Source organism: Schistocerca piceifrons, chromosome 3, assembly GCF_021461385.2.
Source record: "Schistocerca piceifrons isolate TAMUIC-IGC-003096 chromosome 3, iqSchPice1.1, whole genome shotgun sequence".
NCBI lineage: Eukaryota > Metazoa > Arthropoda > Insecta > Orthoptera > Acrididae > Schistocerca > Schistocerca piceifrons.
In genome coordinates this window covers 303049874-303121962 of record NC_060140.1, presented here as the reverse complement: position 1 = coordinate 303121962, position 72089 = coordinate 303049874, and the positions used below count along the sequence as shown (strand labels likewise).

Below are 72089 nucleotides of genomic sequence, written 5' to 3'. Positions count from 1 at the left end.
CAAAATGGGTAAAAACTTTAACTGCCCTGATAGCATTAAGTAATAATATTACAATTTGCTGATAAACGGTTTCGATTAACTGACAGTCATCTTCGGATCCAGCTTAATCGGCCTGACTACATTCAAGTAATCTGATGACGTCGAGGTAGTCCACATCACTCACAACACTGAAGAGCATGCAGAAGACTGGACACATCTAACCTATAGAAACGCTAGACTGGATGACTCCAACAGCTATACGCGCCCGCTGCACTTGTCCATATTGCGAAGGAAAATCGGCCACTGGCACAACAGGTGAGGCGTCCCGTCCTGGCCCAGAAGTGTTTTCAACAGTGTGCAGCACATCTGTTACTAAGGTGTAGAGAGTCAGCAATGATGCCTGTTCCCACTTTCACCTTCCACCCAGAGACACGTGAACCCACCACTGTCCACTACTCGCTCTCGAGTGAAGACAGACCTGTTGTGGCTGTGTATCCGAAGATACCGCGAGAACAGGGTTGCCCGGGGATTCCATCGTCACCAAATGTGTCACAAAGCCCTTAGACGCCCCAACGTCGTAGCAGTTTGGAACAGTGGCCTGAAGCCTGACAACGCTGACCAACGCAGCTTCCAGTTGTTTACGGACAGCGGCCAATTCCCATTGTGTTTAGATGCAATAAGCGGAGTTCCTATCCACATCGTGGTGTGTAATACAAAATAAAAGGAAAAAAAACTCTATGAATTCTTAAAAATAAATAAGCCAGACCAATTAAGAAAGAACAAGCAGACCCCCGTGGAACAGACTTCTATAGAATAGATCTATGAAGACCTGACAACAACAGAAACTTCAGAACAAAATTTTCCTTAATACTAGGCGATTTTAACGCCAAGATAGGAGTAACATACGCAGTAGACCATTCGTTCATTGGAAATTATGGACTTTAAACGCCAAACCAGAGAGGACAGTGGCTCTGGTTTCGCAGGACAGAGCGGATCAGGTTGTGGAAAGGGGTCAAGATCAGTTACTGTTACTTACACAAGAACACACAACCCTATTCCTCGAAAACTAATGCACAGTTTTCTCTTTAAAACAACAAGGATCAATTCACGGCTGAGGGCCAAAGTAAATTCTGAACAACAAAGTGTAAATAATTAGTTTCAAAACACAAGGATTTAGAGAAACGGCTGAAGGCCTTACTTAAGTAGTATAAAAATCTCCTTAAATAATTCCTTTTAAGGCACAAGAATTTAGACAAACGGCTCAAAGCCTTACTTAAGTAAAATTAAAATATCTTCTTGGCTAAAGGCCTAAATAATATTTCAGATCAGCAAAGGAAATTCCTTAAAAGGCAAGTATTTACCAATTTCAGCTAAAAGCCATATTAAGGAAAATTGAAATTAATTCCTCGGCTGAAAGCCCAATAATATTTCAACATGATACAGGGGAACCCTTAAAGATAAGCATTTACACAGTAAAACAGAAATTCATCGTAAGAAAACTTTAAATATCTTGACGGCGAATTATTCAAAATAATTAAAGAGAAACATTAAGATAAGCATTTATACAGTACGGCTGAAGTCCACTTCAAGATAATTAAAGAAAACCTTCAGGAATTTACACATTACGGCTGAAAGCCACAGATTCTAAAACAAACGCGGCTGAAAGCCTAAATACAGAGCAAACAAGAATTTTAAATAAAACACGGCTGAAGGCCTAATCTTAAAATACTTCACATAAGCACCGAACATATAACAGACAAAATTAATACACAACTGAAGGCCTGCCACAGTGCTTGCGGCAAAATAAAATCACAATCGCAAACAACAGAGCAGTAGTGTTCAGAAGTGTCCCAAGGGTCGGCGTGGGGAGGAAACTCTAACAACAGGTTAGGTGAGACAGGCAGCCAAGCGTAACACTAAATAATCGGGTGGCAGCACGACCTAGGGACAGCTGAAGAACCAACCAACAACCTAATCAATGACTTTAGGAATGACTTAGATTCCTTGTAGGCTAGAAGTTCACGTACTTGACGTTTGGTACGATTATGGTTATGTAAACGACGTGCTTATAAGGAACCTGCTCCCTCTATGGCCTGAAGATGGTGTTGACGCAACGTCGAAACTAGTAGCGAAGTAACTATAAAATCTTAAGTACAGCTGGAGGAATTTCATTTTTAATAAAAATTATACCAGCTGTGTCCCACCTTCATCCAGTTTAAATAATCAATTGCCTTCCACCCGACCAATGGCACGACAACCGAAAATATCAGCGAGGACGATCCCCGCAGCCATGCGTCTTGACAATTGGCGTCTAAACACAGTCAAGACACAATAACTATTCAAAGTCAAAATGAAAAACACCAAAGCTGCCGAACAACACGCCGTGCCGGACAGCATCAACACGGCGAGGAAACACACACTCGCTGCTCTGTCCGAACCGACCGACTGCCTACTTCAGTACGCAGACAGCATTCTTCTCCTCAGGGGAAATCACAGAAGCTACACACAGTTCCACGTAAATACTTGCACCAAGAACTCCGACAATCCTAAGACCAATCACCGTGGAACCACAAAGAGAAATGGTAAGTCACACACACACAGAGTTTCCATAAGCGGTCGACGACCAAATATACGTCACCCGATGAGGCGACCGACCGAACGACCAACCAACGGTCGTCCCTGCTCAAGTCTCCTCCATTGGACAGTGCGTGTGCGTCGCCAGCGATCGGGCGAGTACTGGTTGTCAGCACTTCACTGGCGCTCCGTCCTGAACTCCCGATAGATGACGACCAGAAAATACTAAGGGTCGCTCCAGAGATAGTACGAGAGTGCACTTATCGATCAGCGCTGCTGCTGCCACTCACAGGCAAGCAAATCAGCAACTTAGTGATGCCAAAAAAATTGAATAAGAAAGAGGCGGCAGAACCATAAAAGCAAGATGACGAGCAATAAACGGCATGACCGCCAGCGGCGCACGGCTCGGACAGATGGTGAGGAATTTTCTTAACAAAGATCGTTTATACTGCATCAACACATTTTACGAGGAAAATCGGAAACGAAAGTAGACATGGGGAATCCCTGACGGCACATTTAAGAATGAAATAGACTACATCCTCACATCGAACAACCTTATGTGCGCAGCTGCGCTTCAACACTAGTAGCAACCATCGGCTGGTTAGAGCCAGCATACTTATTAAAACACAACTCGAGAAAAAGACTATGACGGAAAGGAAGAAACGTTCTACCATAACTGGACTGAAAGAGAAAATAACTGAGTTCGACTAACGCACAAGCAAGAAACTACTGCTTACAGAAACGTTAAGAGAAATGGAACTGAATGAACTCCCGCCAGAGCAGTAAAGAAAATTAGTGTACTCCAAAAACAGAAGTGTTGGAGATTCAGTCTCGAAAGAGAACAGCTTATAGAAGAAAAGCCAAACACTGACAAAATGCACCCAGATAGAGAGACTTGAGAAGAATGGTAAGAAAGCAACCAGAAGAAAAGTGAAAGGAAAACACAAAACTTATCGAGGAGACCATCAAGATTAATATGAACATGTGTGTCCTTCGTTCCAGTTAATCAAAAAGGATGGTTGTCATCCACAACATTCGTATCGGCCGAGGAGAAGTTGTAATTGAAAGAGACAAAATTATAAAAACTCTCGTGTACTTTCATCGAAAGCTCTGCAGTAAATCACCTTCAAGCCAAACCCTTCGTAATGAATCACGAAGATTTGTTACGAATGAAGTATCGGCAGAACTGAACCCTATCGATAAAACGTGCGAGATGCATGAAATTGGAGGAGGGACGAAGAAGCACTCGTAATTCTAAAGGATTTTGTTAACAGAACATCTTAAACTGAGCTGCACCGTGAGACTGAAAATACCTGCTTCAGTGGTAAATTTGTTTCATTCCAAACACGACCAGTTTCGGGAAAACTTTATTCCCATCTTCAGGTGTACAAATTTAGTAGTCAGCTGCGAGATGGTTGCATGGGAAAGGTTCCCACGACACCCTGGGATCAAAAAGGTATGAACGTGGAAAACGTTTCAACCATGCTGCTTTGCAGATGGTATCATCTTCTTTAGCAGTGACGTAAATGAACAGTCAATAAATGTTCGAGAACTCAAAGGTGCTACCAAAGTTTTAGGTCTCAAAATTTACGTTCGAAAGACCAAAGTCCTGAACCCTGCCAGTGTTACTGACTCCATCGAAAACCATCCTCTGGAAGTAAAATATGAATACAATTATTTGGGTCATAAAATACGAAGCGGAAAGTATAAGTAGAGAGCAGAGATTGGCCTCACCTTCATAGCTTTAGGGAAATTTGGTTGTATACTCCGTAAAACGAGTTGAGCCGTGCCTCGTGCATAGATAGTCGTGTCACGCCTTAAGTGACATATTCGCTTAAGAGGGGCAGAAGTGGTCTCGTGTAGCGAGCAGAGGCGATGGCCCTCAGTTGGTTCTTAACGGGCTGGAGGGAGGATGAAGGAGGTCGGAGACAGGCCTAGTTACGGCGTGTTTGGTGAGTTGCCTGTGCCACGCCCGCAACGGCGTGTCCGGAGTCCATTACTGACTCGAGGCGTGTCGGCGACGCCTTGGGGACGTGAGGAAGGCTGCTTCACCGGGCTTGGATTACTCGTACCTTCCCAGTGGTGTTTTCAACCGTCCACCGCCGTGGTTTCTCGGTGTCAACTGTGCCTTTATAGCGTCTGTATCCGTTATGGCCGCTGCAAGGTTCTTCCCTGGCTTGCGTGTCTGAGCATCGTCACCGTCTCTGATTACTTGGTGAGCGGATTTTCACATACTGCTTGGTGAACTGTAGGCTCCTTAACATGATCAAAATTTTGGAGAACATGTGATGTTAGCCTCTCCATCAATTCGTTGCCGTATGGAGTGATGGTAGTGCCGGGTTATCTTGTGCACCTTTGGCCGGTGATGTTTTGTGTTTAAATTGTCTGTCGAAGACTGGCACTCTGCTCAGACTCTCGATTGATAGACCTGCATAATTTTGCTTCGAGGAGCTTTGAAATAGAAAGGGTGCTAATGTTCATAAGTTGCCCTCGCTGATTAAGTTGGATCTGGTAGTCGCTGAATTGTTTTCTCTCGCTGGGGCCCAATGGACATTTTGCCTTAATAAGTTATTTTAATTATTGGTTTATGATATTTTTCCATTGTGTGTTGTTGTTTGAAAGGGTGTTGTCATTTTGAGGGAAATGGTTTAGTTCTTTGGGCCCACTGTTAAGGAAATTTTAAATGTGTTACTGACTTCTGCCATTTATCTCAAGCTGTAGACATGCGGTTTGCACTTATGGGAACTAAAGAAATCCTTGAGTGTTGTAATTAATATGTGCTTTGTATTTCGTACATTCCAACTGGCCTGCTGAACTAAAATGCATGTGCTTTGAAGGATATTCAACTGTGTTTAGTAGAAGCTTGCATTCTTCAAAATGTTCAAATGTGTGTGAAATCTAATGGGACTTAACTGCTAAGGTCATCAGTCCCTAAGCTTACACACTACTTAACCTAAATTATCCTAAGGACAAGCACACACACCCATGCCCGAGGGAGGACTCGAACATCCGCCGGGACCAGCCGCACAGACCATGATTGAGTTCTTCCAGGTTGCCTGTGTTGTAAGACGTCCCAAAATTTTCTGGTGACGGCAGGCTGGTATCTCTAGTGCCGGACATTTCCTTATTTGTGATATTTACCTCACATTTTGGTGTTATAATTCAAGTGTTCGTAAAGTTTGTGATGAATTAATTTCATTATGTCAACCGATACTTCAAAAGATTGTCTAAGTTGTGAAATTTTAAGTGGTTGCAAAATTTCAGTTTAACTTCACTTTACCTTTTTTAAGGAAACAAAGCTAGTCATTTAGTTGGGATTTAAAATTCATTCCTTAATTAGTTAAAATTAATATTCACTATTATTGATAATTGCTTTATGTATGATCCTTAGCAATGATGATCAGTCCTTTAAGTCGTGGCCACTCCTTTCACATCAGCCAAAAAAAAGTAGTGCATTACACGAGTATCGCTACAAATTCAAAAAGTAAGGCTTATGCCACATGCATCCCGCCAGGAGCAACACACGGACTCAGAACTATGACACTCCCAAGCAGTACAAGTTGACTTTGGCTCTATCAAAAGGCACAAGAGTGAGAGAAAGAGAGAGAGAGAGAGGAATGCTTGGAGTGAGTCTGAGAGACAGAACCGAGAACAAAGAGATAAGGAGAAAAACAGGGTTCTATGACACTGGCGAGCAGTGAGGTGGCGTTGGCAAGAAAAAAGTTCAGATGTGTTAGTTTCTGAATTTTTTCTGTCGTCAGATCGTCTTAGAATCGTTCTAATTCTTCATCGGTTGAGATTTAAGTAGTTACATTGACACAAACTATCTGAGGACTAAGCTTAGCAGTCAACTCAAGGGTCACTTAAATTACTCTGTTTTAAATGGACATGGACTTACTGATAAGCTGTTGCCCCCTGTTGTGAATTATCAAAGCTATCCCACCAACAGGTCAATTTATGAGCGAGTTATTCTGAAATAGGATGTGTCCAGACTTGGGAACAGTAGTCGTTTCACCTTTGATCCTCGACTTAGTGATTTAGAGTATGACCCATCTGATGTTCTGCAACTCATGTTCCAAAAAGCCGAGATGTTCACCAAGTCTCATGGTGCGAATATTACGTAAAGTTTTATTCAAGTTGTTCCTATTTTCTTGGTGTTTATTATATTGTTTAGTACGGCTGGTCCCGGCGGAGGTTCGAGTCCTCCCTCGGGCATGGGTGTGTGTGTTTGTCCTTAGGATAATTTAGGTTAAGTAGTGTGTAAGCTTAAGGACTGATGACCTTAGCAGTTCCATAGGATTTCACACACATTTGAACAACATATTGTTTAGTTTTCTTAGTCGAGTTTTTGCTACCACCTCTCCCCTGCCCAGGATCCTGGGAGAAGACGGACATTTCAGTGCATAATTCCAAGCTTCTAGTTCTACTCGCCTCAGGTGCGCTTGTCTCAAGGTTCAACATTACCGTTCTCATGTCGGTCCAGAATGGTTGAAGTACAATTGGAGGATTTTATAGCAATTAATAGATATCTGGATGGATAAGGACGATGAGTGCCCTCTGTCTTAAGCGTACTGCAAGGTGCAAAGCTCTTCAGCATAGACGCTTTTTTCTTTTATTGGCTAAGCATCAGAAGTGGTAATATTGTAATCATTACGAGCAGATTGTCAATCTTCTAATATTTGCATACTGTACGACAATTTTGCTTAAGGATGATGTTTTCCTTGTTCCACTTTCTCTGTGGCAACTGATGTTAGCTGGTTTGAGTTTCTCCGCTCCTTTCTGAGCCAGCTTTTTCGGTCATGATGTTCGGTTTTCGTGCACAGTAGAATTTTTTCATTTGGAACTTTATGTTATTCGTAGCTTACAAAATGTCTCTGTGGATGTTCACATTCTGCAATCAATGCGGCATGTTTTCATTAGTGTTCCTATGATTTGCGATTAGTATCAATGACAACGTTCTTTAGAAAAGTATGTTCAAAGTCTATAATGATAAAAAGACTGTGGTGTATTCGTAATGTTTATAGCACAAGCACTGGAAGGCTTCAAAAATTTGAATCCCGTCTGATGAATGAGCTTTGCAGTTTACAGTACACTTAAGACAGAAGAACACAAATAACTGTGACAGTTACTGTTTTATGATGTTTACTTTTGCAACCGGTGATTCTGAGTATTAATAGTAACTACACTACAGTCCCTAAACCTTGTTACACAAACGAAAATAAATTTTTACTTTCGCTAATTGTGACCTTCGGCAGCCGCATCTTTGAGACACAAACTGTAGTGATTTCAGAGCCCACTCAAGGAATTTAGCTAGTATTCTTCCTGTTGGCAGTGTAAGTGAATCTTGGCAACAATGCAGAACATGTTTGTCAACTTTGCTAACGACGAGTTACTTCTTTGTTAAAACAGAATTATTCCGCTGAATTCATGTGATTTTTCGTGGCGTTTCCACTATATAATCTTTGTGATTTTTCACTTAAGAAGTGACATACGGTAATCAATGCATGATTTTGAGTCCTGGAAATTCGTTCGACACGAAACACTCAACAAATCTCTTCTTTTACAGTGCGAATTAACCGTCCTTGTGACTACAGGGATAATAAGTGAGAGACGAAGACTGCAGTACTTTGCTAACTCTGAGGTAACATGGCCACCTGTAACGTTGAGCCTACTTTGGATTACGGTTCCACTCTCGCTGAAGGCCATATTTTTAGTCATTCTGTTGCAAAATAACAAACAGTCACATCGAAAATCAGTAGGGAAATCCAAAGTAAAAATCTCCACCAAACGTCGCTTGCTGCTTCCAGTACCTCATAGTGTAAGAACGAAAAACTTACGATCCTATGTAATGGTAATGCCTCTTCCCGCTGCTGCTGACATAGTTTTTGGTAAGCTTGAATACGCAGTTTTATTGAGGGGATACGGCATTTCCGTTCTACCTGAGTATGACATAGCAAAACAAGTAGACATAGAACAAAGTACAAAGTGGGTAATATCCTACTAATTCAAGCCGATACGGACACTCTCGTTTACAACTTTTCGCTTTATTCAAATAGACTTTAGTTGTAAGGTTATTGTGGTAAGTTGTTATGTAAGTACTAGTAGCCGGCTAGTGTGGCCGAGCGGTTCTAGGCGCTTCAGTATGGAACCGCGTGACCGGTACAGTCGCAGGTTCGAATCCTGCCTCGGGCATGGATGTGCGTGGTCTCCTTAGGTTAGTTAGGTTTAAGTATTTCTAAGTTATAGGGGACTGATGACCTCAGATATTAAGTCCCATAGTGCTCAGAGCCATTTGAACCAATTAAATACTAGTAAAGTGCATATTTTAGTTGCGTTTCAATTAGTTTATTGTGCATAATAATAAAATTCACAGCGAAATTAATCAATAATGCATTTTGTCACTCTATCATAAGCATTTTGACAATGATCACCTAGTTTACTGATTCCACGCATTCGGAAACTTACTGGTTCTAGGTTAAAGAGGTCTTCGAACCAGATTTGAATTGTATTTTCTTCAGGAAAGGAATTTTCTTGACGGTCATCCCATAAGGAGCAGGAAAGGTAAACATTTGAGAGCATGAGATCAGAAGAATAAGTGTGTAATGGATGACTTCCCAAACAAACTCCTGAGTATATTTGTACGCGAAATCGGTAGACTGTGTTAGTGTGTAGTAGCAACACATGACGCAGTTTTGTCGGTTGTCTTTCTTATACCAGGACGGAAATGTGTTTCATTTCTTGGTAACAAATGTCAGCTTCGAGTCCAGGGGTACAGTTCGTAGCAACACACTTTTTGACACTGCAGATGCAAAATATTATGTTCACACTTCTATATGCTCGAGTATATGTTTTTGTTAGGGCTTAGTTATTGATTTCTTATTAAGAAGTTAACAAAGTTAACGTAAACGCATCATAACTCATCACCAGGAACAACATTGCATAGGAATACTCAATGAGCGACATGCTAGCGTTCAAGAAAATAGGCAGTAATATTCACCCCTTTAGTTTTTGTTGCTTTGTATTAGAGCATCCTGTGCTCCTAAATCGTACTTCTGAATCTTCTGTATTGAATTAAAACGTCACACTACGCTTAAATGGTCATATGTCATCACATATGTCAGTTATCAATACGTCCTGCATTTGGGATATCGCCACAATGATCTTTCTTAAAAACAGAAAATTCTTTTCTGACTTGTTTTGCCCACTAGCACTCTCCTAGCACACAAAACAAAAGATTCAAGCCGCCACCGTTGCATTCCTCTCTCTATTAAACCCAAAGAGTACAAAATGTCACAAATGTTAGAACTTTTCCCACTTGCGACTTTGTTTCACGAGGCATAAACAACTGTCGCAAGTTTATTTTTGGAGGGGATTCTTAAAAAAATACAAGTTTTTCTTTTCATCTATTATGCAGACATGTTATGCTGCAGTTTCAGCAGCATCAGTGGGCTTTTATTTGCTTTCCATTAAACAGAAAAAATGTTTTTTTACTACTTATATAAATTTGAGTTTTAAAGAAATATTCACAAATTTGAAAAATAGACACAGTTTTGCATATACAATAGACCTTTTTACCACAAGCTGTGGTTTTCCTGGATTTTTATGTTTGTCTTATGCTTGTTTTCCTTTCACAGTTTGTCATCTGCATCCATGCAGATCTTAATGTAGAAAATTTATTTACTTCGAAAAGTTTGTGTGTGGGGGGGGGGGGGGGGTGGGGGCGGGGGGGGGAGGATGGATGGATGGGTTGATGTTGTCTGATAGTTCTTTCAGGGCAGAGAACAAAGTTCCGTTACAGAGAGCTGAGTATTCATTTATTATTTGTTTTCCTTCGACTATGGCTCTTTGTATTTGGTAGTGTTCTTCAGTTACCAGTTTTTGTGGCGGGTTGTTACTGCATTTGAGAATTTTCAAATCAGTGTTAATTTCTGTTGGACTGTGGTTCATGTCCATAAAGTTATCATCAAATTTAGAATGACAGCAGTTACTTTTTAATGCTCTTATGTGTTCTGGGTACGTGGTACTAGCGTTTCTGCTTGTCTGTCTTACATAAATTGATTTGTAGTCGTAGCATGTCAGCTGGTAAATACGGTATATGTTGTGGCCTTATTTGCATTGGTTGCCCTCAGTTTCTTTGTATTGCGTTATCTGTTCTATAGCTAACTTTCACACCTTGTTATTTGAATATGTTGCCTATTCTGTGGGCTGACTTGTTGTTTTAAGCGAGAGCGCACCATCCATATTCTATGCGTCTATTTCTGTATGTTGGTGAGGAGTTGTTTGTTTTTGTGTGCTACATGTCCCATTGTGATTTGGTTTCTCTATGATGTTTGTATCGTATTCGTTCTCTAGAGCTATTTCTTTGATTACCTGTAATTCAATATTGTAGTTGTCTCCAATGAGTAGAGTTTCGTTCAGCGTGTGCAGTATGTATCAGACACCAGTTAGTTTGTGTGTAATCAGATAATGAAAGTATTTGTGTACACCTGTGCTGGTGGTGGTGGGCGTACGTCGGCCCCACGTAATGCCACACCAAAACAGCAGTGAACCCCCACCTTGCTGCACTCGCAGGACAGCGTGTCTAAGGTGTTCAGCTTGACCGGGTGGTCTTCAACACGTCTCCGACGATTGTCTTGTTGAAAGCATATGCGACACTCATTGGTGAAGAGAACGTGATGCCAATCCTGAGCGACCCATTCGGCGTTTTGTTGGGCCCATCTCTATCGCGCTGCATGGTGTCTCTGCACCTCCTCCATATCCGAACAACATCTCTTTGGTTCACTGCGAGAGGCCTGGACACTTCCCTTGTTGAGAGCCCTTCGTGGCACAAAGTAACAATGTGGATGCGAGCGAACCGCGGTATTGACCTTCTAGGAATGGTTGAACTACAGACAACACGAGCCGTGTAGCGCCTTCCTGGGGGAATGACTGGAAATGATTGGCTGTCGCACCACCTCTGTCTCTTAGCCGCTGCTCTTACATGGTCGTTTACATCTCTGGGCGGGTTTAGTGATATCTCTGAGCAGTCAAAGAGACTGTGTCTGTGATACAGTTTCTACAGTCAGCGTCTATCTTCAGGAGTACTGGGAACCGGGATGATGGAAAACTTTTTATGATGCGTGTACCTGGGACGTCGGATCTTATGTATCACACACAACGATGATGAATACAAAAGGCAGAAATTTCAGCAGCTTTTAGGTACTATAAATCGCACTCTCCTCAAAACAGTTAGAAAAGAGACAGTACTAAAATTTTACAATGTGATGGCAGTATCAGTTCTGATGTATGGGTCAGAGACTTTAACCGCCAATCAAAGGAGGATTGAGACAGCGGAGATAATACCCCTAAGACCTCTAGATGGTTACAGATTCATAGATAGGACACAAAATAGTGAAATAAGAAATTAAATGGTTACTAAAGCATACTTCAGAAAATAGAGGAGTACAGAAAGAAATGGTATGGACACGCTCAAGGAATGCCAAAAGATCGAATACCTAAAAGAACGTACAAATACATACCTCATGGGAGAAGGCTGGTTAGGCAGCCTAAGAAGAGATGGAAAGATTAGCTGTAATCTTCTTGAAATTGGAACATGCGAGGATGCCTAAACCAAAAGTGGTTATGATGACAATGATGATAACACAGCACAGTTCGACATGTTTATTGTGGAGCAGCCGATATGCACCGCATGGACCAGGAAATGGCAGCCTTCCATGAAACGCTAGCCTTCCGTTAAAGATTTGGGTGTGGCACAGATTGACGTGTTCACTGTGGAGCAGTCAGTGGTGGATTGGGAAAGCACAGGCCTCAAAAGCCAGCCTTCAATGAAACAGCAGCCCTCGCTTTCACAAGTGGGCGTGGCAGCGTCTGACGTCTTCACCGTGAAACAGCAGATGCCAGGCCAGCATGACATGGTCTGGGATGTAACAGCCTTCCTTGAAATGGCACCGACATGTGTGGCATAGTGAAATACCTGTACGTTCACTGCACAACAACCAACTCCAGGCTGCCTTCTCTTAAAAACCAACCATCCCTTGCTCTGCTGATCATGGCACAGTCTTGTGTGATGCAAAAGAGACAGCCAGAGTTGCAACTAAAATGGAAGTTTATTTAGCTGGTGACCGGTTTCAGGCTATTCCCATTCTCAAACCAAACAATGGCAAGTAATATATCACTTCAAACATTGGTTGGTCTGAGAAGACCGAAACCAGTCACAGACTAATTAAACACGTATTTTAGTTGCAACTGTGGCTATCTCTTCCCACATCACAATCTAAAATGAATTGCTGTTACACGAGCCCCAGCAGACTGGACTTATGACTGTCTGTGGTGTTCACAGCAGTGTTCACCACGGAGCAGCTGAGGCCATGTTAGCACGACACAGGCTAGGAAATGCCAGCCTTCCCTGAAACGCCAGTGTTCTCTTACGCAGCTGGACGCCGCACAGTCCGACAGGTTCACTGGGGAGGAGGCAGAGCTGGGCTGGCACAACACGACCTTGTCAATGCCACCCTCCTCTGAGACGCCAACCCTACCCCCCCCCCCCCCCCTTTACAACGGTGGTCAAGGCATAATCTGACGTGTTCACTGTCCAGTGGGTTACACAAGGCCGGCAAGACATGGGCCAGGAAACACCAGCATTCCCTGAAAAGTAATCCTTCCCTTACTCTCCTAGGTCCCCTATCTGAAGAGTTCACCTTGGAGCTGTTGACCTTCTGACGCCCGTCTTGCACGACAGGGACCTACAAGGGGAAGGGGAAGACGAGAAGCTGGTCCGTGTGAGTTCGACTCACATTTTACGAACACAGTGGGAGCTGCTTATGAGGACACATGAATTAAATTCGAAATAACATCAAGAACTTGCCTTACATCGTTCGTAATTAACCAGACGCCGTCGTTTCATTAACACCAGCGTTCTGTCAGACTCTTCACATAAATTTAGGTTACAACTTTCGTAAGGTATACACAGTGAATTTTAGCACAAACTAAATAAGAAAGATAGTTGTGTGAAATTCTACTCCTTGATTTTGTTATTAAGTCACGATTGCCTAGACTGGAATCCTCCACCTTTCCTATTATAGCATAAACGAGAATCGTTAATCTGTGAAAAAGAGAACATATTTCACAATTTTGTGTCAGTTTTCTTTTTGTTGAAATATGATCTAACTTATTTAGTAATCACACGTTACTAAGTAATCCAATTTCTTAATTATAACAATCAGTGGTAACACAAGGAATTACAGTTTAAAAGTATCAGTAAAGTAATTTTAAACGAAACAGTATTGCCAGAGTAAACTCTGATTTTTCAGCTTAGCAAATCATGATTTATTTTGTGAAAGCGTTTCCTTGTGGTTCGTATTTTAAGATAGCAGCTGCACTGCATTTTGATTATTATTAATTAATGTAAAGACTTGTAAATGACGTAAAATGGTATAACAGTGATCTAACCACTTAACGGTTTCCGCAGCTATTATTTGCACATTTTTCAAATTTTTTATCTGACTTTCTTGAATGATTTAAAACAAAACTTAACGTTTCTTTTTGTTAGTTCATACAGTATTCTGTGTTGGTTTCGTGTACGAACTATTTCGTTATCACATATTTGTTCAAATAAGTTACATAATAATTTACTGTTTTGATAACCAGATGATTAATGAACAGAGTTTGTCCAACTGGACTGGCGTCTATATTTAGCATTAATTTCATTGATTTACTGTGTGTTGAAATGTGTTCGACAATCAGTACGGGTTTATGGACGGCGAGAGTTCAGCAGAGACAAAGGTAACGTACGAAATGTTATACGACAGCTCATGTTCTCCGTGTACATAAACTCTCAGCCGAACAATGTGAAACTGTTAGCTGTATACATTGTTATGCTCTGCAAGGTGTCACCGTTGAGCGTAGGAGAATTCAGGATTAAAATAAAAGTCATATTTGCAACGTTATTTTCGTTTAAAAATAACGAACTTCCAGAGTGTTGGAGTAACATGGGTCAATAAAATTCTGTTAATCCATGGAACGGAAAACCAATTCAAATCGCAAATGTTTTATTTTTCATTCGATGACTACTTTCGGGCAGAGACCTATTTTCTAATTAACATAACAAAGTCGAAAACGGCATTTCCCGAGATGTTAAAATACGTGCAATGTACACATACAGTGCCCGAAACTAGTCATCGAATGAAAAATAAAATATTTGCCACTTGTAGTGGATTTTGGTTCTATTAAGAATAACGACTTTCACCACGGTTCAGGGCTGTCCATAAATCCGTAAGAGTGCGAGGGATTGGAAATCTCTTCTGAACAGCACGTTGCAAGGTACCAGATATGCTCAGTAATGTTTATGTGTGGGGAAATTGGTGGCCAGCCGAAGAGTTTAAACTCAGAAGAGTGTTCCTGGAGCCACCATTTGCAATTATGGACGTATCGCATTGTCCTGCTGGAATTGCCCAAATCCGTCGGAATGCACAATGGACGTGAATGGATGCAGGCGATCAGACACGATGCTTACGTACGTGTCACCTGTCAGAGTCTTATCTAGACGTATCAGGTGTCCCATATCACTCCAACTGCACACGCTCCACACTATTACAGAGCCTCCACCAGCTTGAACAGTCCCCTGCTAACATGTAGGCTCCATGGATTGATGAGGTTGTCGCCCTATCCGTACACGTCCATCCGCTCGATACACTTTCAAACGAGACCCGTCCGACCAGGCAACATGTTTCAAGTAATTAACAGTCCAATGTCGATGTTGACTGGTCCAGGCGCGGCGTAAATCTTTGTGTTGTGCAGTCATCAAGGGTGCACGAGTGGCCTTCAGCTCCGAAAGTCCATATCGATGATGTTTCGTCGAATAGTTCTCACGCTGACACTTGTTGATGGCCCAGCATTGAAATCTGCAGCGATTTGCGGAAGGGTTGCACTTCTGTCAAGTTGAACGATTCTCTACAATCGTCGTTGGTCCCGTTCTTGCAGGATCTTCTTCCGGCCGCAACGACGTCGGAGATTTAATGTTTTACCGGATTCGTGATATTCACGGTACATTCGTGAAATGGCCGTACGGGAAAATCCCCACTTCATCGCTGCCTCGGAGATGCTGTGTCCAATCGCTCGTGTTCCGACTATAACACCACGTTCAGACTCATTTAAATCTTGATAACCAGCCACTGCAGCAGCAGTAACAGATCTAACAACTGCTCCAGACACTTGTTGTCTTATATAGGCGTTTCCAACCGCAGCGCCGTATTTTGCCTTTTTACATATCTCTGTATTTGAATACGAATGCCTGTACCAGTTTCTTTGGCGTTTCAGTGTAGAATTCAGGATGACTTGGACTGAATTTCTGTTTGGTCTCATTGGGGCAACCTCGGTTAAAGCTGGATATCTGTCAGTTCAGATTCTGTATTATCGATGCTGCTTACCCCCCTCACGTCTATGAGTGTCTGTGAAACAGCCGTAAATGGACGAGCGCACAATGTAGAGATTGCGAATGACTACAGTTCACTGTAAGAGTAACTACAACAGAGACGGCGTGTAGAATGTTTGTGCGACCCATTCTTGACTGCTGTTCGAATGTTGAATTAAAACAGGGCATAGAATTAGTTGCGTGCTGATAGGTTTATTATAGGTGCATGCGAATAGTACGAGAGAGTTACGGAAATAGCGTCTGACATTCCTTTGAGAAAAGAACATCTTTCTTGAAATTCTGCTAAGATGTTTAGACAAGTAGCTTTTGCTACGGCTGAAAAACTCTACTGTCTCCAACGTTCATTTCGCGTACTGACCGTGAAAACAATGTAGAGGAGATTACATCAAACAGATGCACGCATGCAATATTTTTTCACCGCTCTCTTTGCGAACGGACGTGGAAAGAGAATGACTATGCTTTGGTTGCAATTACTTGGCAGTTGACTCTTCATTCTTTTGAACTTGGATCCGCCAGTAAGAGTTCCCAACGCCATACAGGAACGGTGCGCTTTAGCCAGTCGTTGTCTTCGATTTACCAGCAGTGTTATCGGGAAATACCAGAAGTCTCTTTAGTCTTAGGTGATATATACTCTTACGTCACACAATGTTCAAAGTGCTGAAGAGGCTGCAACGTGTTTCCTTTCTGGATAATGCTTGATGTAGCGTATTGAAAGAAAACCCTCCATAATCTATGGTAGCATTCTAGTGGGTTAGTGGTCTGGTTAAATGAGATCAAGCCAGTATTTTTTGTCCTTTTTAGTTTTCGCTACTGTGAACAGTCATTTCAAGCAATAACACGTTGTCGCACTCATTGTTTTCATGTATTTGCAATATGTTGATATATTCTTTCAATGTGACAAAAATATGTAAGCATTAGAATATAAAAGGAAGAGCTTTCCTGTACTGTGGTACAAAAGCGCTTAAAAAGTCGTGTTAAAATGTGTGTAATATTGGGAAGTGTACGTAACAATTATTTTATTTTCGCAATGGTGTGACTAGAATGCTAAAAGTTAAAGTGACTAAACGTTTCTCATTTTCGAAGCTATCCATTGAAAATATACTTTCTATAAGAAAGCACCTGATGCCGATGTGATAAACGGTTTGTACTCAGATGATGGTGGTAACGAAGCAGTTACACTTATGACAAGTGATTTGCATTTTACGTGAACCAGTTAACGTTTTACACCGTGTAGCATTCGGACTGTGCAAAAGCGCCAAGTACGTAAGGCCTTACTACGCTGTGGGCGTTATCAGCCTGTGTTTCGTTTATTCCGTCTGTATGAATTACTTATCCATAAATGCAGTATATTAGTATGCTCCATCTTTTCCCATCAAAACTGAAAATAAAGAAGCCAGTTTTAAGTCTAAAAATAAATAAAACTCGGCAACTAATTCGTTGTGTACTTTATTAATTGGCAAGTTTTTGAGTTTGAACTTGTAAACTGCAATGAATCGAAATACTAAACACAATTTCTGTCTTACTATATTTTATACATTCAACTGCAGAGATAGGTTGCACATTTAACACTGAAAAAGCCAATAATAAGTAGTTTGGATGAAAAGAATTTGGGACAAATTTGTATGAAGCTGGTTATTATAAGGCTAACGGCCGTCCAGACGCGAACAGAAGCTTTCCCGTATGCAGCCCACTCTCTGTTATCTGAGTCTTAACTGAGGTACAGTTGACAACCAAGGTGGTAACGTCAATAGACCATGTGAAGAACGTTACAAAAAATCATTTTAAACTAGTGTGTGCCAATGATATAAAATACTGTCTGGCACGCACTGAACAGTGGCTTGTGAAGTACTGTATGTACGTAGATAAAGACATAGAGCCAGATATTTTAAATATTTTGCACCATCATCCTCCCTGATAAAATCCATCCTGTTGCTTTCGGGGTTGAAATACATGGGAAAAGCGTTCCTTCAGTAACAGCTCACATATTCCAGTTCCTGTGGTTGCTCTACAATACTACGGTGAATGTAACCAATTCTAGTGGAACACAACGGAAATTGGCTTAATTGAAAGGCTAAGGTATTAATTAGAGTCATCCACTTTGCTGTGCAACAACCGGTTTACGTCGCTTAGCGCCCATTTACGCAGTAATTTTTCTTCCTCAGCTATGTGCACACTAACGGACAAAATAGTTGCGAAGGATGATGAACGGCGTGTTCCGCCTCATCTTAAGAACACACGACTCACTTTAACACTTTACAACATGCGACGAGAGCAAAACCACCCAGCGCGTTTTGTATGATCTTCAAGGGGCTTAAATGGCCCTGGACCAGCATCATGATAGTAACGAGAGCCTCTTCTTCCACGGTTAATGAGGGGGCACGCTGTCACTCCCTTACGAACGAAACTGCGCCAACTAACGTAGACGCTCCCAGGGCTGCGATGCTTTACAGCGCTTTGTTTCAAGTTTTTCAAAGCTATCACTATACCTCTTTCCCGCTTCTGTTCCCTGATACCTTAGTTCCTTACATTTTTGTGCACATCCAAGCTCCCATGCCCTATTTCACAGACATATGCCACTCTGTATTACTCTCTTCGAAGCGTGTTGCACAGAAATTCCGTTATATCACGCAAAAGCTTGAGACAGCCGAACTGACTGCTCCATGATGAAAGACATCTTCGTGAAACAGTCCCCAGGTACGTCACACAGTTACAGCCTTTTTGCAAAAATTTCGGTTATTTCTCCTTTCCTTAAGACAGACCGAAAACATTCTGTACCATACGGGTTTCTTTTCGTGGATTGTGAAGCATACTTCATATGATTAACGGTTCTTTATTGTTACGAATTTAAAACACTTACGGTAAAGCGCCTCTTCCTTCCACGCTCTAGTTCGCTAGAATGATTATTGGTAGCGGGTGAGTAGCCTTACCTTGAAGCACCCGTAGAGTATCTCCATATTAGACCAAGATCCCACGGCCGCCACACCTAACTTATTTTCTGAGTAAAGAAATATGTCACAGAGAATAGTGATAGTAGTATGTACTCTGAATGCGTTCATACCTGCTAGCCGGTGGCCAATTTACGGATACCAGGTACATAAAAATATTCGTCACTTTTCTTAAAGTCTGAGTGCTAACTTTTATGAACAAGCTACACAACATCATTAAAAATTAATAACCAATATTGCCAGACAGTTCCCGTCGGCGGTAATTGCCGCCAGACGCTTTTTAGTTCGTGAAAGAATAACTTAATTTTACCCATAGTTTGAGAGTTGATTTTTATAAGTGTTACTTAGCGAACTACTTCAGCACTGTTTGTAACCAGCCAGACAAATCTTAAGGTCCAAACATCCCCAGATACATTTAAATTGTCGCAATGGGTGTCAGCGCGTGCTTGATAATCTGACGGTTTTGTAACACAGCCCCATTAAACTTAGGTTTTTTGTGGTCTAATGAAATTGTACAGTTCGAATCAAACCATGATATAATGCTCAATTACGAATTACAGTATGGTAATAAACTGTCGACCTACGGACGAAAGTTATATTCTTCACCTATTTGGAAAATAAAAGTTTCTTACCAGCTTTAAATCAGGAAATATTGATTTGCATTTTTTCTCACAAGATATAAAGAAATGTGTACATTAAGTATGTTAAAAAGTTATTTAAAGATTAGTTGGTTGGTTGGTTGGTTTGGGGAAAGAGACCAGACAGCGGGGTCATCGGTCTCATCGAATTAGGGTAGGATGGGGAAGGAAGTCGGCCATGCCCTTTCAGAGAAACCATCCCGGCATTTGCCTGGAGTTATTTAGGGAAATCATGGAAAACCTAAATCAGGATGGCCGGACGCGGGATTGAACAGTCGTCCTCCCGAATGCGAGTCCAGTGTCTAACCACTGCGAAAGATTAGTTACTTTTCATTAATAAATGTATTGCGGTACTTTAATTTTCGTACTCGTTATCGTTGATATTTGATAACTCGTCATCCAGCCCGTCTTGGTATTGAGTACCTAAGTCATCATCATCATCAGCATTATTTGTGTCCACCAAAACAAATAATATAATTAAGAGTGGAATACCTACAAATTTGTAAAAGAAAAGTACTTGAATTTCTCTCAAGCGATTCACTGACGAAAGCCGGTAATTGGTCTATATAGCACCAGCTGAATTGATACTGGTTATCTTCTAACTTCCATCCATTATTTTCAGGACTGAAAATACCAAGCACCGTTATATGAGCATTATTCCAGAGACTAGCGACGTAATTTGCTCTCCGGAACTGCGTTCGAAATTCAGTCTTACACGATGGTAAGTTAATCACATCAAAGTTTTTCATATTATTCCGATTAAACTTTTTAATTTACGTTGGAAGCAAAGTAGGTGTTGAGGAACGATTTAAGACTTGCAGCATCTACATCTATAATTCTTGCCACGTCGTAATCATCACAAATGAATTTCTGAATTACGAGTATATTGGAGGTTTTTTTCCTGTAGTTCTGTGTCACTGAAGGACCCCAGCTCGTCGAATTTGATAAATGCTTCTTGATACTCTTCGTTTTTTCTAAATAATATTGAATAGCCTTTATTTGCCTTTCTTGAAAAAAGCTGGGTTGTAATCATAGCCAGTGATCGCATGAAAGTATGGCAAACTTCGAGATAAGAATGGTCTAAACTTTCTGTACATTTTAAAAATATCAGCGTATTTCAGTTTATTTCCAATGTCAGTCAACATCCACATGGGAGTGACAACGTTTATTAAATGATACATATTGCCCAGTATGACTACGGCAATATCAGTATCAAAACATCGAATCACAAAATTAGACCCAGCATCAGTATTACAGATATGGTACACAATGTTGGTGTCAGCCTCCTCATGATCGGGACACGACAGACTTTCTTAGATGTCACACACAACTGTATTACTGGTGTCACTATAAGAGGGACACTGTTTACAATTAACGAAAACCCGTTTATTGGCAATGAATGGTACCATCTCGTAAGAAGCCGACTGCAGTGAAAGATAAAGAAATCGACAAGCGCCTGTCTGAAGCGTATGTTTTCAGTTCTGTACCGAACTTGATCGGGTCTAGTAATGTTCTCCAGCTGTCTTGAAGCACGCCGAAGAGATCTCTCATAATCTTTAATTAATGGCGAAAGGTTTTGGTTGAAACTGACGTTATATCTTACCACCTTTAATTTTCTTACCATCTGCATCATTTTCTTTAGGATTTTCCAATGATTTTAGTGACATTTTTCATAGTATAAATTAAGAGAAAAACCGTCAGTTACCAGAATATCTGTCTAATGAGGTGGATTGTGCTCCACGTCTTTTTCCAGAGTATACATTAAAATAGATTTTTCGGTTTTACAAATACCAGCATCGAAATGGCACATAGATAATGGCACTTGAGCTATGGGATATGACAATATTGTGGCCATGTACAATCAGCAATGAAACTTTTACGTTTAATCTCATCAGCTGGTTCCGAGGCTGCTATACCAGACGAAATATTTATTAAAAGACCTTTAGGTACTTCAGGTCGGAATGTATTGATAAACTGACCAAAGGTGTCAATAAACTTTTCATATTATGAAGTGCGAACTCTGCTGTAATATCTGTTCTTTATGTTAACTTAAATCTTTATAAACATAACTAATTATGGTTGATCCTTTATCATGACTGGGAGCCCATCGTTAACGTGCTGAGATTCATTTGGCGATTTGTATCATACCTGTGAGTTTCCAAGGTGCGTCTACGTTGATTGTTTGGTTGTTTTGAAAACGATTTATTGGTTGTCTGAGTGCCGAAAAAACGTCTTTGAAATTGCTCAAACAAATCAGGGCGCGTTTAGGCAACTTTTTTGCAAATTTTCACTCTGTTTAACTACCCACAGAGCATAATTTTGTTGATAACAATTGAAAAATAAGCTTCTGATTTTAGGTAGTACAAATTTAGATACATAAAAATCTCCTGTGCGGGCGCTTCTTGATAGATTTAAAGAATAATGAATAAGTGTAATATAACGCAAATAAAATTGTGGTGTCATTCCGAATTCGTAGTTGAGAGTTCGTTGCTTGTAAATATTCTATTTCATTTATGTCTTCATTCTCTATTGTAAATGAAGATAATGAAGACCTCAGTTTCTTAATTTCTGCGGCCATTTGATCCGTGATCGTGGTATTATTTACTTGTAGAAATGATCTAAAATGTAAATTTCCATTCCTACAGTCAACGAAGGATGAAGTCTCTTACATCTATTGAAGTTTTTTCTTTCAAGAAACCAATTTTTGGACCCCAAAGCTAACAGATTACTCTGGAGCATAATATTGCTGAAACCACAATCTACTATGATTTTGCCTACAGCTTTGAAATATGCCATCATGATATGGAAAGGCCCCAATGAATGAATCGATTATCTAGATCTGGTTTGTTACTTGCTTGAATATGTGAAGCTACTTTCGTAATAGAGAGGTCCAACGTGACTTTGATGGAAGACTGTTGGACTTCTTCATAGATGTCCTGGCTTTGTTTCACAGTCTCCAAAACTACTGTGTTATTGCTTGACGATTCATTAATGGGAGGCAGATACGAAACTATTTGTTTTCAATTATTACTGTCATTCAGTAAGCTGTTGAAACCAAACCACATTGGAACATTTGCTAACTGAAGAGTATGGCTAATCATCCATATTGTCTCAATCGTTTTGTATAAATGTAAATTTACAAGTTCTGTATTTTCATGTGCATGAGCTGATAAAGCTAAATTATTTGTTTTTGTGTTTTTTGATACCGGTGGTTCTTTCTCCATTTCTAAAGATATAACCACAAGTGTTCTTGCCGTTCGTTTTTTAATGTTTGATGTTATCTCGCTAACCACAGCAGGTAAATCTATAGCTGTGCTTCTTCAGAGGCATTTAAATCAACATTTAGATAAATAATACCATCGGTATCTTATAACGTATCTTGTCCACTCTCTACTTCTACGAAACGAACAAAATTGTCAAAAGCAACAGCAGTGCAGAGATATGTTTTTTTTAATTTGTTTTTTTGTTTTACTTCTATAACAAAGTATACATCGATTCTGTTTCGAGCTCTTCCACTCCTACATAACTAGTGCAATGGCCATATCTATGAACAATATCAATGATTCTGCGACTGCTTGTTAAACCCTTCAAAGACGTTCCAAGTGTAATATATTTTGATTTTACCATTATGAACAGCATATATTATGTCTTCGCAATAAGATTTGAGTTGACGAATACATTTAAGATTTTCCTTGCATTTTCGGTTGCTACCAGCTATCAAAGTGAAATAAAATCCATTAGTTCTTGTGGGACTAATGCTTCTTCTTCCTTTAAATTTTGTGCTGATATATTTCGATAACTTTTTCTTCTCGGTTTTGTAAATGGATTTTATTAATAATGAAGCAGATTTGTGTATCACGTCTTCATCCATCAAATGTTCATATGATTGTCCGTCAATACTTATTAAATGTTTTGGAGCTAATAATTTTTTTGTTTTTTTATGACAGATAATTTAATGTCTTTATCTAATGACATCATCACCTATTTTGTGTTGTGTGAAATACCCTTTGACTTCCCAAATTTTTATTCTTCATGTGCTTCTAATAGCTGTTTGTAATATCTATGGATACAAGTAAAAAAAATTGTTCTCTGTTTATTACATTTTCTTAAATAAAAGCACATATTTCTTCAAAAGCAATTTCATGATGTTCACGAAGATCATGACAACGACGTTTAGTTGTCGTTTTATTTTAAGATTCTTTATAAGAAAAGTTCAGCTGACAGGCTTTATGATATTACACTTTTAGACCTGGATAATTTGTTATTTTATTAATTAATCTGTGTAATTTTCATCCTCTTGATCGACTTTAGAAAGAAAATCTTTTTTTGTGGATGAAAATATTTTCAGTCTTTTTCGATCGATGTTTTTTGTTCCTTTGTCACGAAATATAGAAGTAGCATTGTTTGGGTCGATACTTACGTCACTTTCAGCGAAGATATTAATGTCCGATTGGGAAGCCATATTTTCTGCATTATATTATTTTCTTGTGTAATTTATTGGGACTGGTTAGTCTACCTCAGATGTATTCGTTGGCTCAGGCATTGCATTGGAGTCAGGTATAAGAAAAGTTACTGGACTTCAAGGTTGTGAAATCGATTATTATCGCTCGGTACACTGTGCGTCTAACCTAGTTCTTGATGAACACGCTGTCGATGGATTCTCTGTATTATTTGACGATTTGTCCTCTGGAGTAGCCTTTTATTGTATTTGGCTTATTCGGCAAATAATATTTTTTCGTCAGTCCTATAAATGACTTATAACATGGATTATTATACTCGCTTTCGAACAAATCAACCGGCAAAACCACATCTTTAAATTTTAGGTTATGTTCCTTCCTATGTTTTAACACTGCTCGACAGTTTCTAACGTCTCTTCCGTAAGCAATATTACGTGCATCTCAGGTCCATAATCAGTAATAAGATTTTCGACTAAAGTATTATTAGTCACAAATTCTTCTCCAGAATTTTTGTAGTGAAAAGTGATCCTACCTTTACTAATCAAAAGTAAATGATACTCTAACGGTCCCTATGTTCAACCACTTCAAATTCCAAAACAACAATCATTTGAAGGCGCTTAAGACTCAAATTCATTCAAGCAAGTTACTGCTGAAGAACATTTTCTTTTTACTATGCAAGTTCTTGGCTTCTGATCATAAATTTTTCCAACTTCACTCTCAAATAGTAGTAAACACAGTTCCTAATTTGTAAAGGCTAGCACTTGCTGTTTCATAGGCGGCTTTACATAATATACACAAATACACAATGAATAAAAATTACTGAACATTTATGATATATTTTACATCATTTCACTATACATAACTTTCACATATTCTTCTCATTCATTCCTCACCCACTATTTAGTAGGTCAGTAGTTTTTTAGTACTGAAATTTGTCCAAAAATGGTTTAGCAATAACTCTCTATCTCCTACAAAACAGTATGTACACTATATACACACGATAGCGAAGAAAGAATAGACAGTAACAAAAGTTCGGAATGAAGAAGAGGTAGGTTAACAATACAAAACGAAAAGAAAATAATATTGCAACAACTCGGGATGATTCGTGTTCGTCAAACACTTCACGTCGCAAAGAATGTTACGACTGTCTCCATCATCTTTCTGTATATACTTCTTTAGGTCAATAACATTCCTTTCGCCACATTCATTGTCCCCCACACTATCATCTTTTCTCCTGCAGCAACATATATCTAAATCTCATTGCTCACCTCCCAGATATTGCTTTCTTCCTGCAAATAGTACTGTAATGGTACGGTAATGACGGCTTCGTTATTCCCAAAATCGACGTTCCCTTTGTATTTTTGCAAAACGTCTGCCCCAAAGAACATCTCCACACTTGACCCGAAAATTATCAGGAAATTCTGGTACAGCCGCTGATCCAGAATCTTTACGTGTAGCATGACCTCGCGAGCTACTGCTTTCTTACTTTTACCTGTGGCTACTACAATGTTTGTTCTGGAGCCGGACGTTATGACTATATTTTTCTGACTGGGAACATAATCTATAAAATTTTTTACACTGCACATACATCTGAACCACTGTCAAGTAAGCAAAAAACTTTATCAACAAAAACTGCAACCTCTATTATCGGTTGTCCTAAAGGCAGTTTCAGGATCTGATTCTTCCAATGAGTCCCGTACTACCTCACATCTGTCGAATCCTATACGTTCTGCAGAAATAACAAACATATTTATGGGATCTTTCTCCTTTTTAAATGTGACAGGTTTAATTAGTCTGTCTACTAGTGACAAGTCAAAACATTTCTCCAAAAACTCACCTTGTCTAATCCTATCAGATTTTGCAACACTTCTGGGTTGTTAGAACTTTCAAGACAACCCCCATCTTTATCTACTTCTGTAGCTGCATCACTATCTGATGAGCTTTCTTCCACTCTACTTACATGTTCTTCGACATATGAAACTGCTCTATCATTATCGGACATAGTCTCCTCTATTCTACCTAAAACTTCATCTGCAGGTATATCTCCCCCCCCCCCCCCCCGCGCTATGATTTCCCCACGTACATGCTTTCTTCAACACTCTCTATGGAGTTCCAGTACAGCAGTCGTGGCTGCCGCATCGCCGTCGAGAAGTGGGACTGAGGCAGTGCCAGATAAGTTTTACATTCTGACAATAATTTATGGATTTGCAGTTTTAGCTTGACTATGTTCACTTTGGACAAACGATAGACACTGTTATTCTGAAGAAGGATGGGTTATTCCGACTGAAACCTAGGTAAATTTCTAGGTAAACGATGCAACTGAGGCTGTTCATTATCAAAATTAAAATTAATATTTATACAGTGGCTGACGGGGCCGCGAAATGTTGAAGATATTTAAGCTATTAGTTTTCCTCATCACCTATTCTGCCATTAGCTGTAGTGTTCCATCCACTCGGCTGCCTGGAATTCTGTTCACCTCTCAGCTGACTGCTGATTATGATAACTGTCATTCTTCTTCCTGTCGTAGTTTCTACATCCAGTAAAGCTCCCTCGTCCTCTGGACTTTCCTCAGTGACAGTTAGCTCTCTGTACAACTATTATGTTTACTTGCACTTCATTTTGCCTAGTAGGAGCCCAATAATCTCTATTATTATTTTCCTCTCCTTTCAAAAGATTTTCTATCCGTTCCAAGTAACCAATGAACTTCTTTATATCCTCTCTGGCTGCAGAAATTATTTTATTTCGCCAGTACAAAAGCAACTTGTTATATAACCTCATTATAATTTGTTCTGTTTCTAACTTGGTAGTCATATAAGACAAATCAGTTACCCACCTCTGCAGAAACCTCTTAACAGTGTTCTTCTTTGGGTTAAACATTTCACCTGACCACAAGCTGTTTGATACTTCCATGTTTCATTTTCCCCAGGGTTCCTCAAAGAGCGCCTGTTTCAAACCTTCCATGTTGTCACACACGTCTACACCTAAATTTCCCCAAACACGATTTACTCTCATAAGATTAGATACCACAAAGCCTATTTTCTGTTTGTCATTCAATGATCTAGGCAACATATCCTCAGGATCACTCCAGAACTCTTCAGGGTGCACACTCTTATTGGCATCAAACTTCAAAAACAGTCTATGGTTAACGTAGGCAATTTTTGAGGACTCTGCGACGCTATTCATTATTACTTGACCGCTACTATTAGTAATTTTTTGATCTACATTTGTTAGTCTAATGTCATGCTCTTGTAGGTTACCATTTACTGGTGTACTAAATTCTGACAATCTAGTTTCTAGATCAGTTATATTTGCACACATTTTCCCTACAAACAGCTTACATTTATCACTTTCCTCCTTAATTTTATTAGCTAGAATTTTATGATCCTCATTAAACTTTTTTTTCAACATGATCTACTTTGCCATGTACTTTAGCCATGTCAGCACTTCACTGTTCATCTACCTGTTTACTACTTTCAGAAACTTACTTCACATGGGTGGTTAGTTCACCTTTTACTGTTACAACATCATTCTTACGTTATTGTTTCACATGGAAAATTTGCCCTTTCTCGCATTCGTTAAACTGTGGTATGTCATTTTTTACAGAATCACTTTAGCCTGAAATTCTGTGATCCATTTCCTCCTGAATTTCTTGTTTAAAATTTTTCAATTTATAATCAAACTATTTTGGCTGTTTTATACTCCCTTTATTAATTTCAGAAACAAAACCACTTATTTTACTATCAACATCAGACAAAACTTCATTTATTTTTGCATTCATATTACTTATAATACTACTGCAACCCCCATGTGTTTCATAATGTTTTGGAACATGGTTGCAATGCTAACTTCCTGCTCACCAGTCTCCAATGCTGGCTCTATTTTCGCTTCAATGATAGTAAATGGTACTAATTTAACATTAGGACCAGCTGTCTGTTCCCTACTTATTTCTTGAGTAGGACTACTTACATTTTTATCATCAACTTCAAAACATGGCTCACTTTTTTATTTCGTTCACAAGACTGGGTGCCGACTTAACATCAGCTTCCTAAGTATTTTTTCAGTATCATATACTGAATTTGGATAAACACTCTTATTAGTTTGAAACACATCAAACTAAAATTTACTCTCCTACTATCATCAGCACGTACTGCATCATCAAAATCTGCACCATCCTTCCTTTCATTTGTTACAGGCTTATCAGTTTTCTCCAAGTTGACAAGTTTCATTCCACACTCACACATCAAACAAAGCGAAACCCTAATTAACTTTTTCTCAACGTTGTGAGCACGGCGATATGCTACTGAGAGTCTTGGTTGCCAGATTTGGTCCAGTTTCTTGGACCCCACACCGCCGTACACGGGTGCCAACCTGCTCCTGGTGCCAATCTGCTGAGGACGCTGCTCCCAGACGCTTGCGTCGGCGTTCTGGAAGTTCGCTGACCTCTCTGCCTGCTGTATCCTGAAACTCCGTAAATACTGTTCGCAGTTCTGCACTTGGTTAAGTTCTGCTCCTGTCGCTTCAGTTGCATACACGCGTATCTTTCTAACACGGTTTTTTCACTACTGCTTTTAAAGTTAATTCGACACTGAACTTTACTTTTCTCAGCCGTTAGATGCACCAAATGCAGCGGGGCGGATTGCTCTCTCACTATCCTTTAAACAATCAGTCCACCTACCTGGATAGATATCAGGTTGTCTGCCCCCTCACTTTGCGATGGTAGATACTGGTTTAGCCGATAAAAGCAGCGTTCACGAAACGTCAGCTAAATACCTACCACGGAAAGCCTACGTAACTCCAGTCCATGGGTAGCATCTGAAAGTTAGTTAAATTATCTGGCATTTGGGATTCTTGCAAGACTCGTTTGAAAAAATTTCTAAAATTTCCCGTAAGCTGATTTATTGTTTGAAAAACACAGGAAATGGCTACAAATACGTATTTGATATCCCGACACTAATTATGCAATGTTACGGTCTTTGTAACAGGTTCACACCCAAAGTAGCCAGAAGATATTTAGTCCGACCCGATATTTTAAACGTCCTAAACTGTCACTGACCAACGACTGGTTGAGAGTTAACACAGTCACTCGTTCAGTATCCCTCTTGTACAGAAGTGCTCGCCTTAATGTCTCGTACTTTGCGCGAAACAAGCCACGAGGAGTTTATGTACGACTTGAAATCTCCTAAAATAAATCACACACAACGCTCAAACTTTCTCAAAATACTCAACAGCGTAGTGGCTTTCCATCAACTATACGAGAACCGATCAAACACGCAGATTTCTTCATTTTGGTACAAATTTCATCAGCGCAATTTATCATAAGTGTTTACTAGAAGACGGTTTCCTAGCGACTGTATCGACTCATAGATCTGAGGCACAAAGCCCTATTCAGATGCACGGGAAACGCTGAATTCCCATTGGCTAGTACGTTAAGTAACCAATCAGGTCATCTCGAGCACTTCTGCAATCGTGCTATTTCTAACACCAGCCAATCACATTGCCACAAGTAATTTAGAATAGAAATTTTGTAATTCCGAAACTAATTAAAATTTAATGAAAATAACATACGATACGTTTCCACAAAATAATTTCTAATAAATTCAATACCCAACGTCCCTTCTGCCTGCCCTTTACAAAATCAAGCTCAATCCCCTATTACACAACAACTTTCTCACGCTTACATTTACATAGTTTTAATAAAATATCACATTCTCACTTCACGTATGTCCCCCATTCACACCCTCAGTCTCTGTAAAACACTCATGCAACCAAAATACAATGAAATAATAATTTTTCAATGTACTCTTAATTACATCAGAAATCTGTGACAATGAAACAAAAGAAAATTACAGAAAATTATATTATATGAACCTACCCTCTTAACTGTAGTTTCAATTGATACTATAGATGAATACATTACAGCACAAAAATCTGTTACACATTGTTAGCACGGTTATTATGTGTTTTAGGTAACCATTTATATTTCCGAAAGTAGTGAAGTTATTGATTTGAAATTTTACCATTACGGTTCTATTATCCACAGAATTTGGTACACTAAGTGTGAAAAAGATAGATTAATATTTAACAGTACTTCTTCAGATTCACAGAGAGTATGTATAACGTACTGCACGCAGCGTTAAGCAAGTACAACGGTTCGCTCGGCCCAGCAGCCACCGTCAACTGTGCGAGCGTGAGAGCCAAAATCTGTTCTCCTCCCGGCTACGCGGCAAGCTACGCTTTCAAAGCAAGGTGACAACTAGTAATAATTTTCCTACGATGCAAAACGTCTGAATGGTGAAGAATGAGACGATATAATATCTTAGAGTGAAGAACCGGCAATCGCCAGAAAATTGGAGACCCTGGTGCTCGAAGGAAGCGAGGGACACCTGCGAATCGTTTTCGGCACCTTGTACGACGTTTTGTATGTGGCTAGGATCGCCACCCGCTGGGTTCCGCTGCTGTTCGTATATATTCGAGACCCTGCCGAACCGAGACAACAGTGTAAATGTTACAGCTGTAGACAAGTGTACCAGTACAACGCGAGGCAAAGGACCAAAGCCAGCAGCGGAAACACATAGACAATGGTAAGGACAGGTGAGCTACAGAGTGTTGCCACAACTGTTTGTAGGAAAGCTGGACAGGAGCAGAAAATATTAGCGAACAAGTTAACGCAGTAAATAGAATATTTAGTTAACTTGTTTTTCTCCAACCAAACGATAATTCAATACAATTAACACTATGCAACAATCAATTTGCTACTGGGTGAACATAACGCGAATGTTATGCAGTATGGTGCGCTGATTCGATTTTGCAGTCAGAAATGTTGTAGTACGTCTGGATTTAAAGTTATATCTGAAATTCATGTGATATTAAAAACTTGTTCATGGGTTAATATATAGCTGCATCAACGAGCCGTGTTTGATGCACAATTGTGTGTGTGTGTGTGTGTGTGTGTGTGTGTGTGTGCCTGTGTGTTCTCAAGGTTACTCTGCTTTATGTGTCTGTGGAATGACAAGAGTGCAGTAATAAAAACAAACAGGCAGATTTCGACAAGTTATAACTTCTCCACGACAAGGACCACGACAAGTTGTATACCAGCTACAGGATGCAGACAGGTTTCAACATATTTTATAAAATTAGTTCCCATACTATTTCACCTGTTCGTACCTCATTCTAACTCGGATGTGACTAAAGAATAGTTCGTGCTAGTGTGGTTTTGTGTTTTATTGATCAACAGTCGCAGTATCACACATTTAAGTGATTTCGTATAAGACGAGTTGGTAATTCGGTATATAGTCATTCAGTAAACGATAGATGAATAGGCACAGTTGTGTGAATTGTCCGGACTGCTCTTGCTACATTTTTGGCAAGAATACGACGTCCGAGCAGCGCAAGAACATGACCAGTACGCTACTTATAGCTTCCAAACATTATTTCGGATGTGAATAGGAGATCGAGCAAAATCCTGGGCTCGTCATCTCTGATGAACCATCTGTTACTCCAACCTAATCCAGTGGTCAAATGGTAAGCGAAATGGAATGCCTTTTGCTGTTCCCATGATTTGGCGGGAGCAGAAATATCACCATTCGGATTGCTATTTCAGCTTGACCAACACATCCAGGTACAGCAAGAATAACAAGTCAAAAATCGTGTATCCGGATTGACAGTTTGCTGTGGCGCATGGTACAAATTACCCAGTACCAATTCATGCTTCAGGGAGGATGCAATGAACATCGAAGAAACTGATACTGAAGGTAATGACAGTGACGCTGGAGCGGTGGAATACCCCCAATGATCCCGACAATGACATTAAAAGCCACATTTGATCAGCCAGGCCCAAATGGACGGCCTGGTACGCGATTTGTCCCTGTTGAAAGATAAGTCTGAACTGGTGGGTTGCAGACTGAAGGAGTGGAACTTACTCGAGTGAGGTGCTACAGTTATGCATTTTCGAGACCGCCACATGAAATTCACAGAATACTAAGCTGTTGAACGTGGTGTTTGCTTCTGTCATAACGCGACATGACTCATAAAGGAGCTAGACAACAAATACGAAGCAGAAGAGTGGAGACTTTTTATTGACTCTAGCTCAAGCAGTCTGAGGACTGCGCTACTACAGAATGGCAACCAGAAATTGTCAGTTCCTCTTGCTCATGCCGTGAGAATGAAGGAAATCTACGAAACAATGAACACCCTCTTGATACTGATTAATTACTTTGTGCATAATTGGAATATTTGAGGTGATTTGAAGGTTTTAACCCTTCTGTTAGGAATGCAGACCGGGTATACAAAGCACATGTGCTTCCTTTGCCTGTGGAATAGTCGCACTGACAAGAATCACTACATAGTGAAAAATTGGTCACCCAAAAATTTACCTGTAGGCACAGAGCACAACTTTCAACATGTACCTCTTGTGGATCGTAATACGATTTACCTACCTCCATTTTATATCAAACCGGGTCGTATGGTTCAAATGGCTCTGAGCACTATGGGACTTAACATCTGAGGTAGCGGGGTCGTATGAAACAGCTTGTTGCAGCGATGGATAAAACAAGCTGTGATTTTCAGTACCTAAAAGACAAGTTTGGAAAGATTAAACCTGGCGCAGAACTGAAAGCAGGAGTCTTTGTGGTACCAGAAATACAAAAGCTGAAGCGGGATCCACAATTCAGATTGGAGCTCACGGGACAAGAACTAGCAAACTAAGGCGCATTTGTGCTTGCTGTGTACAACTTTATTTGGGACCACAGAGCAGACAACTACGCAGAAATTGTGGACAACTTGCTAACAACCTTCCAGAACTTCGGTTGCCTAATGTCACCAAAGACTCATTTCTTGCATTCGCACCTCACCTTCTTGCCGTCAAATATGGGAGCCACGAGTGACGAGCACGGTGAAAGATTCCACCAGGGGACGCCCAACATGGAGCAAGATATCAAGGTCGCTTCAGTCTGAACATGATGGGGGATCACTGTTGATTTTTGCATAGAGCAACAGATGATGTCCACAGGCGGAAAGCACGAAACTCTACACACTTTTAAACCAAGCCATTGTCAATCTTATTGTAACCAAGAGTCCATGGCTCAGTAGTAAACAAACTTTTCTAATTCACTTATTAATTATAATGTTTAGCGTTTGTATGTCAAAATACGCACATTTATTTCCCAAAAATTTCTCTCATTCGCAATTCAACGTAGTTAATAACATTATCCTTCATAAACCATGTAAGTACATAACTTTTTTCCCTGACGTGCCAGAGAAAATCCGACTGCAGTTTGTATTCAGCGATTTGAATTACTGTAAGGAACGTATTTTCATCACAGTAGCAACAAATATATTGTTGAGTAATGTGATGCAGCAAGAAACAGAGTCCAGCTCATCAATGTCAGAAGAGTCTCACTGAACTAGGCACAAAGTATGGTGTTCGAGAGGCGACTAGACGGTGTCTGCTTAGTGTCACATGGTGAAGTGGCTCCGACTGCAAATTGGCTGAGTCGCAGCCGCCAGCTGCCCCATATTGCAGCGTCAGAAGGGGCTCAGAGCCCAGAGCAGCTGGAGGTGTGGCTCAGCGAGCTCGCACTTTTGGGTCCGCCAGTTCTTGCGCATCCACTGTCTGCGTCAGATGGAAACTTGTCATTCCATTGCCAACTTCACGACGTCGTATGTGGTATCGATGTGTGATATCACATTCATCATGGGGATTAACCAAATGTCAGTGGGGAAGATGATGTTGTGAGGGGCGAACAGATTATACTCGTAACGAGGCAAACCATCACAGGAAGAAGCTACGGAAATGGTTAGGAGAAGCGATCAAGTTAAAGTGTCGTGGACAGCATTCAAATCATGCTTTTTACTCCACAATAACTCCCCAACTCTCTCAACGCAGGACACACTAGCACATGCTGCTTCTTTGGGCTGGCAAATTCTGTGTATTCTCAGTATTCTCACGTAACAGCACGCAATCATTTCTCCATCCACATCTACATCTACGTGATTGCTCTGAAATTCACAATTAAGTGCCTGACAGAGGGTACACTAAGCCATTTTTGAACTGCACGAGGGTAAAACGAACACTTAAAACTTTCCGTGTGAGTTCCGATTTGTCTCATTTTATTATGATCATCACACTGGACTCGAATTCGGGAAGACGACAATTGGATTCCGCGTCCGGCAATCCTGATTTCGGTTTCCCGTAATTTCCCTAAATCGCTCCAGGCAAATGCCTGGATGGTTCCTTTGAAAGGGCATGGATGACTTCCTTCCCCGTCCTTCCCTAATCCGATGAGACCGATGACCTCGCTGTCTGGTCTCCTCCCCAAAGAACCCAACCATTATGATCATCATTTCTCTCTAGGTAGGTGGACAGCAACAAAATATTTTCGCAATCGGAGGAGAAAGTTGGTGATAAATTTCATGAGAAGATCCTGCCACAACGAAGAACACCTTTGTTTTAATGACTACCACCTCAATTCGTGTTGTATATCCATCGTGCCCTCTCTCTCCTAATTCGTAATAATACAAAACGAACCGCCCAACACTGGACGCTTTCAATGTCCTCCGTCAGTTCCATCTGATGAGGGTCTGACGCCGCACAGCAATACTCCCGAAGAGGGCGGACAAGTGTGGTGTAAGCAGCCTCGTTAGTAGCCCTGTTGCAGTTTCTCAGTGTTTTCCCAATAAATCGCGGTCCTTCGTTTGCTTTCCCCACAACATTATTGATATGAGCAATTTAAGTTACTCATAATTGTAATCCATAAGTATTTCGTTTAATTTACAGCCCTTAGATTTGTGTGAGTTTTGTCCTCTCGCTTTTAAGAGGACGGGAGTTCCAGTATGACGACGAAATAATTTTTGTGGTGAAGTTTCACGAACAGTCTTCTACAGTCCAGGTCTCCGTCCAGTCTTCCATCCTCGGAAAAGATGCGGCACATCGAAGGATGGGAATGTAAAGTAGTGCCAACACAACCATCGCGTTTCATAGCACCAACTAGACTTTTTCGAAGTGATAATAGAAAGTTTATGACTATTCTCATAAGTGGTCACTGGTAGCTACAAAAAGCCTCCAGTGGTCAGCCTGTCACGTTCTGTGTGAGATGTCTGGCTGGAGGAGTGGCATGTGGAAGCAGGAGAGAGGAGGAAGAGGAGCAAGTTAATGCGGCAGGCGCTCACTAATGTCGCAGGTGCGAGCCACAGCCCCAGGGATTTGTCCCGGTAATCGAAACGCCGGCTGCCCTGGCGTGCCCCTAAATGCGAATTGATGGGGTATTTCTTGTGCTCGGAAAGTGAGGCCGAAAGAGAAAATAGAGAGAAAGAGGGAGGGAGAGACAGACAAGCAGACAGACGGGGGAAAATGAATTTAAGAAAGAGAGGGAGGGGGGAGGTGAGATGGCAGAAGAGAATGAGTGCCAACGAACGGGCTCGGGTAGCAGTGTTCTGGCTACAGCGGTGCGCGTGTCTCGCCCGAAATAACCTATTAGCCTGAGAGTTATCCCCGCTCATAGCGGAAACGCAAGACGGCGTGTTTAGGCAATCATTCTCGTGAGGTGCTTGCTTCTCCGTTTGCTCCCGCGCCCCCTCCCCTCCCAGTGACGGGCTCGTCCGGCGCAGCTGAGGCAGCGCCGGCGGCCAGATTTATAACCGTGTGGCCGATGCTTAAACAAATGCGGCACAGGGAGAGGGGCCGTAAGCCAGCCTTAAGGAGGTCGCCCCCAGGCTGGGTCGGATGGTCATCGCGGTTTCGTTGCGGTCGGGGCAGCCGCTCTTGTAGTCCGATGCAAAGTAGTTGGCGTTTAACAGATAGCTGGCTGGACTGCTCCCCTCGTGCCATGCACCAATGGCAACATGGTACTGTCGGCTGCCACTGTTATTTCCAGTTCCATCGCCCAAAGCAGCAACACGGCCATTTCGCTGTGAGCGGGTGCAGTAGGCCATTGGTGCCTCACAACGTTCGACAAAACTACTCGCTAAAGAAACCTACACCGTACATTTATTTAGGAATTTTACGCGATGTTTTGGAGAAGGCGAGTCCATAATTTTGACAAGTTAAAAACCGACAAAATAACAAAAAGAAACAGAAGTCAACAAAAGCTTAGATAGACAAGTTTGAAGAAATTCGTATCCAAGCGTGGTATTTTGGAAATCAACGAAAAAGGAAGTATTTTAGTGTGTGCAAGCAGTATACAATCCTCCCCTGTTTCCTTAAAGTATCGAATTCTCGTGAATAAAAAAATGGCTCTGAGCACTATGGGACTTAACATCTGAGGTCATCAGACCTGTTACATTTTCTAAGTGTCCTCCCAATAAAACGCAGTCTTTGGTTAGCCTTCCCCCACAACATTTTCTGCGTGTTCCTTCCAATTTAAGTTGTTCGTGATTCTAATTCCTAGTTATTTAGTTGAATTTACGGCCTTTAGACTCGACTGATTTATCGTGTAACCGAAGTTTAATGGATTCTTTTTAGCACTCATGTGCCCTCCCGCCGGAGGTTCGAGTCCTCACTCGGGCATGGGTGTGTGTGTTGTTCACAGCATAGGTTAGTTTAAGTTAGTTTAAGTAGTGTGTTTATCTAGAGACCGATGACCTCTGCAGTATGGTCCCTTAAGAACTCACACACATTTGAACATTTGAAGCACTCAGTCCCCTAGAACTTAGAATTACTTAAACCTAATCTAAGGATCTCACACACGTCCATGCCCGAGGCAGGATTCGAACCTGCGACCGTAGCGGTTGCGCGGTTCCAGACAGAAGCGCCTAGAACCGCTCGGCCACACCGGCCGGCTCCCGTGAATAAAACAGCTTCAGAAGCATGATACCTATAAAAATAACATAATGCGTTAAAAATGTGATGTTAAGCACTTAAGTGAGAGGAAGTGTAGAAAATATTTGAAATAATATTTAAGTTATATTGTAAATCGGCAAGTACATCGACGTCCATATCTACATGGATACTCTGCAAATCACATTTAAGTGCCTGGCAGAGGGTTCATCCAACCATCTTCACAATTCTCTGTTATTCCAGTCTCGTATAGCGCGCGGAAAAAACGAACACCTATATCTTTCCGTGCGAGCTCTGATTTCCCTTATTTTACCGTGGTGATCGTTTCTCACTATGTACATCGGCGTCAACAAAGTCTTTTCACATTCGGAGAAGTTGATGATTGAAATTACTTGAGAAGACTCCTCCGCAACGAAAAACGCCGTTGTTTTAAAGATGTCCATCCCAAATCCTGTATCATTTCCGTGACACTCTCTCCCCTATTTCACGATAATACGGAACGTGTTGCCCTTCTCTGAACTTTTCCGATGTACTCCGTCAGTCCTGTCTGGTAAGGATCCCATACCGCGCAGCATTATTCTGAATGAGGACGGACAAGCGTAGTTTAGGCAGTCTCTTTAGTAGATCTGTTACATTTTCTAAGTGTCCTGCCAGTAAAAGGCAGATTATGGTTAGACTTCCCTACAACATTCTCTATGTGTTCCATCGAATTTAAGTTGTTCGTAATTCTAATTCCTACATATTTAGTTGAATTTACGGCCTTTAGGCTTGACTGATTTATCGTGTAACCGAAGTTTAACGGATTCCTTTTAGCACTCATGTGGATGCCCTCACACTTTTCATTTTTTGGAGTCAACTGCGAACTTTCGCAGCATACAGATATATTTTCTAAATCTTCTGCGATTTCTTTTGATCTTCTGATGACTTTACTAGTCGATGAACGACAGCGTAATTTGTAAACAACCTAAGACGGCTGCTCAGATTGTTTCTCAAATCGTTTATATAGATAAGGAACAGCAAAGTGCCTCTATAACGCTACCTTGGAGAACGCCAGAAATCACTTCTGTTTTACTTCATTTCTAAACACATTCATTATAAAACACTGGATGAGTATAGTCTGGGTATCAAAAGCTAGATCTTCACGCATGTGCATGTTTATGGCGACATGTCTCCCGAATATGTGTCGTACGTTGATACAATTCTGTAGGTAAATCCAGTTTTACATGCAGATAGGGTCTGCAAAATGTGTTGCGAATACAGCTAGTAGTAAATAAATAATAAATTAAAATTTCACACGTTACGGTTGAGTTTTACTGCATGAACAGCGACAATGTGGCAAGTAATAGGCTGTTTATTTTTCCCTCTCATCTTTTTGTAGAGGGTGTCAGAGACAATAAGTTTCGCGAAGGTTTGAAATTATATACAGAGTTTGTTGGGAGTCGTTAGGGGCTCTGATCCCTAAACACTATATAAATAGAGTCTGGGTACAGACCTCCATTGCCGGTGTCATTTCGAATAAAATAATTTTGGGGTGCAGGGTCTTCAGGACGGTTCACTGCTGGGTACCGGTAAATCTCTTCCGTTATACACAATTTCGGTTATCTGGCGGCAGCCGACGCCACATTTCTGGGATGTCACTGGACAGTTTCAAGGGACGATGTTATGGAGGGGGTAGCTGTGTGGTAGGCAGACCATATGGAGAGGCGTGTAGGCGTGTAGGTAAGGCTTCGCTCGCAAGTGATCAAACCTGTATTTCAGAATAGTAATATGGTCCGAGATCTGTTAAGGCCAACTAAGGATCCCATGAATACTGTCCACACTGCAGGCGTGTACGGACTTCGGTGTGAATGTGACGACGTGTATATTGGTGAGACCGGCAGAACCCATTACCTTTTGCGCATCGGAACATCAAGTCAGCTGTAGCAGAACACCACCAGGAATGCAGGCGTTCTATCAGTTTTCAAGAATGTCGAATGCTTTCTCTGAAACCGAGGATGCAGCGGCGAAAAATAAGAAAGACTATTGAAATAAACGCCCAAACAACATGAACAGGGAACATGGCTGCAAGTTACATGCGGTCTGGCTACGAGCGGCTCCAGCGCGGCGGACTGCGTGTGTTCGCCAGCCAGCAATATCAATCACTTAATCCGGGTTCAGCACTGTAAGCTGCGGCCGCGGTAGAACTGTAGCACGGCATTAACGCTTCGCTGCAGGAAAACACTACCACCTGCATAAAAGCTGCCGATTTGCTGTTGCCATTCAGTCACCACGAGAGACAGTCGAGCAATCACTTAACAGAGTAGCACAGGCAACAGCCAGTCGATACGCTGCTTCTTACCAACCACTTACCATAGCAGCCTTCCAAACAACCCCCAGGACAGTACAGATAATAGCCTATCGCACAGTCACTCCGTCCATATGTCTTCAAATTGTGCCGTGACCTTCCAGATATGTGGCGTCAGTAGCCACCAGATGACCGAAATAGACAGCGTATGAGCGAAGACATTCACTAGAATCCAGCTGTGAACCGCCCTGAAGAGGAGAGAAGCAAATCGATCGAAACGTCGGCACTTTATTGCTTTAGTAGTTTATAATGACGCAGCCTAAAACAGAAAATAATTTCGTAAAATGAAGAACAAACCGCCTTCAGTCACAAGTTGCGTTTATTTACTACACTATGGATTGCGAGCCCTGGAGGCTCATCTTCAAGTGCTTTTTAGTGATTTACATCAAGTTTTTTAGAGTTTGCCTGTTGATATTACATTTTTGTGTTATAACATGGTATATTGTAGATATAAGTTTAACAGCGTTAATAATATCAAACTAACTTATATTTTAGCATTGTATGATGTCAGCTTCTGTTGTGCAGTTGATATACACAATACACATCTTTAATTTTGCAGTACATACTGGGATATATACATAGTCACACACTTTTTCGCACATTGTAGTAGCAGAACGTAAACATGCCAAAAATTCTCGTTCATACAGATGTTCTACTTCTAAATATAATCTATTTTCTTTTTTCACAGAAGATAATATGGTGTAGTATTACTATTACACAGGTATTATTAAAATAATTATTTGGCACCATGTTGTAGCTTGTCAGCTGTTTGTACTATTACAGATTTGATTCCTCAGGAAAAAATAAACTTTTAAAGGTGTAGAAAAATTGTAGCTGTTAAGCTCTGTTTGTTCATTCAACAAGTTTTCGGAATATTTTTCTTTGTGTAGCATTATTTCTAACTGTTCTAGTAGATTAAGTTTTTTACTGTTGGGTTCTGTGTGAAGTACAGTTAGGCTGTTGTAGATGTCGTCAAGTCTGTGTTTATTAATATACATGTGGTTAGATATTGTAGATTTTTCAAAACGGTTTAGTCGAAAGGCGTCTGTGTGGGACGTTCTTCCAGTTTTTCCTATGTAAAATGAAGGGCAACTGTTACATTGTAATTTATATATTCCACTGTGTTGTGTTATTGGCTTGTTTGTGTTCACTGTGTGCGGTAAGTGGTATCCAAGTTTGCTGTTAGTGGAGAAAGATATTTTAATATTTGTTTTTTTTTAATAAGTTAGCTATTTTTCGTGATACTGTGCCTAAGTATGGAATGCTTTTGAAGATTTGTTTTGTGTCGGTAGTTTTCTTTTCAGTGTTTTTGTGAGTGATGTTGGTCTGAATTTTTCTAGATAGTTTATCTATTGATTTTATACAGTAACCATTATTTACTGAAGTTGTTTTGATAGTATCCATTTCTTGTGTTAGTGAAGATGAGCCTCCAGGGCTCTAAATGCATAGTGCAGTAAATAAACGCAACTTGTTGCTGAAGGCGGTTTGTTCTTCATTCTACGAAAGTAAAACAGTCGCGGACGAAACACTGGAAAACAATGGATAAAATTAATAAAATAATTTCATTCGAAAAGGAGTCTAATTAGCGCGCCTTGAATTACTCTGATCCAAGTCGTAGGTACAGTTGCTAACTGTAATTCTGGTCTCAGCGCATTAAACCTTTAACAGAAGCTTATGTCTGTTAATGACTAATATCTCTTTTTAATAATACGATTATGCCAATACTTTAAATTTTTAAATTTCTTGAACAATACTACGCAGTATTGTGTATCAAATTTTTGTTGTCCCTGGAATCTGTTAGATAGGCAGGCCGCAAAAGAGACCGCGGACAATGCACTGGATTAGCCGTTTAGGAAAGTACATAGTTTTTGAGATATGATATGTGTTTGAAGCAGCTTCCCAGATGGGAAAATTTCACCCCTTCGAAGAAAATCTAATGTTTACCTTTATTACAAGTAAGAACAAATTTTAACATGCTTAGAGGCATTAAAGAGATCCACTCGAGCTGTGTCTATTTCAGATGTTTTACATAATTTTTGTACGATATAGAGACTATAAAGCAATTCTCTATCACTGAGAGCAATGTCCCATTTATATCTGTACACACAGACCCCTTGCGATTGTGTTCGTACAGCGCACAAGAAGAAGCATACGTGCTTGTAGGTGCAGCCCTCCTCCTCAACATGTGCACATACGTGACTCCATTCACATCTAGATACAAACACGCACGCTGTTCCAGTGTTCGGGATGTTCGTTTTGGTAGCAGCAGCTGTCGACACAGCTAACCGTATTACATTCCTAAAACAAGAAAACGAAATCGCACAAAGAGGCGCAAGCAGTGGGTTAATTGATAACTTCTGCTTAATCCATATGTGAGATTGATGGAAAAGATAAAACATACAAGGAGTATTCTATTTAATAACTGTATTTGTGATTTAGAAGCAATAATTCATCCTTGCGACGGTATCTAACGGTTACTGCTGATGAGTAGTTGTCCTAAACAGCAGTCCATACAGGCAAACCAGTTGCGCCTTTACCTGCAGTTACTCGTACTTTACGTACTGCGGCTATGCGCGGCTCTGTTTAATAACAATAGTTCGGTGTATCATAGGGTAGAGCCTCATATGTCTGCTTTCATGGCCCACAACTAATTCGCTGCAAATAATAACCTGTAACTGTTATTCTGCAGTCAAATAGTCAACGCATTAGCTAGAAGTGCGAGTTAATAAAGTACAGCATAAAAGTTAAATGAATAATTTAATTACATGTGTTCTATTCCAAAATCTGTATTTGATGTAGCTGACAGAGAATTGTGTTGGATAATGGTTATTCAAGAAAGGACATCTCAAATAAACTGGAAGTGGTTTTACGATATTCAATAAAAATATAGACAGAAAATACCCTCCTCAAATCAGGTAAAGTCAGGTTGAAAACTTTACGAAAAAAGTAGCAAAATCCCGAAACTAGGTAGCCATCAACGATATGTGAAAACTCTGTCCATTTCGTGATCACAATACATGAAATATTGATCAGCTCAAAACAGTTTAGAGTTCAAGATGATAATTCGCAAACTGGCACACGTGATGCAAAGAACGGTAAATCATACTCTGTCGTCAGTTCCCTAACACATTTAGACCTGTCGAAATTTAAAGTCGCCTCAAAAGTTAGAGTATGGTAGCGGCTGTTCACCAGCCAGAATCAGTAACCTATGCAACTAAATCATTAACCTTACCATAGGCAGGTCTGCCTTCTTCCAGCACTCGACACAAAGTGTCACTCGGAAAGTCCCAGTCTCTACTTAACTTTGTACTGTTCCACTACTGTCTGCTTTTCCATTGGCTGAAGGCCATGTCCACCAACATACATCACAAACATGATTTAACTCCTTATGACCACTTCTCGGACTAAACTAATGTATTACAACAATATTAGAGTAAATAAATGTTATAAATATTCGGTCACACTCAAATCATTTAAAATAATTACAAAGAAAGAATTGATCATTAATAAACAAGCTAGTATTTTTGCAGAAGTGCATTCATGTTAAATGACAAAGAATTGTTATGAAATATTCTTTAAACGGTTATTTATGCCTTTCGGTTCTCTTTTGAACTGTGGTGTCCGTTAACACATTAGACTGACAATTTTTTAAATCAGTACAGTTTTTAATAGCACTTGAAACTAGCATTTAAAACAAGTTAGTGTCAAAATAGTACACTGTTCATTGAATAAAAACACAAGTATGACAAAAATGAGGTATTGATGATGTGTTTATTTGCTGTGTAAATGTGGAGAATACGATGTTCTGACAAGTAAATATGTAATTATGTAACTGTAATTACATTATTCAATATATATATGTTGTTGTTGTTGTGGTCTTCAGTCCTGAGACTGGTTTGATGCAGCTCTCCATGCTACCCTATCCTGTGCAAGTTTCGTCATCTCCCAGTACCTACTGTAACCTACATCCTTCTGAATCTGCTTAGTGTATTCATCTCTTGGTCTCCCTCTACGATATTTACCCTCCACGCTGCCCTCTAATGCTAAATTGGTGATCCCTTGATGCGTCAGAACATGTCCTACCAATCGATCCCTTCTTCTAGTCAAGTTGTGCCACAAACTTCTCTTCTTCTCAATCCTATTCAGTACCTCCTCATTAGTTATGTGATCTACCCATCTAATCTTCAACATTCTTCTGTAGCACCACATTCCGAAAGCTTCTATTCTCTTCTGGTCCAAACTATTTATCGTCCATGTTTCACTTCCATACACGGCTACACTCCATACAAATACTTTCAGAAATGACCCTGACACTTAAATCAATACTCGATGTTAACAAATTTCTCTTCTTCAGTAACGCTTTCCTTGCCATTGCCAGTCTACATTTTATATCCTCTCTACTTCGACCATCATCAGATATTTCGATCCCCAAATAGCAAAACTGCTTTACTACTTTAAGTGTCTCATTTCCTAATCTAATACCCTCAGCATCTCCCGACTTAATTCGACTACATTCCATTATCCTCGTTTTGCTTTTGTTTATGTTCATCTTACAACCTCCTTTCAAGACGCTATCCATTCCTTTCAACTGCTCTTCCAAGTCCTTTGCTGCCTCTGACAGAATTACAATGTCATCGGCGAACCTCAAGGTTTTTATTTCTTCTCCATGGATTTTAATACCTACTCCGAATTTTTCTTTTGTTTCCTTTACTGCTTGCTCAATATACAGATTGAATAACATCGGGGAGAGGCTACAACCCTGTCTCACTCCTTTCCCAACCACTGCTTCCCTTTCATGCCCCTCGACTCTTATAACTGCCATCTGGTTTCTGTACAAATTGTAAATAGCCTTTCGTTCCCTGTATTTTACCCCTGCCTCCTTCAGAATTTGAAAGAGAGTATTCCAGTTAACATTGTCAAAAGCTTTCTCTAAGTCTACAAATGCTAAAAACGTAGGTTTGCCTTTCCTTAATCGAGCTTCCAAGATAAGTCGTAGGGTCAGTATTGCCTCACGTGTTCCAATATTTCTACGGAATCCAAACTGATCTTCCCCGAGGTCGGCTTCTACTAGTTTTTCCATTAGTCACAAGAATACGCGTTAGTATTTTGCAGCCGTGACGTATTAATCTGATAGTTCGGTAACTTTCACGTCTGTCAACGCCTGCTTTCTTTGGGATTGGAATTATTATATTCTTCTTGAAGTCTGAGGGTGTTTCGCCTGTCTCATACATCTTGCTCACCAGATGGTAGAGTTTTGTCAGGACTGGCTCTCCCCAGGGTGTCAGTAGTTCTAGTGGAATGTTATCTACTCCCGGGGCCTTGTTTCGACTCAGGTCTTTCAGTGCTCTATCAAACTCTTCACGCAGTATCATATCTCCCATTTCATCTTCATCTACATCCTCTTCCATTTCCACAATATTGTCCTCAAATTCATCGCCCTTGTATAGACCCTCTATATATTCCTTCCACCTTTCTGCGTTCCCTTCTTTGCTTAGAACTGGGTTGCCATCTGAGCTCTTGATATTCATACAAGTGGTTCTCTTTTCTCCAAAGGTCTCTTTAATTTTCCTGTAGGCAGTATCTATCTTACCCATAGTGAGATATGCCTCTACATCCTTCCATTTGTCCTCTAGCCATCCCTGCTTAGCCATTTTGCACTTCCTGTCGATCTCATTTTTGAGACGTTTGTATTCCTTCTTGCCTGCTTCATTTACTGCATTTTTATATTTTCTTCTTTCATCAATTAAATTCAATATTTTTTCTGTTGCTCAAGGATTTCTTCTAACCCTCGTCTTTTTACCTACTTGATCCTCTGCTGCCTTCACTACTTCATCCCTCAAAGCTACCCATTCTTCTTCTACTGTATTTCTTTCCCCCATTCCTGTCAATTGTTTCCTTATGCTCTCCCTGAAACTCTGTACAACCGCTGGTTTAGTCAGTTTATCCAGGTCTCATTTCCTTAAATTCCCACCTTTTTGCAATTTCTTCAGTTTTAATCTACAGTTCATAACCAATAGATTGTGGTCAGAGTCCACATCTGCCCCTGGAAATGTCTTACAATTTAAAACCTGGTTCCTAAATCTCTGTCTTACCATTATATAATCTATCTGAAACCTTTTAGTATCTCCAGGGTTCTTCCATATATACAACCTTCTTTTATGATTCTTGAACCAAGTGTTAGCTATGATTAAGTTGTGCTCTGTGCAAAATTCTGCCAGACGGCTTCATTTCTTACCCCCAATCCATATTCACCTAATATGTTTTCTTCTCTCCCTTTTCCTACTACCGAATTCCAGTCACCCATGACTATTAAATTTTCGTCTCCCTTCACTATCTGAATAATTTCTTTTATTTCATCATACATTTCTTCAATTTTTTCGTCATCTGCAGAGCTAGTTGGCATATAAACTTGTACTACTGTAGTAGGCGTGGGCTTCGTGTCTATCTTGGCCACAATAATGCGTTCACTATGCTGTTTGTAGTAGCTTACCCGCATTTTTTTCATTCATTATTAAGCCTACTCCTGAATTACCCCTATTTGACTTTGTATTTATAACCCTGTATTCGCCTGCCCAAAAATCTTGTTCCTCCTGCCACCGTTCTTCACTAATTCCCACTATATCAAACTTTAACCTATCCATTTCCCTTTTTAAATTTTCTAACCTACCTGCCCGATTAAGGGATCTGAGATTCCACGCTCCGATCCGTAGAACGCCAGTTTTCTTTCTCCTGATAACGACGTCCTCCTGAGTGGGGAACTATTTTACCTCCGGAATATTTTACCCAACAGGACGCCTTCATCATTAACCAACCATACAGTAGAGCTGCATGCCCTCGGGAAAAATTACGGCTGTAGTTTCCCCTTGCTTTCAACCGTTCGCAGTACCAGCACAGCAAGGCTGTTTTGGTTGGTGTTACAAGGCCAGATCGGTCAATCATCCAGACTGTTGCCCCTGCAACTACTGAAAAGAATGCTGCCCCTCTTCAGGAATCACACGTTTGTCTGGCCTCTCAACAGATACCCCTCCGTTGTGGTTGCATCACGGTACGGCTATCTGTATCGCTGAGGCACGTAAGCCTCCCCAACGGCAAGGTCCATGGTTCATGGGGGGGGGGGGGGGGATATATATATATCAAATAGACGCAGATGAGTAGCTTTCTGAGATGATAGCTATAGTGCAATGTTGTCGTCTAAAATATCTGCACGAAGCAATAGAAAATCGTTAATTCAGAGGTTCATAGTGCAAATATTTATTCACTGTGAAATATTATCTTCAGTACGTTTGAAGATATTGAAATACTGTTGTGCCATTGGATGTGTTCCATTTTTCTGAGATTGAAAGTGTATTCAGATTTGCTTTAATACTTGACTGTAAATTATTATAGCCTCTAAAAAAGCTATAATTTTCAATGCGATAGGGTTCACAGGTGTGATGAATTTTTCGAAAGATTTCTTGGTGCCTTTATCTGGCATTCTCTTTATTTCATGTACAATTGTACAATTTCGGCCTTAGGCCATTTTCAAGTATTGAAAACGGTAGTTTAATACATGGGGTACATTAGTGATACTTGTGATTTTAGTGTAGGGTCAAGTCATATCTGTAGATATACTAGGCACTTTATAACTTATATTATGGATGATTTTTTAGCAGTAAATTGTGTCATGTACGTCGATGCTCCTATGACACCCTGTTATGCTCATAAAATAAATCCGAGATGTTCACGCTATTTTAGGAGCACGTTACTTTCGAGCAGATGCAATCTGTTATATATAAGACACAAGTACTTAACACTAGAAAGATTATAATTATTTTACAGAAATTTGATACTTAACCTGTGTATGCTTTTGGTCTCAGTTACATTTAATTATCGTTCATCATTGGTATAACTAAGGAAAAATCATGGATGTAATGGAAGAAATACAAATGTACATCCATGTAAAAGATTAGTCAGAGTTTTAAATGAGCAAAATGACCTGCGGAATGGGAAATTCCTAGATAACTTTCTACTAGTTCTACGCCGAAGTATTAGAGAACCATAGAATGTAAAATAATCGCTACAGTCATTAATAAATATGACTGTAACTCGAAACATCATCCAACTGTAAAGCAGTTTTTACTCGACTCTCGTAGTTCTCAGTACTGTTTCATTAGAGTAATGTGACAGATTTCATATATAAGATCTTTCTACCAACTATTCGAAAATGACGTGTTCTCACAATAACAGAACAAATATTTACAAGTTATTTTAAAGAAATTACATACAGTCATATTTACACGAATGATGAACGATAATTAAATACAACTGAGAACAAAAGCATGCCCAGGTTAAGTAGCAAATTTCTGTAAAATAACTATAAGTACTTTAAAACATGGGCCTTATATGTAAGAGCTTTGCAACAACTGCTCGAAAGTAACGTGCTCCTAAAATAGCGTGTAATCTCGGATTTATTTCATGAGCATAACATGGTGTCATAGGAGCAACGACGTACATGGCATAATTTACCGCAAAAAATCATCCATAAAGCAAGTTATAAAGAAGTATACCTACAAATATGATTTGTTCCTACATCAAAATCACAAGTGTCACTAATGTATCCAATGTATGATACTTTCGTTTCAGATACATAAAAATGGCCTAATACCGAAATTGTAAAATCATACATGAAAGAAAGAGAATGGCAGCTGAAGGCATCAAGAAATCTTTCAAAAAAATCTCAAAGAGCTGTTAAGAAGACATCTTTCTGCTTGTCTGACATTTCTCCATTCTTTGGAGCACTGCCTCCTACACAAAGGCCATGCGAGTGACACCCATACAAATTTCCTGCATTCCGATTTAGCCGTTTCCCCTGATGCTGCTCGTCTCTACCCTTGACTGGCCACAACCTGTCTAGTAGGCAGTCTGGATGCGTCGAGCCCTGTTCCTCAGTACCAGGCGTAGGTGGACGAATTAGTTGCCCACATACTCGTAACGTTACATCCTGTTTGCACAACGATAGCAAAGAAAAAACTAAGTACAGACACGCTATACCAGTGGTAACGAGAATAGCTCTCACACGTCGAATTACGTCAAGAGTTGTACCAAATTCACGTTTCAATTCGAGGCATATGTCATATAAATTAAATAATATGACCGGTGCCAAAAATATAGTGCGACAATTAAATTTTAGCTGTAGTCGAACCGTCACTTCATCGAATTCTATCATTACTTCAGAAGTTTTCCAGGCTCTGGTGAAATCCCTGGAGAACTACACTGATCTAACTTGGTGATCTCTTTCTCTGGAAAACGAAACACACACGAGCGGAGGCCACGACGATGGGACCACAGATTTACTTCAATCTTTGTACACCTTTAGTAGGCCATTAAAACAACAAAATGCGCAAGTAGTGAGCTGCACTACTTTGGCAATTCCGAGAAAATCGCAAGAGAAGTTTTACGCGTTTGTTATGTAACTAGTCTGTATCTGCGCAAAGATACCGACCGTTAGAAGTCATTATGGTCACTTGGTTAGCGTTCGCGCTGTTTAATAGGGTCATAGACTCTTGTTTTTTTAATCTATTTTTTCATTACTGGTCACATTATTTAATTTATATGACATTTGACAGGTAATATAGTGAAAAGAAACCATTGCGTTTTCATGAATTTGTAGTGAATTTCATGTTTGACGATTTACTATTTGCAATTAAGTTTTCAAGGACGAGGGACAGGCTTGGAAAACCCAAATCAAATCTCGACAAATAATGATGCGAATGGCGCTATTCACAATCAGTAATACAGTAAATCAGAATGTGCCAGACCACAAGAGTAATGTACAATTACTCGTTGGATGCGCTCGCGACATCCACATGTTGCAGGATGGTATTTTTCATACAGACGTGTAAAACATTAATTGCAACTTCATGCAAATACACGTGGTTTCCTTTATTACATTGCTTTTCAAATGTCATATAAATTATATAATATGGCCAGTGACAAAGAAATAGAGAGACAATTAAATTTTAGATGTAGTCGAACCGTCGCTTCATACACGTTCATCTCACAAAGCTCTAACGCTGATCACGCGACCAACAGGAGCTCTAACGTCCGGCTCCTACAGGCAGATACATAAGAACATAATGCAAACGTAAAACTTCTCTTGCGATTTTCTCGGAATTTCCAGAGTACTTCACCTTCCTACTTGCATATTATGTTGTTTTAATGAAATGCTAAAGGTGTACGAAGTCTGAAGTAAATCCGTCATTCCAACGTCGTGGCCTCCCCCTGCAGTTGATGTTTAGCCATTACATCTAAGGGGATTTCTGGTGAGATGACTGTACAAAATTGCGAAATAAGTTTCAGATGGTAACAGCGAATACTCTGGTCAAGAACCACAAGAGGAGGAGGCACATTTGGAAAAGACCCAGAGTCACCGGAAGATTGCAGTAGGTTTACATCACTTCAGACAGAGATTACAAAATCAGGTAATAGATGGTAAAGTGTACCCAGTAGCAGTTATAGACTCTAATCACAATTTAGTAATTACGAAAAGTAGACTGAAGTTTAACACAATCGCCCGGAAAATTGGTGTGAAAGGAAGTGGGGTACTGAAGTACTGAGGAATAATGTGACGCATTTGATGTTCACTAAGCTTGTGGGTACTGCGATAAGCAACACCACGAGTTCCACGGTAGGCAGGTCAGTTGAAGAGAAATGGACATCTCTAGAAGTGGGTCTGGAACCGAGCGACCGCTACGGTCGCAGGTTCGAATTCTGCCTCGGGCATGGATGTGTGTGATGTCCTTAGGTTAGTTACGTTTAATTAGTTCTATGTTCTAGGCGACTGACGTCTTCAGAAGTTAATTCCCATAGTGCTCAGAGCCATTTTTTCTAGAAGTGGTTTTCAGAGATGGTGGAAAGACAAGCATAGCTACAAAGAAGGAAAATTGCGAAGAAACCTTGGATAACACAAGAAATACTTCAACTGATCTACGAAAGAAGGAAGTGAAAGATAGTTCAGGGAATGACAGGTACAAAGCGAATGAAATAAATATAAAGTGCATGGCAGCCAAGGCATAAAGGCTGCAGGGAAAATGTGAAGAAATCGAAAAAGAAATTGTCATCGGAAGGACTGACTCAGAATATATAAAAGTCAGAAGAACTTCAGGGGAAAATAAAAAAGTAAGGGTTGTAACATTAAAAGTGCATTGGAAATTCCACTGCTAAACGCATAGGAGAGGGGATAGAGGGAAAGAGTGTCTTGAAGGACTCTTTGAGGCGAAGGATTTGGCTGATGACTTGATAGAAGAAGGAATTGCAGTCTAAGTGGAAGGAAGACATGCGGAATCCAGTATTAGAGTCAGAGATCAGAACAGCTTCGAAAATCTTGAGATCAAATAGATAACATTCCACGGAATTTCTAAAATCATTGTCTGAACTTGCAGTGTGCAGTCTCTGAGACTGGCGACGTACTACCAGACTTTCGGGAAAACGCTGTCCACACAATTCAGAAGACAGCAACAACAAATAAGTGACACAACTACAGCACAATCCTCTTAACAGCTCATGCATCCTAGCTGCTTACAAGAATAACATACAGAAGAGTGGAAAGGAAAACTAAAGATGTGTTAGCTGATGATAAGTTTGGCTTTAGGAAAGATAAAGGCACCAGACAGGCAGTCCCGTCGTTGCGCTTGATAACGGTAGCATGACTGAAGTAAATGACGTTCACAGGATTTGTCGATCTAGAAAAAACATTCGACAATGTAAAGTAACGCCGAAGTTCGAAATTCTGAGGAAAGTGGAGTAAGCAACAGGGAAAGACGGGTAATATGGAATATCTACAAGAAAACGGTACTTTGTATGTACAAAAACCAAGAGGGAGCAATACGATTGGAAGATCAAGAACGAAGGGCTCGGTTCAAAAATGGTATAAGACAGTGATGTAATCTTTCGCCCCCAACGTCGAAGAAGTAACAACGGAAATAAAGGAAAGGTTCAAATTTAGGATGAAAGGGTATGAATCATAGGATTCCTGATGACATTGCTATCCTCAGTGAAAGGGCATTGTTATCCTCAGTGAAAGTGAAGAAGAATTGCAGGACGTTTAGAACTGAGTTAACAGTCCAATGAATGCAGAAGATGCTTTCAAAATAAATCTAAATAAGATAAAACCAATGCGAAGTTGCAGAAATGAAAAAGGAACAGTTATATGGACACTTTTAATTCACCCGGCCGAAGTGCTAACTCAAAGGGAAATTTGAAACGGTGCGAAAAACTGAATGTTTCAACAATTCGACTTAATGAAACTAAGCAGTAAACGGAGAGAATCGCAGACAGGCACGTAATGCACCTGTGTCCCCGATTGGGCTGGAGAGACTGAGCCTAGGCGGAGACCGTGCCCCTTTGCCACTTCGTGTAACGGTCGCAAACACATGGTGCCCACGAAAAGGTAACGGTGTAAACGCACCTGAACGACAAAGTTGTAAGCTTTGGACCTTAAACGTCACTTGGTTGGTTGGTTGGTTGGCTTGGGGGAAGAGACAAAACTACGAGGTCATCGGTCTCATCGGATTAGGGAAGGACGGGGAAGGAATTCGGCCGTGCCCTTTGAAAGGAACCATCCTGGCATTTGCCTGGAGCGATTTAGGGAAATCACGGAAAACCTAAATCAGGATGGCCGGACGCGGGATTGAACCGTCGTCCTCCAGTGTGCTAACCACTGCGCCACCTCGCTCGGTCTATACGTCACTTGCCCACAAGTTTAAGTCAGAGTATAGAGCTCTTTCACAAGGGAGGCATTGCATGCAGATAAGAGAGATGGAGCGATTCATTCTATATTGAACATCACGCTTTCCTTCATATGAGAGGCGCAGAGCTTCTTCTGCTCACTGTAACCCTCACGTAGCTTGTCCAGCGAATCGCCTCTGTGGTGAACTGCTTACTGCCACTCGTGTGCGTCACTGCTTTCCGCCCTTCAAGGCTTGTTTCGCTACATAACGTCAAGTCAGCATTTCTGTTACTTCTGACTATGGCCCAATGTTGACCATTAGTAAAAAATATGAGTGGCCACTAACTTTAATTCTAGGAGCTGCAAATTTATGAAGCCGAGTGGAAGAGAGCCGCATTTTTTGGAGACAGTTTTTGAGATTAACGAAGAAATAGTTCACTTCCTCAGAAAACAAACTTATAATTTTAAGGTGTACCACCGAAAGCAAAATCGACATTCTTCCCATTAGGCAGCGAATGTTTCAGTAAAATAACGAGCAGGACTTCTTTATTGGGAGTATAGCAAATAGGAACTTTTATACGTATTACTTGATTAAAGTCCTCAATGCGTTTTCTGTCTGAATGTGAACGGAAATCTCAGGAATATTTATGTAGGGACTTTCATATGGCCTTTGCTAACAGAGAGGCATCTATACAATTTATAATAATAGAAATAATAATAATGAGTGTGTAATATATGTATTGTAGTCAGTTCCACATTTAATTGTCGTCTGGAGTGTGATCTCGTAGCACTGATGTGAACTACGAACTGATCAGCTACAGAGGAGGCGGTATCTGGTGGGAAAGCCGACTTCTTTTTCTTCTTCTTTCTTGGCTCTACAGCTCATGATGAGCCTTGGCCCCTTCTACAATTTCCTTCCATTTCTCTCGGTCCTTTGCCAATACTCTCCAGCTTCTATAGCCCATCTTCCTAAGATCTTCTATTACTCCATCTTCTCATCTGGCTCTTGGTCGACCACGTCCTCTCTGCCCTCCTGGCTTTCCTTGTAATATTCTTTTTGGTACTTCCATATCATTCATGCGAACCCCATCTCCCGAACACCTCAGTCTGGATGATTTCACTATCCTTCTGATGGGTTGGTGTTTGTATATGATATACAACTCATGGTTGTATCTCCTCTTCCATCTTCCTCTTTCACAGATTGGGCCGATAATTCGTCTAAGTACCTTTCTTTCAAATGCATCCAGTGTTTCAAAATCTTTGGTTGTTAATGTCCAGGCTTCAGAGGCATATGTAAGCACTGGTCGTATAAGTCATTTATACATACAGAATGAGATTTTCACTCTGCAGCGGAGTGTGCGCTGATATGAAACTTCCTGGCAGATTAAAACTGTGTGCACTGACCGAGACTCGAACTCGGGACCCTTGCCTTTCGCGGGCAAGTGCTCTACCATCTTTTTTTTATTATTTTTATTTTTTGTTAACATAAATGAGTATACAGTCTCACCATCAGCAGCAACCTTTTTTTTTTTTTTTTGGGAGCACAGGAGAAAGAAAAACTAAGAGGCTGCAGATAGAGAGCTATGTGTGAAAAGGATAAACATGTGTATGGAGAAATAAAAACTTAGAAGAGGAGGAGAAAAGAGAAGTGAAATAAAATAGGAATACTTTCCGCGCCATGCTCCACTTTGGCGCGCCATCAGAACAAAATGCATTCTATCATTGACCATTGAAGGGGAACGTAGGATCGTCCAGTCTTGGCTGGCATTGTTCGTTGAGATTCCAGCTTTGAGGCGGGTTGGTGAAAATACTCTGTAAATAGTTCGCGAAAGTGGCCCGATAGTGTCGATGTCGGCGAAGGGTGTGGTGATGTACTTGGAGGCGTGTCCAAAAGTCCGCCGGATCGACGATGTCGTCCCGGAAGAGGTAGTTGACAGCCATGCCACTGATCCATGTGATGGCGTGCCACTTAGCCGATGGAAAGTAGGTCGTGTCGGGATATATCACCATGGTAGGAGAAACGTGATGTGTTGGTACTCGGAGGTAGAAAGCCACAATCTTCTGTACGAGGGTCCAGACAGCTGCTGCTGACCCACACTCAAAACGATGTAAATCTGTATCTTCGACATTGCACTTGAGGCACAGGGGTGAGTCCACCAGTGCGATGCGATGCAGTTTCTGTCTTGTAGTATACTTGCCGTTGACGAGAATGTACCACATAGAGGTGGTGTCAGTGGTGTGATATGGTTGGTGGATTGTTTTCCAAACTGTAGGCCATGAAACCTGGGGGTGACGCGTTTCGACGGGGTTGCGGGGTGGAGACTTTCGGAGAAGGCGGTAGATGTCGCGGGTGGTCGTATTCCTGGTCGTGGGGAGCTCGGTGCATATGTAGCTGTACTCCAAAAAGAAACGGCCGATATGTGACATCGAAGGTGGGATGTGTGCCAAAGACGTCGGTGGGCGTCTCGAAACAGGTGCGAGCTCGGCGGTCAACATTCCAGTAAAACTAGCATTTTGGCTTTTCCATAACCGGAGCATAGTATTGGTGTAAAGTGCCGTAGTCCTGGCTCTCACATTAACCAGATCGAGGCCACCATCCCGCTTCGGTAAGGTGAGAGCTTCGTACTGGACTTTGAAGATGTGTCCAGAACAAATGAAATAGCCGAAAGCCGCCTGTAATCTGGCCGCCATTGTCGCAGTGATGGGCAGAATCTGCGCTATATGGGGTATCCGGGCTGCCAGATGGGTATTGACGAAGGTGACTCTCTGGCACATAGTCAGCGGGCATTGTATGTGATTTTGTATGTTGGCCCGGATGCGTTGCAGCAGCGCCCGAAAATTGATCGCCGAGGTGCGGCGAATGTCTCGCGTGTACACCAACCCGAGACAACGAAGGGTGTCCACCAGTTGAAATGGGACTACGCTGTCTGCGGGAAGGCCGCGGCCGATCTTCATGGTGCATGATTTTGCCACGTTCATAGCTCTCCCTGCCCCTGCACTGTAACGGGTAATCCACTGCATCGAAGCTTGTACTTCGGCCGCTGAACGTACGACGAGGGCCAAGTCGTCCGCGTAAGCTCGGCAGCGGAACATATGATCCCGGAGTGGAACACCTGTCAAACGTCGCCGTAATCCGCAAATGAGTGGTTCCATCGCAATGGCATAAAGCACCGTCGACAAAGGGCAACCCTGCCGTACTGAGCGTTCAATCCGTATAGGTTCTGTAAGTCTGCCATTGACGAGAAGTCTGGACGTTGCTCCACGAAGGAGCCGCATAATCACTTGCGTGAACGTCGGGGGAATTGCCATTCGGTCCATCACTGCGTTGAGGAATGCATGATTGACGCGGTCAAACGCTTGTTTGAAGTCGATGGAGAGTAAAGCGCCTGGCAGTCGCGAGTGTGTTGCCACAGTGATAACACCTCGATATTCACTGAGGGCTGTCTGTATATTACGATCGCCGCCTAAAGATGTTTGTTCGTGGGAAACAATGTCTCGTAAGACATGTTTGAGTCGCACTGCTAGAAGGTGTGTGAAAATCTTGAAGTCGGAATTGAGTAACGTGATCGGCCGATAACTGTCGAGTCGTGTTCCTCCTGCGGGTTTCGGGACTGGTACAAGTAAGCCTTCCATGAACATTGGTGGCGGGTTGGCCGCGCCGGACAAAAGTTCCCAGTACATGTCCCTCCATCGTGGCATCATCAAATCTTGGAAGGTTCCGTAAAATTCTAGAGGTAAACCATCCAGGCCGGGAGATCGATTCAGAGACCCTTTGGCCACAGCGCCTTGGACGTCTTCGGTGGTCACTTCAGAAGTCAGGAGGGTTGCAGCTGCTGCGTTTAGAGTACCAAGTGTCTCCTGGGCAACCTCAGCAATGGCCTCTGCACCGGCAGGTACTTCTTGATAGAAAAGTCTATAGTGCGTTGTGAATGCATCCGCAATGGTAGCTTGCGAAGTCAGCCGTCGTCCATCAGGTAAGTCTAAAGTTGTCATTAAAGCCTGTCGGCGTCGACGAACATTTTGAATAATATGATGCATAGAAGGTTCTTCACCGTTAATCCTATCTTGGCTGCGTGCTCGTACAATAGCTCCCTCTAGACGGCATCTGGTCAAGGTTAAAATCTTTGCCTTGATGCGTTGAGCTTCTTTTAGACGATCCGGGGATGGAGGTTGATCCATGAGTTCACGTAGAGCGCTCTAGTAGAAATCAGTTGTATGGTGATTCCACCTGGCTTTGGCTCTACCATAGTGTGTCAATGTGCGTCGGATGGCCGGTTTGGCGCACAGCAACCACCACTGCAGTGTGGTCTCGTAACGCATAATGCGTTGAACACAGGTGTGCCACGTGTCGGTGACCTGTTGTCGACATTCAGGGTCCCGCAGTAGCGCGACATTGAGTTTCCAAGGTCCTGCACTGCGCCATATAGATTGTCGACGTAGGTTCATGGTACAGATGTAGATGTCATGATCCGAAAAGGCAGACGGCCAACGTTCCGCGTCGAGGAGAACTGATTTTAGAGCGTTAGAGATGTATATTCTATCAAGTCGGCTGGCAGAGTGGCTCGTGATGTGTGTATACCCCGGGCGGTCGCCGTGTACCATTCACCAAGTGTTGAGGAGACGAAGGCGGCGGACTAGGAAGCGAAGTTCCGGACATGTGGTGAAATGGGGGTATTGGTCTGTGCGCTCGAGAACACAGTTGAAATCTCCACCTACGATGAGATGTTCGTATCTGCCGAGGAATAAAGGCTGTTGGCAGGTATGCGACATCGGAAACTGCAATCCCTTCTCGGAGAAGGATGACTGCGCCTGTGTATTCCATGGCTGCAGGGGCGGCGTATGTCTCATATCCATAGCACCCAGTCCAAGTTGCTGTCCTCAGTTCTTGTAACAGGGCGATGTCGATGTCCGCTGCTCTTAGCGTGTCACGGAGCAGTTGAAGTTTAGCGTGGGAGCCGATATTATTAGTATTGATAGTAGCTATTCGATACGCCTGATGAGAGATCAGTGCTGCCGATAGGTTCGTAGCTGGTGAAGATTGTTGTGGTGGATGCTGGAAGTCCATAGAAGTCGCAGGAGTCGCCGTAGAAACTTCCCCCATTTTAGTGTCGGTCTAACGGAGGAACAGATGTCATTTCCGCATCAGATGGAGGTGGGAAATCCGTGTCATCCGCGCATGAAAAATGTCCGACAGGTTTGACATCGGCGAGAGGTGGCAGCGCTGGCCGAGTCGGCTCAATTGCGTCGGTGACAACAGGACTGCTATGTTCCATGGCTTCTGGGCGCGGGGCTTGCGCACGATCTCTGTTGGACGGTTCACCGTCTTGTGGATGACGCGTCTCCGTGGCAGAGGAGAAAGTGTTATCGTGTTCTCCGTCAGAGTGATGTGCCATCTCTTCGTCCTGCGGAGGGGGCTCAATAGTCGATTCTGATGTCTTGCGGCGTTTTTTTCGTCGTTTGGGCGACTTCTGCTTTCGGCAATGAGTTTCGGTGTCTGAGGAAGGAAGAGATTCACGTCGTTCCGGTACAAAAGCCGCGGGTGCTATGATGCGGTCGTCATTCTCCAGAACACTCTCCTTGGTATCCTTGTGATCGTCTAGCATGGGTGTGTCCGGCTGTTGGACATGTTCACGGGCGGCATCGCCGGTGTCAAGGTGCTGGGACGTCTCCGGGTGTATCGGACCAGAGAGACGCTCATGAACGGCGTCTTGTGTGGGCTGGACGTGCAGCGTCGCCGCATAGGTGACTGGAAGGGTGGTCGTGGTTCTGTCGGTGATCGTATCGTCGGGCCTTAGTTGTGTGATGCGGCGTTGCAGGCATTCATTACGGACGTGGCCTTCTTTGCCACAACCGGAACATGTTCGAGGTTGTCCGTCGTAAATGACCACCGCACGGCAGCCGCCGATAGAAATGTACAATGGAACGTGCCGTTTGAGATCGATTCGGACTTGTCTCACACCATTAAGCACCGGATACGTCGTAAACTGTGCCCATGTCTTGGCTACGTGGCTCTGGACTTTTCCGAACGGGCTTAGCGCCGCGATGACTTCATCTTCATTCACCTCGAAAGACAGTTCGAATACACGGATCGTCCGTAGGCCAAGTCCTGCATGGTCGACATCCACAGGCCCGACGTTTCCGTCGGAGTGCCGAAATTTTAGTCCATGTGGCGTCCTTTGAATAATCTCGTTGCAGGCAGCGTCGGAAGTCATCTTAACATAAACGAAGCTGGTAATGATCGATAGGTGTATGCCGATGAGCTCGTCACGGGGGATCTTCACGTCTTCGCGTAGGAAGCGTTCTACGGCCAGTGCTTTGGGTCGTGCGTATTCATTTGAGAAGGTGAACTTAAGAGCGTTCTTCCTGTAAGAGTTGGCCATTAGAGCTTGTTCGACTGAGAGGCGCGGTGACGAAAAAGTAAACAAAACACTCCGCGCGCGCAGCGGCGTGGACCGCCGAGCGCGGTGCGCACTGCTGCCCTGCCGAACGCAGACTGTCGTCTGAGCTACCGAAGCACGACTCACGCCCGGTCCTCACAGCTTTACTTCTGCCAGTATCTCGTCTCCTACCTTCCAAACTTTACAGAAGCTCTCCTGCGAACCTTGCAGAACTAGCACTCCTGAAAGAAAGGATATTGCGGAGACATGGCTTAGCCACAGCCTGGTGGCTGTTTCCAGAATGGGATTTTCACTCTGCAGCGGAGTGTGCGCTGATATGAAACTTCCTGGCGGATTAAAACTGTGTGCACCGACCGAGACTCGAACTCGGGACCTTTGCCTTTCGCGGGCAAGTGCTCTACCATCTGAGCCACCGAAGCACGACTCACGCCCGCTCCTCACAGCTTTACTTCTGTTATCGAAAGTCGAGATGTCGTTTCTGTGGCTGCTGCCATTAATATCGCGTAGACTTGGCTTCTTTCGACTTCCACAAGGCATTTCTCGGCGTCAGTCACAGTTTTTTAATGAGTGTGTCAACAGCTTTGGGTTTTACTCACGACGCATGCCATGTCTTAAACAATGTTTTCACTGATATCCAAGTCTCTGTGGTTGTAAACGCTCAACTTACCCCTCGGAATTCGATCCGATGGTGTCCACCCCAGGGAAGCTCTTTAGCTAGGTCGCTATTTGTTTTGCTCTTAGAACCCTCGCTTCGGCGTATCGCCATGCAACAACGTGGCTGGACTATATTGGGAAGACGATTCTCATTCCGCGCTTACAGAAATGACGTAATGGTTTCAGTAGGAAATGCCTACGATATTTATTTTGCCGCTTGATCACAAGTGCTCGTTCCTGCCGCTGCGGGGCTTACCAAATGGTAATTCTTTGGGCGACGGTAACGATCGCTACAAGGTTTTAGGGATCATAGCAAATCGCAACCCGACCTAAATGGCAGCACTTGAGTGGCGAGACGTTACGACTCATGTTGAGAGAGCGATTCTTGAACACAAACTGCATTCCTTTAGCTTCACCAAGTGTGGGTCTCAGACACCCAGATTTTTAGTAAAGTGCATTATATTCCACAGATATTCGCGCTTCCCGCGATGATAGATCGCGTACAATCACCCAGTCGATTCTTGCGGTGACGACACATCCTTCGAGTTCGGTATGGAATGGTTGCCAGGTCCCGCAAGCTTGAAGTATTAGGTCTTCCAGAGATTAAAGTGAAGACGTCCATCTTGTTTGTACGACGCTATGTCTTAACATGTACACAGGCGCCATATTCCACTACATCCTGTTTATTTTCCTGTCTCCAGCCGATCAGTCTGATTCGTCCCGTTGATGTCGAACGGATTAATTCCAAATTGCTTTAAATCCGCGAATATTTAAAAATTATCAGTTTCTTAGGTGCTGATATACTTTCAAGTCACACCTTACTATCAGACCCGCTGGGGTCAAACATCTTACCTCTCCCCTGTTGAAACAGCTTCCCCATAAACATCAGGAAAACTGTCTGGTCTCATCTTAGTCTTCCTATATTACCAATGGAGACTGCTTCGTCGTGATACAGGGTCTTCCTGTATTGCCAATGAAGATTGTTTCGTCGTGGTGTAGGGTCATTTATTGTTTGATACCGACTGGCGACCATGTCTTCCGCATAGGCCTTCGCCTTACTGATCAGTGTGACTTACGTCATCACACTGATACCTTACCTCACAGGACGGTCTCTTGTTGACGTGATCATTGGCTCTGGATTCGTTGACAATTGGCTTTTCTTCCTCGAGAGCCTGCAGTTCTTATTCGTCTGGACGTATCCTTTTTTTCTTCCGACGAAAACGAATATGATCGTCTGGCTCCTGGGTCACTATGTTTACTACGTTGTTGAAGGAGGGAACAACCCAGATCACCGTGTCTTTCACCAGTATCGGGAGGTCGCACATTGGAAGTGGCTGCGGTTACCACGTTATCGAGCGCTTTTTATCAAATCTGGTTTTTCTTGTTTGTAATCGACAGCGTGTTGGTTAAATTCGCCTGAGGTCTTTGATTCCTCCCTGTTTCTGGTGCCCAGTCACGCAATCGCAAAGCCTTGTTTCGTTCGCTTTTATTCGTTATGCACATAAAAATAAAAAATAATTAAAAATTAAAATTAAAATAAAAAATTAAATAAATAAAATTTAGAAGAAGACTATAACTCGCGAGCTAATTTCCTGGTTACTCAGATTTTTCTCTTGCTTTGTAACTAATAATCATAAGTTTTCTCAATTAGCAGTTCATATTACATGATAACTTGGACTATGGTCATCTGAATGTTAATGGCAGTACCAAGTCAACCCGATAAAAAAGATGTGGCTGTGTAACAGAATGCTCGCCTACCATGTGTGTGACGCGGATTCAATACCTAGCCTTGGCATAACTACAAGGTGTATGTTCCTTAAACGTTCCCCTAAATTGTATAATAAATAAAGATGAAAAAGAATTTAATTTGCTACTTTTTAAATTTAAATATCTTTCGTAAAACATCAGTAAAAACGAATGAATATTTGCAATGAGAACTGGATTTTTGTGTATAATATGAAATTACCAGGAATAAGAAGATGTGCTGTTTTCATAAAAATAGCAATTAACTATCTGTTAATTAGCATATATTTGATGAATTTTATATTTAAACGTCGGAGATATTCGAACTGAACGAAAAAAAAACGGAAAAATAATGAGTGAAACGAGACTCAAATTAGCGATTCCAGTCTGCAGTGCTACTGATTTTTTTTACACTCGTGTGACAGGCAAGAATTCTACCGCACAGTCACGCGGTCTGTCGAGAGAAATCAACATTGCCTTAGCATATTAACAATGGTCGGAAAACTTCGAAGTCAATTTTCTCGAGAATCTTTTAATTTGCGTCACGCCCCGTAACTACAAAAAAACAAGCAAAATCCATATGCCGCGTGGTTCTCTTGTTAGTGCTACCAGAGTTAAGTCGGGACAAATTGCTAGTTCAATGAAATTAGAACTAACAGCACTTCCATCATCTCCAAGTCATTTTGTACATTTCTTACAGATGTAAATAGCTGCAGTTGATCTTCGAAATCTGTAGATTCCGCCAAGGCCTGATTCAATGCTAAACATACACAACATTTTTTTCATTTTGTTACAACGTTGCCTGCCTATACTGTTTCATTTTGTCATATGTTTTTGCAGGATATTATACTCGTAGCCTAAAACAAAATATTATTGTTTACAAAATCTCATTCTGTGTATCCTTTTCTTTGTTATAGCAGTAATTAAAGGTCAGTGACCGTGCCGCAACAGATACACCAGTTCCTGACAGGTCACCGACATTGGACATGTAACCATTCGAGTCGCCATGCGCTGGTGACGTAACGGTGTGCACTCAACTTCGTGATACCAGTTGAGGAGCAACTTGACCGACTATTAGCGGCTCCAGGCCACGAAATCTCGGAAAGGCCAGGAGATATGTGTACCGAGCCCATGCTGGAGGAAACTGGGTTCAGGAAGTTTCCCACAGCTCAGGATATGACAATCAAATACTTGGTAGACAAAGACTAGTAAATCTAAAAACGATTGTTCTTACCTGGAGCGTAGACCAATTCATATTGTCTGCGAGGTAACTGGAGCGGTGACGATGAGAAGATTGATACTAGTGGGACGGTGAGGTGTCATTCTGCAGCAGCGATGCCGACAGCTGACGCAAGAACCGCCAGTAAAACAGTTACGGGGCTACAGCAGTGTCAGAAAAAAATATATCTCCGGTGACGACGATGACGAAAACATTGAAATGTTACTCCATGTAACAGTAAATCGAAGGAGCATTACGAAGAATGTATTGCTAGATAAGTGGCTCCAAACCTCACCAATCAATACGTTGTGATATCCATTATTGCCGGCCGCGGTGGTCTAGCGGTTCTAGGCGCTCAGTCCGGAACCGCGTGACTACTACGGTCGCAGGTTCGAATCCTACCTCGGGCATGGATGTGTGTGATGTCCTTAGGTTAGTTAGGTTTGAGTAGTTCTAAGTTCTAGGGGACTGATGACCACAGATGTTACGTCCCATAGTGCTCAGAGCCATTTGAACCATGTTTTGTCCATTATTTACGCCGATCGAGAGCACTACGAAGAATGTATTGCTAGATAAGTGAGCACTACAGTGGAGAAATATTGTTACCGCCCGAAGACTTTCAGAGGCACGATGAATGTCGTCAGTGCGTAGAAAAGAGATACAGACTGATAACTAAATTATATGTATACATATAGTTCCTTATGTAACAGGTAAGGAGTGGGCACAGATTCTCTGCAGAATCGGCGGAGAGAGGAACATACGAAAATCAGTGAGAAGAAGAAGAGACAGAATGATAGGAGATGTGTTAAAACATCAGGAAATAACTTCCATAGTACTAGGTGGAGCTTTAGACGATGAAAACTGTAAGGGAAGACGTGTATTGAAATATATCAAACAGTTAATTGAGGACATCACATAGAAGTGTTACTCCCAGACGAAGAAGTTTTTTGGTCATCCATTCTCTATAGTTGGAAATTGCTTTTAACATTACATGACATAACTAGACTTCTTGACTCATGATACCGGCACGGTTCTGTGAGGATTTCTTATCAAGACCTCGGCAGTGTAACTTGATGACGTTCCTTTGTACGAAACCCGTAGTGGCATGATAAATGTACATCGATACAGCTGTTATGCTTCTAATCGAAGCGTTAGGTGTAATGCAGGTGCCAGCCAGCCAGCCAGCCAGCCAGCCAGCAGCAGCAGCAGCAGCAGCGGTCCCGGTCCCGGTCCCGGTCTGCCACAGTGGTCCAGCCGGCAGCAGCCAACCAGTCCTCCTGCAGCAGCATCAGCAGCAGCGGTCCCGCCCGCCAGCCAGCAGCCAGCAGCCAGCAGCAGCAGCAGCCCCGGCCCTGTCCACGGCAGCAGCAGCAGCAGCTGCAGCGTTCCTGCCACCCGTCGTCGCCGTCGCCGTCGCCGTCGCCGTCCCTGGTCTTCGTCCGTCTTCGACCGTTTTCGTCTTCGTCTGTCCCCAGTTTGTGTCCTTTCTTTTTCGTCCTGTGCGTTTTTTCTCCCTGTCGTCATGTCCGCCCCCACCCCCACCCCCACCGCCACCGCCACCGCTACCACCACAGCCATAGTTTATACTTCCCCTTCCGCCGCCACCACCACTATAACATGGTGTGCCTAGTCACACACCCCTCCTTCCATCCCACCTCTTCTCACTCTCCCTTCGCCCTCACTCTTTGTCGCCCCCTCTCCAGCTTCTTCCTCCCGCTCCTCTCGATCTGATCCTTCCCCCCCACTCCCCCAGCCTGTCACTGCCGCTCCAGCTAGGGTGGTGGCCCGTCGGGCCACTGTCCATGCCCAGCTCTCCGCATCGCCTTCGCCATCACCGCCGCCACCGTCGCCGTCGCCTTCACCGTTACCATCTCCGGCGCCGACTGCTGCGTCCACGCCAGGACCTGTCCCTTCCCACCACCTCCCTATCGCTCCTGTCCCTTATATCACCACCCGCCCTTCTGCCGCCATAAAACGCCCTAGTGGCACCACCACCTCCTCCGCTCCCAAAAAGGCACCGCCCCGTCCTCCTTCCCCCCCCCCCCAGGGTGCCATGGATGTCTCCCCTCCTGGCCCTGCTCCCCCCCGTCGCCTCCTCCTCCTCCTCCTCCCCCACCTCTTTATACAAATACCTCCTCTCCTGTCCCGATCCTTCCCTTCTCGAGGCCCGGAATCTCTCCCTCCTCATCCGCCAACATTTCCCTGGTGCCCCCATCTCTCTCCTCACTCCCAGACGGGATTCTGTTCTCATCTCCTCCCCCAGCCCAACCCTCCATACTGACATCCTCTCCCGCCTCCCCATCACCCGTTTTGGCCCCAACGCCTCCCTCACCCCTGCTCCTTCTCAATCTCCTACCCGCCAACCCCAACCCCCACGTCGCCCACCGACCCTCACCGCCGTGATCACTTGGCTCAGTCCATCGATCACGGAGGAGGAGGTGTTGGCGGAGCTCAAGGCGCATCCCATGCTGGAGGTGCGGGCGATCCTCCGCATTTTCAACTTGGCCGGCCCCACTCGCCTTATGTGGGTTTTCTCTGAGGACGCCCCCTCCATTGACCGTCTCTTGAAGGTGGGTGCCCTCCTCTTCAACCAGCGCTACAAGGTCGACCCCTCCCGTTCCCCTCCTCAATCCCTGCGCTGCCAGAGGTGTCTGCATTATAATGCACACCCAACAGCTGAGTGCCATGAGGCCCCCACCTGCCCGCATTGTAGGCAAGCGCACTTCCTCTGGCAGTGCCCTAACCTTCAATCCCCTCCCTCCTGCAATACCTGCACTCTCCCCCATTCCACCTACTCCCAAAAGTGTAAAGCCCGACCCCCTCCGACCACTCCTGAACTCACCATCCCTGTCCATCCTCTGGACGCCCCCACCCCTCCTGGCAATTCCCTTCGTCCCCCCCCCCCACCACTGAGGACATCATCAGGTTCCTCACCATCGTTCTTCAGAATGTCCATCCCTTTCAGCGCCCCCACACCCTCCAACAGATCTCCCTCGCTGCCCGTTCCATTTTCCAACTCAAAATGTACGCCACCTACTCCAACAACCAGGCCCATTTCACCTTCTCCCGTCTTGACACCCTCGTCTAAATCCCTGTCATGGCGCGACAGCAACGTATCCTTTTCAACAATATCCGCTTCCTTCCCGCCGACAAGAACCTCTTCCTGCACACCCTTGCCACCCACCGCATGGATGCCTTCCTCCTCAATGAAACCTTCCTCCAACACCACCACTCCATCCACATCTCACCCTGTCTCCTCCAACGCTCCGATAATCCCCTCCCAATTGCGCGTGGCGGAGTTGCCATTGGTCACCACCTCCAGATCCCCGTTCAGCTCCAACCTCTCCTTCCCGACCCCACCGAACACCTGATCCTTAATCTCTTCTTCCCCGGCCTTACCATTACCTGCGCCACCATCTATGTCCGCCCCAACGCCCCTATTCCTTTCGACTTCCTCTCCCACATCGACCGTACCTTCTCCTCCTACGTGATCGCCGCCGACCTCAACATCCATAGTCGTTCTGCTGCCCAGTTACGGCAGTGGCATCGGATCCTCTCCTCCCTTCAAGGCGACCTCATCCCCATCCCCCAGCACACCTGTCCCGAATCCAACTCCACTCCTGATGTTATCCTCTCCTCCACCAACCTCCTTGGCCACATAACGGTGGACGTCCTGGAGCCTATTGGTAGTGACCATCTCCCTGTCCTCCTCACCATCTCAGACGGTCGTCGCCCCTGCCCCGACTCTGGTAATGACCCTCCCCCTAAGTACGTCCATGACTATTCCCATGCCAACTGTAATGCCTACCGGGATACCCTTTCCACCCAGGTCGATAGCCACCCCTTCACCTACCACCACCCTGACGATGTCACCCATGCCGCCTCCTTTCTCCAGCAGACCTTGTCTGAGGTCGTGGAGGCCCACGTCCCTACTGTCGCCGTCCACCCCCACTGTCCTACCTTACCCCCATAGGCCGTCCTCCTCCTCCATGAATCCCGTCATCTCTACCATGCCTTCCTCCAAACGCATGACCCGGACACACTACGACGCCACCGGCAACTCCAGCGACACATTCGTAATTTGCTCGCGGCTAAGAAACGCCGGGATTAGCGACAGACATGCACCCGTTTAAATGCTACCCTACCAATCAACTCGTCCAAGTTCTGGTCGGCCTTCCGTCACCTTACCGGAACTAAACCCTCCCCCTATTATCCTCTTCTCCATGATGATCACCCTTTCCCTGACACCCTTAGTAAGGCCAATCACTTTGCCTCCTACCTCTCCGATGTATTTTCCATCCCCAATGATCCCCAGTTCGATTACTCCCTCTTCCCGGATGTCCGCGATCGAACGGACACCTCTGTCCCTCCCCTCGCTCCTGGATTCCAGTACTTGGACAACATTGCACACACGGAACTCAATGCTCCTCTCACTACACAGGATCTCATTGATACACTCCGCACAAAACGCAACACCACTCCTGGTCATGATCGTGTCACCTACCATCACCTTCGTGAAGCTCCTGTATCTTTCCTCTCCACCCTGGCCAGGCTCTACAATGTAGTCCTGTCCACCGGTTACTACCCCAACCTGTGGAAAACCTCCCGTATCCTCATGTTCCTTAAACCTGGCAAACCGCCGTCCGCCGTCTCCTCCTACTGTCCCTTCAGCCTTACAGCCTTCAGCAAGGTCCTGGAATCCATCCTCACCCGACACATCCACCAGCATCTCCACCAGCACCGCCTACTTCCCGTTACCCAGTGTGGCTTTCGGCCGTCCTTGTCTTCCGACGACCTTCTCCTTCACCTCACTAATCTCCTTTCTGAACAGCTTAATTCCCATTGCTCCGCCATCTTCCTCTCCCTGGACCTCGAACGTGCTTATGACCGCGTATGGCATTCCGGTCTCCTCTTCAAGCTCCAAACCTTCGCCCTTCCCATTAACTACGTCCGTCTGATCAGCTCCTTTCTCTCCCGCCGTCCTTCCTATGCCACCATCCATAACACAGATTCCTACACCTTTTTCCCCTCTGCCGGTGTGCCCCAAGGCTCCGTCCTCTCCCCTCTTCTGTACCTTTTGTACATGGCGGACATGCCGCCGCCATCAGCCCCCGACCACCTTCTCCAGTTTGCCGATGACACCGCCTTCCTTGCCCTTGCCCCCACCCTACAGTGCTCCCAACACCTTCTCCAATCCCATCTTGACTGGTTCACCGCTTGGTGCAACCAGTGGTAGCTCAAGGTCAATCCCTCCAAAACCCAGGCGATCATTGTAGGCAAAACCACCCCTTCCTTCCGCCTCCTTGATTTCTATCTCACCATCTATGGCCGTCCTATCGCCCTCACTCCCACCTTTAAGTACCTTGGCGTCACCCTCGACCGTCGCCTCTCCTGGACTCCCCACCTCCGGACAAAGCAAGCCAAGGCACGCTCCCGACTCAGTCTCCTCAAGCTCCTCTCTGGCCGTGCATGGGGTCTGGACCCCTCCACCATCCTCCACACCTATAAATCCCTCATCCGCCCTATCCTTTGTTATGCCCATCCGGCTTGGATCTCCGCCCCCCCTACCTTTTATAAATCCCTCCAAATCCTTGAACGTCATGCTCTCCGCCTCACCTATCGCATCCGTCTCCCCTCCCCCACGCGGATCCTTATGATCTCATCCCCTTCCCCCACCTCCTCCTTTTCCTTGAAAGGATACGGATCCTGTACACCTCCCGCAAACTCAATCCTCCTCACCCGCTCGTCTCCCCGATCCTCTCCCACCCCCGCCCGTTACTGCACCTGTATTCGCACGTCCCACCCGGTCTCCATCTCTCCACCCTCCTTACCCTCTCCCAAGGTGACTTCCGCCAGCTCCCCCTCCCTGATGATGCCCTCCTCCCCTCCATCTACCCCTCCTACCAACTTTGATCATCCCGCCCTCCTCCTGTGCTTGCTCCTCTGGGCTCCCTCCCTCCCTTCTCTCCCTTTTCCCTCCCTCCTCCTTTTCTCCCCCCTCCTCCCCTGGGCCTCCCCTCCCCTGTCCCTCTTCTCCTGCCACCGTCTCCTCAGTCATTGGCATCCTTTTTCTCCCCTCTCCCCCACCTCGACCCTGTTCCCCTCTTGGCAGGTCCCCGGACTCGCACACGCTAAGTGGACATTCGCACGCCGGAGATCACCGCCATCAGTGTTTCGTGTGTGCCGTCATGTTTAGTGTTCAGTGTTCACCGTCACACTCCATCGTTCACCAGTGCCATCGACATCTTCAGTGTTTGTGCCTCGTGTCAACGGTTTGTAGTGTGCATTGTCTTCAAGTGTGAACGGCTTCATGTTTTTTTATGTTCATGTGTCTACTGTTTTTCTCCCGCCGTTTTGTTCCAACCCATGTGTCTTCTCTGTTTTATCATTGTACTGTCTTTGGCTGAAGAGCGGCGTATTGTGCTGCTGCCAGCCTACCTGTTATACTGGTATTAAAATCACAATAAAGAAAAAAAATGGCACTGTTGTAAGTTCGACTACTGCTGCTCCAATGGCAGATTATGAAGTTGTTAGTAAGTTTTAACGTGGTGTTATAGACGGAGCACGAGCTGTGAGATACAGATCTACGAGATAGCGATGAAGTGGGGATTCTCTCGTACGGCCATTTCACGAGTGTACCGTAAATATCAGGAACCCGGTAAAACATCAAATCTCCGACATCACTGTGGCCGGGAAAAGAACCTGCAAGAACGGTACCAACGATGACTGAAGAGACTCGTTCAGCGTGACAGAAGAGCAACTGTTCCGCAGACTGCTGCAGATTTCAATGCTGGACCATCAACAAGTGTCAGCGTGCGTACCATTGAACGAAACATCATCGATATGGCTTTCGGAGCAGAATGCCCACTCGTGTACCCTTAATGACTGCACGACACAAAGCTTTACGTCTCGCCTGGGCCTGTCAACACCGACATTGGACTGTTGATGACTGGAAACATGTTGCCTGGTCGGACGAGTCTCATTTCAAATCGTATCGAGCGGATGGACTTGTACGGGTTTGGAAATAACCTCATGACCCCGTGGACCCTGCATGTCAGCAGGTAGAGGTTCTGTAATGGTGTAGGGCGTATGCAGTTGGAATGATATGGGACCTATGATACATCTGGATACGACTCTCACAGGTGACACGTACGTAAGCATCCCGTCTGATCACCTGCATCCATTCATGTCCAATGTGCATTGCGACGGACTTGGGCAATTCCAGCAAGACAATGCGACACCCCATACGTACAGAATTACTACAGAGTCGTTCCAGGAACACTCTTCTGAGTTTAATCACTTCCGATGGCCACCGAGCTCCCCAGACATGAACATTATAGAGCATATCTGTGATGCCTTGCTATCTGTTGTTCAGAGATCTCCACTCCCTCGTATTCTTACAGATTTATGGACAGCCCTGTAGGATTCATGGTGTCAATTTCTTCCAGCACTGCTTTAGACAGTAGTCGAGTCCATGCCACGTAGTGCTGCGGCACATCTGCGTGCTTGCGGGGGATTTACACCATGTTAGGCAGATGTACCAATTTACTTGGCTCTTCAGTGTATAACTGTCACGTCCATTCCTAAGGATTTTTCCTTGGTCATTATCAGCATAAAGACTTTACAAACAGAACACCAAGACTAAAGAGTGTTTCAATCGGTGAAGGGCATAAGGGATCCACTGGCATTGTCGGTAATACATCGCGTGCGGTGTACAAGGAAACGACTATATTGTAATCACTGGACGATCCATCAATACCGTGATCACCGAACACAATCGATGTTGCAAGTTGGGGAAGGTGGATAAATGGTCCGTCGTGGAGTACTTGCTGTGTGAGGCCGACCACATTATAAATTTCTCCGACACGGATTGTACCGCAGTGGTGAAGAGCTGTTATGACCGTTTGTTCTAGTGGCGCCACAGAAATTCATAAACAAGACAGTAGTTTCAACAAGAAAGAGAAAAGCCTCGTGCTAAACGGATCCTGGATTCTCGTGCGACAGAGAAGGCCGTTGCTAGTAGCGAGGGGCGAATCACAGAGATAATGACCAGGGAAAAGCCCTCAAGCGTTGACGCGACAGGTACTTACGCATAACTTGCGGCTTCGGACTCGACTCCAGTCCGCCACCAGCAGTGGAGCTGAACTTTTCAAAACGCCAGCCACTCACGCTAGCGAAATTTCTGGATATAGTTAAACAGACGTCTCGTTGCGTCCGCCAAAGATGACGACGCAGAAGCTAACCGATAAATAGACACAAAAGCCGCAAAAATATTTTATGTGTAACATAGCCTATAAAAGACAAATTAAAATAATTTACCTGTGATTGTCATATTTTTTTCACATGACGCGTCTAAAAGGCTTTCTCTGCCGTCTTTAGGCGAGTCAATGATTTACACATATACACTATAGGCCATTAAAATTGTTACACCAAGAAGAAATGCAGATGATAAACGGGTATTCATTGGAAAAATATATTATACTATAACTGACATGTGATTACATTTTCACGCAATTTGGGTACATAGATCCTGAGAAATCAGTACCCAGAACAACCACCTCTGACCGTAATAACTGCCTTGATACGCCTGGGCGTTGAGTCAAACAGAGCTTGGATGGCGTGTACAGGTACAGCTGCCCAAGCAGCTTCAACACGATACCAAAGTTCATCAAGATTAGTGACTGGCGTATTGTGACGAGGCAGTTGCTCGGCCACCATTGATCAGACGTTTTCAATTGGTGAGAGATCTGGAGAATGTGCTGGCCAGGGCAGCATTCGAACATTTTCTGTATCCATAAAGGCCCGTACAGGACCTGCAACATGCGGTCGTGCATTACTCTGCTGAAATGTAGGGTTTCGCTGGGATCGAATGAAGGGTAGAACCACGGGTCATAACACATCTGAAATGTAACGTCCACTGATAAAAGTGCCATCAATGCGAACAAGAGGTGACCGAGACGTGTAACCAATGGCACCCCATACCATCACGCCGGGTGATACGCCAATATGGCGATGACGAATACAAGCTTCCAATGAGCGTTCACCGCGATGTCACCAAACATGGATGCGACCATCATGATGCTGTAAACACAACCTGGATTCACCCGAAAAAATGACGTTTTGCCATTCGTGCACCCAGGCGCACGTGTCTGTGATGCAGCGTCAAGGGTAACCGCAGCGATAGTCTCCGAGATGATTGTCCATGCTGCTGCAAACGTCGTCGAACTGTTCGTGCAGATGGTTGTTGTCTTGCAAACGTCCCCATCTGTTGACTCAGGGATCGAGACGCGGCTGCACGATCCGTTACAGCCATGTGGATGAGATGCCTGTCATCTCGACTACTAGTGACGCGAGGCCGTTGGGATCCAGCACGGCGTTCCGTATTACCCTCATGAACCCACCGATTCCGTATTCTACTAACAGTCATTGGATCTCGACCAACGCGAGCAGCAATGTCACGATACTATAAACGGCAATCGCGATATGTTAAAATCCGACCTTTATCAAAGTGGGAAACGTGATGGTACGCATTTCTCCTCCTTACACGAGGCAGCACAACAATGTTTCACCAGGCAACGCCGGTCAACTGCTGTTTGTGTATGAGAAATCGATCGGAAACTTTGCTCATGTCAGCACGTTGTAGGTGTCGCCACCGGCGCCAACAGTGTATGCTTGCTCTGAAAAGCTAATCATTTGCATACCACAGCATCTTCTTCCCGTCGGTTAAATTTCGGTCTGTAGCACGTCATCTTCGTGGTGTAGCAATTTTAATGGCCAGTAGTGTATTTATGACGTATCCGTATCCCGTAGCTTAGGACCAAACCGTGTGCCCTCGGCACAGAGAGGTCCGCGAGCGGTGGACTATTAAGCAGAGCGAAGCGCTGCGCTCTGGTCTGTCTTGGAGGTCCCGGAGTGAAGGAGACAGGACGCTGATCGAGAACGGTGTGGCCAGCCAAAAACCGTTTCAGTTACAAAGCTGACACGCACACAGCGCGATGGAGGCAGGGTAGACTCGACAACTGGACCAGCCGGTGCAAATGTTGCCGTCTGGCCGAAGTACGTTGTGAGCTGCTGTGACCGCGTTGGTGCCTGAACTTCCTTTTCTAGTGAGCGGACGTGCCGGGCGGGCTTTGGCTGTTAAACTGTCGGACCGCTTGGCATAATTATTTGGTGCCCATACGCGTGCTGAGGAGGTGAACATTCCCCTCCCTTTAACGTTCGCGGTTTTAGC

General features: G+C 43.1%; 1 non-coding gene across 1 annotated transcript; it reads right to left on the bottom strand.

The window, feature by feature from the left end:
* Window positions 1-58587: 58587 nt before the first annotated feature.
* Trnas-cga lies at window positions 58588-58661 on the bottom strand. Its single transcript has one exon. It is a non-coding gene; the product is annotated as a tRNA-Ser (tRNA).
* Window positions 58662-72089: the final 13428 nt, after the last annotated feature.